Source organism: Sorex araneus, chromosome 5, assembly GCF_027595985.1.
Source record: "Sorex araneus isolate mSorAra2 chromosome 5, mSorAra2.pri, whole genome shotgun sequence".
NCBI classification, from domain to species: Eukaryota; Metazoa; Chordata; class Mammalia; order Eulipotyphla; family Soricidae; genus Sorex; species Sorex araneus.
In genome coordinates, this window is record NC_073306.1 from 34,401,191 (window position 1) to 34,452,217 (window position 51,027).

A 51,027-nucleotide genomic window follows, 5' to 3' on the forward strand; every position below is an offset into this window, starting at 1 on the left:
AAAAAGCAAAAAAAAAAAAAGTGTATTTCTTATGTATTTTTTCCTCCAGATTAGCACCAATCATTTATTTGGGTTGTATTGAGTTGTTTCCAGTATCATTTACACAATTTAATCCATTTCCACTATTTACCTAGGCCCTTCAGCAGTGTTTTTTCACCATCTTGGGTCATACTTGGTTTTGCTCAGGGTTCACTCCTGATGGTACCTGGGGACCTAACTGGGGGTGGCTGTATGCAAGTCAAATCCTTAAACCTCGCCTCTCTGGCCCTCATTTTAAAGGGAAAGAATTAGAGGCCATAAAGGAACCTGATTCCTTACCCCTCACTTGAGCCACAAGTTTCAAAATTCATTAGTTTTGCCTTTTTTTTTTTGCTTTTCAGGTCACACCCAGTGATGCTCAGGGGTTACTCCTGGCTTTGCACTCAGAAATTACTCCTGGCAGTGCTTCGGGGACCATATGGGATGCCGGGGATTGAACCCAGGTCGGTCGCGTGCAAGGTAAACGCCCTACCCGCTGTGCTATCGCTCCGGCCCCAGTTTTGCCATTTTTATGCTATATATCCCAATGTGTGCAATTCTTGGAAATCAAACACACACATTTTATATGAACACTGTTGTACTCAACTCTTGGCAACAGCAGAGGAATGTTTTCATAAAAAGTAGTTAGTCCCAAATATAGAAACCCCCCCCAAGACTTCCTGTCTAGTACTTGAGTCCATTTTCTGATTTCACTCACCAATTCCCTAGAATTTAGGGCGAAAGCAAAGCAATCAGCTTGGCGATTCCAAGCACACCCTGGTGAAGGGCGCCACCACCTGGACTTACACAGCACTGCAGGGCTCCTGTAGACCAAAAGGCATCAGAACAAGATTAGACTCACAACAGGGCTAAGACCAATAACCGATTTCATCAGCCCTCTGGGTTCTTGAGCAGTTTTCACACAGGAAGTGCATTATACTTGCTGCTACACTTTCTACTGAGCACAAGAAGAGCCAAACCTGTTTTGAGCACAGCAGGCTCTATGGCAACATTAATGCCAGGACTTTAAGGAGGGCTCTTCAGTGGGCAGCAGAAATAACTCCCACAGGGACAGAACTAAATGACCTCCAGGGACAAGCACTCAGGACTAGAGCAGGTCCAACATATTCTGAAATCCCACTGCACACCTATCAGTGTAAGAGATTTGATTCCCAGCAGCTGGGTGTGGCCCCAGAGCAAACTGCAACACCACAACTGCTAGTTGTTAACAGTAAAACTTCCTGATCCTGGGCCTGGAGTGATTGTGCAGTGGTACGGTAGGGCATTTGCCTTACATTCAGGATGCTTGGTCATAATCCTTGGCATCCCATATGCTCCCCTTGAGCACCACCAGGATAAAGCCCTAAGCACTGGTGGGTGTAGCCCCAGGGGAAAAAGACAAAAAAAGGTTGATTCTAAGACAACCAAGAGTAGCAGAGCAACCTGGTATTGTGAGACGCGAAAGAAAATTCTAGTCTAACTCAGAAGTCAAACAATGCACCCCCCCTCATAACTAGGAAAATTTTACACAATTCTGCAATTCAAGTGACATAAAGCTAATGGGATTTAAACTAGCAAACTGTTTTCCTGGCTAGTTTGTCCTTTCTTTCCTTGCTTTTTGGGTCACATGCAGCAATGCTCAGGGCCTGGCTCTGCACTGAGGGATTACTCCTGGGTGGTGCTTGGGGCCATGTTTAAGGCAAACGCTCACCTGCTGTACTATCACTGTGGCCCACTAGTTTGTCTTAAAAATGTAAACCGTTTAAGAAAAATAGCCAGTGATTAATTTTCTTAGTTTCAGTATGAAACCACGCTGTCATTCAATAAAGACACACACTTCTTTTTGGGTTTTCGGCCATACCTGGACATGTTCAGGGGTTACTCCTGGCTCTGCACTCAGGAATTACTCCTAGGGCTACTTGGGGGACCATATAGGATGCTGGGGATTGAACCCGATCAGTCACATGCAAGGCAAGTGCCTTATCTGCTGTACTACTGCCCCCGTCCCAAGACATACATCTTTTGGCACGAAAGTTATGACAGCAGGTAAGCACTGCCTTGTGGCTGACCTGGGCTGGAGCCTCTCCAGGAGTGATCACTAAGCACGCGCGATGCCACCAGGTATTGCTATCGTCACCCCTACCCTACATACCACAGTAAACATTTGAGGAAATTTCCATGAAGAACTCTATTATCCACTTTCATAAACGTTTAAACCATACAGGTCTTGACCTAAAATATACTAGCAAGACAGAAACAGACACAAAGAAAATTATTTAAGACCTTTATTAACAGGTGCTTGCAGTTTGTTGACTTTTTTGAAAAAATCAAGCTGTAAACTTTTTATTACAAATTAAAAATGAGGTTCTTAAAAATCTCAACTTGACCAGATATGAAACAATTTAAAAACCTTTAAAGGTGTATTGAGAAAAACCAGGCTTCTTTTTTTTTTCTTTTTCTAAAAACACGTTTGTCATTACCAAAAAGAGACGTCTTTAGGTAAAAAATAATAAAAACCCCATGCTGCATAGATAATGCAGATAGTTCTGGTTATCTGGTCAATGGGCAAAAAGCAAGCACTTAAGGTCTTCAGCTCCAATCTTTTGTTCATTTCTTATTGCTGGAATTTCATATTCATTTCTTCTTGTTGGATGACTAAACTGCAAAGATAAAGAAAAGGGGGAAATTACTCTATACAATTGACAACAAGCAATCCATTTTAGCATACACCAAACCACTCTAGGTGAGGGTAAGTACAGAAGGCACTGATCAGTCTCACTGGTGTACACTGCTGTCCTGGTTATTCACAGGTTAGGCTGACCATCTGTCACCGAGAAAACGGTGGTGGTGGTGGTGGGAAGGGCAGAGGGGGGGAAAGAGAACAAAAGCATTGCAATTAGGTGCTGAAATTTCTGCAGACAAAAACACACACCTCATTAAACCAAAATTAAAAATTGCCAGGGGTGGAGGGCCTGAAGTGGTAGCACAGTGGCTAAGGGCACCCTCAATAGCAAAACCCACCTCCCAACTCTATTTTAACAAATAGGATGAATTACTATGCTAACAAATGTAACGAACAAAGAAAAATCCTCTCCCTTTTGTAGCTGTTACAATGACTCGGGGTTGCACATGTGACAGGTGGTGGTGCTCATACTCACTGAGCTCAGTGAGATTTGTACTTCCTAATTTTTCATGCTTGGGACATACCAGACAGTACTCATAGCTTACTCACAGCAGTTATCAGGGGCCCATTAGGGGCGTAAGGCAAGTGCCCTGGGCCTCCCCTCTGTACTACGTCTAGGCCGGGCCTTCAGCTACAGTGTGCACCAGCAATCAGAGCAATGCTGCAGGAATGCAGTCTGGTGCCATGTGAGACAGTCAGGATCTGTGACCATATACTTTTCAAGGCAGATACTTGGTCCCTGCACTACTTCTTCAGGTTCTACACACAAGATACAATAGGCCAGGCTGGTGCGATAGCACAGCGGGTAGGGCATTTGTCTTGCATGCGGCTGACCTGGGTTCGATTCCCAGATCCCATATGGTCCCCCGAGCACCACCAGGAGTAATTCCTTAGTACAAAGCCAAGAGTAACCCTCATGCATCGCCAGGTGTGACCAAAAAAATAAAATAAAAATAAAAAAAATTACAATAGGCCCCCTCGGCAGCAGAATTGAGATGGCTAATACTCGGCATTATCAGAAGGAACAGTTCAATGTATTTAGGTAACTAGATAAATCTGGGGGCTGGTGGAGTGTAGTGCCGAAAGCACTTGCCTTACATGTGATCAGTCAACCTGGGTGTGATCCCTGGCATTACAAAAGACCCACTGTGCCTTGTCAAGGAGTGATTCCTGAGCATAGAGCCAGGAGCTCAGTACTGAGGGTAGCCAAACAGATAACTCTTAAATAAGGGTCTGAGTGATAGTACAGTGGTAGGGCGTTGGCCTTGCATGCAGTTGACCTGGGTTTGATCCCTGGCATCCCATATGGTTCTCCAATCCCCTCCAGGAGTAATTCTGAGTGCAGAACCAGGAGCAACACCAAACATTGTAGGGTGTGAGCCAAAAACAAACAAACAAACAAACAAACAAACAAACAAACAACATGCAAACTAAACCAAACCAAAAGACATTCTTAAATATATGGCTTAGCAGGGGTCCGAGGGGTAGTACCAGGGGTCAGAGGGGTAGTACACTGGTAAGGCTCCATTAGTACGGAGAGGACCAGGAGGCGTGATCCCAGTGTGCAGAGCCAGGGATGTCTCCAAATAAAAAACTGCATTTTTCTTTTGCATCAATGGACACTCACTCTTCACTGCCCACTGCTCAGAACTGCGCCCTGGCTTCTTACCCGGATGATGGTAAAGATGTTAAGCCGGCATTTACTCAGCCCCGCCCTGCTCAGCCTCGGGAGCGGACGAATTCTCAGCTGGTGGATCGGCTGCTTTTGTCTCTTTGCCATCTTGTGGTTTAGGGTTTTCTGGGCGTCTGCGTCGGTAATTGAAGTTGCGGCGGTACCGACGTTGAGGTGGCTGCTGACCTTGGGTCTCATCTCCTTGATTTTCCTTATCTTCTTCATTGCCGTCCTCTCTAGGCTGTCTTTGGCGAGGAGGCCCTCTGTGACAAAATTGTGCAAACTCTCAAGGATAAAGGCCTTTATTCAACCCACTCCCATACTGACCCATGTTTTTACTCAACCAAATGCTGTATTTGTCCTTTCAAACATACAAGTTGCATGCAGGCAAATTTAGCAAAACTCAAAAGAGCAAGCGTCATAACCTCAGTTTGAGTGTAATGACTTGAATTAAGCACATAAAGAAGCGCAAGGATTAGAAATAAAAACCAAAACTTCCTTCTTAATATAAACAAAATAGCTATGATTAGCCCTACCTAGTCATACAAAACAATGTGGCCAGGCAGATGATGTTCTAGGCACTCAAACCCAGGCTCACATATGCAAAAGCTAGTATTACTTCAGCCCTTTGAGTCAGTCCCAAAGCATCACTGAGAGCAGCCTCCACAAACACTGCTGAGTGAGCCCCAACCCAAAGAAATGAAGAAAAAAAAGCAAAAATTCCCTTGAGCTAAAGCTACTAGGACTTCTTAATCTACAGGTCAAAAAAGTGCCACAAGCAGTTCCCTTAAAAAAAAAAAAAACCAAAAAACTATATATATATATATATATATATATATATATATGTGTGTGTGTGTGTGTGTGTGTCACATGTAATACTACCATTTTGCAAATAATTCAAATGTCGAACCAATGACCAAGGAATAAGTAAACAAAAAGTGATGCTCAGAGAGCAATGTCATTTGTCATAAAAAGCAATTAGGTATTGATACATGCTACTACAGTTAAGTAGTAACCAACAGTCAAGTGAAGTCCAAAGTTAACAGATTCCTTTGATGGAGAATACCGTTTACATGCCCGAAGGATTCTGGGCACTGTTTAGTAACTGACAACCTCCCCCTCTCCAAGGCAACACATTTCAAGCGCTAATGGGTGAGGTGTTTTCTGGGAAGACAGGCCTTAAATGGTTTTAAAAATTCTTATACAGAGCTGTATACTGTCTGTTACTTCTAAACTCCCCAATCTCACCTACCCATTCCAAGTTTTCTTCTCATCACTTTGGGGAACTTTGCCAATTTTTGGCGAAACTGCTCTGCCTTTCCCCCACGGCCCTGTTATGCCAGCCTCACATAGGGACCTCTGCACCAGTTTTCTATACTTCAAGCGTCCCACTGCATAGTTGGTCATTCCTACATATTTCTAGTTTTCCCGTCACATTCTTACTTTCTGCATAGGATGTATCATTAATTCTATCCTCTATTCTGTGCTTCTCTTCTCTCCATCTACCCCCTACTACCCTGCCTTAACCACTGTAAAGTCCATCAGTTATTGTTATCAAATTCCTACCCAACTATACTCATCTGGATAAACAAATGCTAGGTAAACCTTTCTTCCCAACCTGAGTCTGTAGCTCAGAATAGCTAGAAAACCACACTGCTGTGCAACTCACTTTTATTCTGCAACTACTACTCCTCCGGAAGTTCATTCTTTTTTTTTTTTTTTTGCTTTTTGGGTCACACCTGGCGATGCTCAGGGGACCATATGGGATGCTGGGATTTGAACCCGGGTCGGCCGCGTGCAAGGCAAACGCCCTACCTGCTGTGCTATCGCTCCAGCCCCCAAAGTTCATTCTTGACCCCACTCCCTTTGCTGAAATGACCCCAGAGCACTCCATTATGGTCGTCCTCCTGAACACCTGAGCACCACCACTAGATGTGGCCCCTCCAAACAAAACAAATTCCTGCTAAGTAGTTTGGAAAGCCCTGTTCTTTGTATGGTTCACTTCAAGACCAAAAAGCAATTAAGTGCCCAACAATCTGTCAGCATAACAAGTTAATTTCCCCGGGCCGGAGAGCGAGCTCAATGGGCTCAATGAGAGAGCCCCAGGATCCATCCTCAGTACGGTAGACATGGTTCCCAAACACCTAAGAAGCAATTCCTCAACTCTTAAGTGTGGTCCCAAACAACAGTTTCCTATCATCTACACAAAGCCATCATGGGCCACAGCTGCTGCACACTTCGTAGGCACCTGCCTGGCACACAGCAGACCTGAGGTTCCATCCCCAGCACCCACGTGTTCCCCTGAGGCCCACTAGGAGTGACCTCTGAGTGCAGATTCAGGAGTAAGCTCTGATCACTGCCGGATGTGGCCTGCTGTCCAAAACTTCAAGACGGCAGGACAGGGTGTCAATGCGCAAGAAACTGAGTACTTTTTTTTTTTTTTAAAGAAGGAAAGAAAAAAGAAAACAAAAACCAAACCAAACTCAACTTTCTGTGAACATACACTGTTGTGTAGCCACAAAATTATTTTGAAGACATCTGCATTATATTTTGGGGAGACACCATACATCTAAGTTTAAATTGATTGGAGAATTATGCCAACTCAGCAGAACTATTTATTCTCCACTACATTAGCTCAGTTACTGCTAACACTTTAAAGATTACCTTTGTCTTTCTCCCTCCCAATGAAGCAGGTCTTAGAGATGTTAATGCAATTTAAACTATTTTCTTACCTGGTTAAGGACAGAAAAACTGAAATTTCTTAGCCTCATTAAAGGAAAAAATAAATGGCTGTACAGAGTAAACCTCACCTACTACAAACTTTTAAAGTCAGTGCCAGCAAAGAAATTCTCAAAGGTAACAGAGGCAGACTCACCTCTCACGCATCTGATCAAAGAAAACATGAAGTGTCAGCAGACAAATGACTCAAGACTACTGCAGAAGCATGATCCTAACACATGCCTGAGAAAAATTAAGGCAAACCAACCTGCGGAATCGTGGTCTATAACCTCGATACATATTCTGCCTCACTGGTCTACCTTGTTCTCCTGCACCCTGGTTGTCAGCACCCTGAAAAGACAACAAACAGCTAGATTAGTTATCACAATTAAAACCCAAAGCCTAAGTAAAGGAGTTTATTCTTTTTAAATTTTGTTTTTTGGGGAACCACACCAGGGATCCAACCTAGGCTATCTCTCTGGCCAATGAGTAAAGGAGACCCAGTATTTGTGATCATACCAATAATCATTCTTTTGGGTCTTAACTAGGAAGTTATTCTTAATGGTTTCCTTTTTTGGGGGGTGGGGGTGGGGTCACACCAGCCATGCTCAGGGGTTACTCCTGGCTCTGCACTTAGGAATTACTTCTGGCAGTGCTTCGGGGACATTGGGATGCTGGGGATCGAACCTGGGACACTCACATGCAAAGCAAATTTCCCTCCTCTAAAAACAATTTTTTTAAAAAAAATTTTATTTTTCATGTCTGAAATTTCTATAACCTTGCTCTGGATGGAGCAGGGCAAGGCCTCAAACCGTTCCATAATGTTCTTGCAAGCACTGTAGGAATGCACAGGGTCACTCCAGACCCCAGCACGCTGGAGGCTTGCAGAGCGAATCTTAAAGGGAAGCAAAAGACACACAACGAATCTTACATCTCTCTAGCCCAATCAATCCTTATCTGTGAAATGAAACTCACCTCCATCACTTCTCCCTGCACAGGAGGGTTGGAATACTGTGGTCGACGCCCATAGGGTCTCCGCATGTAGTAAGGTGGGAACCGTCGCCTGCGGTAGGGCCGGCGTTGTTGGGCCTGGCCTTCGGGAGCACTCTCCGATCCCTCATTCTTTTCCCCACTCTCACTATTCTGGTAATTCTGCTGGTAATTGCGTGGAGGACCCCTGCGACGTGGATAGCGTCTATAATGGTTACGATCTGCTGCGTATTTACTGCCTTGCACTGGAACTCCACCAGGGCCTGTAACATTGGCTGCCTCCGCACCCTACAAGAGCCATTATTTACAGAAACAGTGTGCATTAAATACACTTAATGAATTTTATACCAACAGAAGCAAACTTTCTTGTGACCAGGGTGCACAGAAATGACTGAATATTAGATTAGTTCCTCGCTGCTCTGAAGAGCTTGCCCTCTAGCTGCAGCTGGCAAAACAGGTTCGATGCACCTGTGCTCATTGGTCACCTGACCCATCCAGCCACCTCAGAGCCACCATCCTAAGGGATGAGATCTCCAAAATATTTCCACACTAAAGTCAAACCTTTACACGAAAAACATCCTCACCTTTTCTCCTTCAACAACATCAAACTCCACAGTCTCTCCATCTCCTACACTGCGAAGGTACTTCCTGGGGTTATTCTTCTTTATGGCAGTCTAGTAATATCACATTCCAAAAATAGATTAACAGGGGAAATAATGTGCTTTTTTTCATTTAAAATGTATCAGTGTCATTATTTTAACTTAGCTATATACTTAAATTAGCTTTAAGAAAGACCAAATCACCAATAAATTTAGGAAAAATAGGGATCAGCGCTACACCCAAACCTTAACCAAGATATGTTTATGTGACAAAGCCCCCAATATTTGATTGAAACTAATACCCAGACACAACAATATACTTCTTAAAAAAAGCTTTGTGCAAAAGTGTTATATTTAGCTTTCAACAAAACAAGGATCTATCCCCAAAGACTGCACTTAATAGAATCCAGCCCCATCCGGGGTCAGTTTAGATGACAGGCGAGTTTAATTTTTGCATGCTTGAAAGCTGACCAAGCCAATTTTGCCCCCGTTTACAAATCAAAACGCAGTTACAATGACAACCCAGACTCTGTCCTGCTGTGTACTTCATACAAATACCTTAATGGAAATGTAATTCACATGTATAATGTTGCCACAGTTTATACTATGACTGCATGGCACAGTTGGTCATTATCACCCTGAGTAAAAATTAACTCATACAATGAAAGTGTTACTTCTCCAAATTGTTACAACAAAGTAAAAGGAAAGACTAACACCTTACACTTGTGTATCTTACACCTCCCCCCATATTAGCCATTCACTCTCATAACAGAAAGTGTAAGGTATTATTACTCCTTTTTAAAAAATATGTGAAGAGGGACTTCCCTCTAATGCTCGGGGTTCTGAATCCCACTATGATCCCAGCAGTCCCCTTTACAGGGCTATCCATGCATCTCCACTCCAGAGCAGGCATAACAGCCAACACAGCCAGAGCCAGTAAAAAAGTGCGGTTGCTCCTTCAACACCCTAAGACCCGAACATCCACGTCCCAAGAAACAACTACATGTTGAAGCCACTTCTCAAAGAGGAAAGCAGACTGGTGACACCTTAAGGGTCAGTAGGACTAGAAGACATGCAATCAAATAATTGACCTCTCATCTGTCATCTAAACTGCACAAAGTTATCCTGTCTTTCATAGTCAACTGTTAAACTGTGATCATTGGGGATAGTGGAAATATACCTAAGTAAAATCCCACAATTTTTAGTATCTTTCTTCAATGCACCCTCCACCCCCCACTCTTTAATATTGCTGACTGCAACAAGACTGACAAAAGCTATGATGCTGCTGCGTATTCCTACATATACCTGAGTAACAATAAAAAAGTTGGTTTTCAGATTTTAAAAAAAGGGAGAGAAATAATCTGGTTTAAAATACTGCCTTAAGCAGTCATATAGATACTTATATATAGCAAGCCGTCCTGAATTATACTGAATGTGAAGACATTTTCTAAGATGCATCACAGACTAAGAGTGGTTAAATTCTGAGAGCAATTCTCAACATAGACATAAGTTTCAACTGCAAACATTAACAACTAAGAAAACATACAAATTATCTTCACTAGCATCAAGTAGTAAATAGTATTAAGTAAAGCCTGAGACATTAATATCCGTGTTCATCTGATGACTTATGCAATGCCCAAAGTACTGTTAAAAACATTTTCCTTAGGTAACATGAGATAGTTCAGTAAGAGAAGCACCAAACCTTTGCTTCTCTTAAGGCAAAAACACCCAATCCCTGACAATGCTTTAGAACAAACAGAAGACCTGTTATTTTGCTCATTTTTAAAGCATTCACTGCAAATTAATGTTTGCAGTGTTGTCTTTTCCCCAGGATTACTCCTTACCATAAATTAAAGACTTAACAGTGCTTGTCATTTTTGGGGTATTTTTAAAAAAATAGCGAAATCATTAGCTCAAGATTAGGTTCAAGAATGTTTTGTATGCCCAAGTTTTTTTTTTTCTGAAATTTAGTGCAATGAGCTAGTTTCATTGTTTTTAAAAGCTACTGTTAGTGAACAGCTTGATGACTGGACTTAAGCTTTTTGCAAATAGTTAATAGTTATCCATCCTTCCCTTTCACAAGCAGTGTCCAGACAAGCACTCACAGCACTCACCTGGTGTACAAATACATCTTCCTTGGTGTCATTCCTGAAAGATATAACCAAGTTCAATAAGTTATAAATCAAAAGGACTCTAATTCATGTTTCCATACATGAATAATGTTTGGTCCCTATTTTCTCACTTTTATAAAGACTTTCTGGCTGCCAATAGCTATTAGTATAGAAATCATGAAAAGGAAATAGAAACTCACAGTAAATTACCGTAACTTTTTTCGGTTTGTGTTTTGGGAGCTATTCAGCAAGGGGTGCCTTATTGGTGCTGGGGCCCGAACCCAGGCTGACTCCCTACTATTGCTCTGGCCCAGTCTCTTTTAAAGGCTAGTGGATAACCAGTTACCTCAGTACTAAAATTTGCTATTTCTTACCTTATGAGTATGAACCATGAACCAATACCCCCCACTATAGAATATGCTTGCTAAGGTAAACCATAAATTTACTAGCTTCCTTCTTTCACACTTCATTTCTAATTTTCCATTTTCTTTAAGATAATCTACAACACCAAGAATCCCCCTAGAACACATGACACCAGGAGCAACTCCTAACGTTAAAGCCTGCAGGGATGACCTGGAGCTTGCCTTTTAGGTACACAAAATACATACAGAATTTCACACACCACTAGAATTTGTCATAAACCTGAAACTACTTGCAAAACATGAAACAGGATAGGAACCCTCACCAGAGATGCCCCTAATTATATTTCCTTATATTATATAAGGGAAGAGTGAGTGAATCTCTCAAATAAAGGTTTTTTCACTCTAGACCTTGAAGTCTATGCCTTTTCTACAGTCACCAGGTGCATGACCAAACCTAAACGCCATCACTAAAACAGCAGCAACCATCATCAAGTATAGATATGGATGCCAAGACAAGGAGGAATCAGAACTTCTTGTGGGGCTACTCTTCTGAGCCAGCTCCTTGGTCTGAGCATGGAGGTGCAGGTGAGATGACTGGCACTCAGTTCTCTCTTAATATTAGACATCACTGTACATTTTAAGTATTAGCCTATTTGGGGCTGGAGAGATAGCACAGGAGATAGGGCATTTGCCTTGCACACGGCCGACCCGGGTTCAATTCCCAGCATCCCATATAGTCCCCCGAGCACCGCCAGGAATATTTCCTGAGTGCAGAGCCAGGAATAACCCCTGTGTATCACCGGGTGTGACTCAAAAAAAGAGGGGGGGGGGGAAGTATTATCCTACTCAAACTGTTGTGGCCAGTGACTATCAATCTCGTTAGTCCCAGGGTGTACCATGAAGCCTTATGTTTCCTGTAGGCAGTTTTTTTGAGCTGTATGTGTGGAAGGAGGCCTTTCCAAGCAAGTGCTCAGGTGTCCAAAGAAGGACCCAACCCAGTGAAGCTAGGGCCATGAGATTGGAACTTGAGGACTAAGCTCATTATCTCACCTCAACCCATCTATGTGAGAATTTCTTACATTCTGGTTTTTGGGCCACACCTGCTGGTGCTCAGGGATAGACACACAGGGTCCCGCGAATGGAACCTGTATCAGCTGCATGCATGCTGTAGTATCTCTCCGTACCCCCCAAGCACCTTAAAAATACTGTATAGCAGGGATAAAAAACACTTATGACTGGCTTGGAGCAAGGCAAAAACTTTAAACCACTGACCCATCTCCTGGTCCTGCCCTAAGTGTTAAATGAGGATGGTGTCAAGGTAGTCAGGTCAGATATGCGGTAAAAGCAATAACTGAAATCTCCGAGAATAAACAGTTTAATGCAGGCTGCTGGAATTTGGCTTTAAGAGAGAAACAGGACCAAGGCTAGAGAGTAATCAAAGGAGGTTTTGTATATATGAAGCCGGGGTTCAATCCCCATCCTAGGAGCAGCTCAAGTGGAGCTAGATAGACCCTTGGACACTGCCGGGTGTGCCTCTTCCCACAAAGAACTGGGACCAAATCAGGCAGGTAGCAAAGTTCAAGTAGGTCCCGGGAATTATAAATAATTACATATTAACATGGCAAGTCTGAAAACACAGGGAACGCATTCAAAAGTGAGCATCTGGAGAGATAGTCCAGCAGACAGGATGCTTGCCTGGCATGCGGCTTATCCAGGTTCCTTCTCAGCACCACACTGTCTGTCCCCATCCCCACAATCCCTGAGCACAGAGCCGGGAGAAAGCCCTAAGTACTGCTAGGTGAACAAAACTGTTAAAATACTCCACCCTTTCCCCCCCACTTCTTTCTAATACCTCTAGTATTCAATAAGAGGAAAAGGTTACAATGAATGGGATAGCTTTGCTGATGATCCACAGAGCACTACATGCACCAAAAAATTCTACAGTGTAAATCATGAAGTTTACTTTTATGGTAACAGGGTAAACTTCTGATCCCCCACCCAATAAATACCCCTGGCAGTGCACAGGGGACCATATGGGATGCTGGGAATTGAACCCGGGTTGGCTGAGTGAAAGGCCAACGCCCTACCTGCTGTGCTATTGCTCCAGCCCCCATACCCAGAAGTACTACAAGGCACATGGTTGGAAACAAACCTTTAATAGCTAGTTGATTAGAAATAATAAGGAATTAATAGTGGTCATTACATCTATCTGCCAAATAGGTCTGCAAGTAGCACATAAATAGTACCATAGCCACAACTAATTGATGTTCTCCAACATGATGGATTTTCAAACCCTAAGGCTCAAAGAAATATAATAGAAGAGGTTCATCAGGAAAGGCAGGTAGTCCAGTTCAACTTGGTGCTACTGGCTAACATGGTGAAAAATAAGGGGTCCCTTGCACTAATGGAGGTAGAGGACTTCTAGTGCCCCTAGATTTCTGCATCAATAATTGGGGGATATGCCTGAGATAATGCAGGGCTAATGCACCTGCCTTGCAAGTGGCAGACCCTAGTTCAATCTCTGGTACCACACGCGGTATGTCCTACACACCAGAGTACATCTCTAAAGAACACCCCCCAGCACCCGACTGGGCACCAGAGATAGCTCAATGGGTTGGAGCACATAATTTGCACGCAGGAGGCTCCGGTCTTAGCCCTGACAGAGGATGTCTCCTTTGTAAATTAGTATGCATTAAAATTACTTCTAGGAGGCTTGGAACGATCAATCCTCAGGGAATCATATGGGATGCTGGGAATTGAACTCTGATCAGCCGCGTATAGCATATAGGGAGCTTGCCTTGCACGCGGCCAAACCAGGTTCGATTCCTGGCATCCAACATGGTCCCATGTACTACCAGGAATAATTCCTGAATGCAGAGTCAGGAGTAACCCCTCAGCATTGCATGGGTGTGACCCCGCCAAATTTATAAATGTTATCACCCATTATTAATCTGGTTAGCCAGTATACCTGTTCTTTGACCAATCTGTATTTGTAAGCTATACCCCATTCTTGTTTTCTAATGTGGCTGTGGATATTCCCATGCTGAAAACATTACCAACAACAGGATTTTAGGGTTCAGAGATGTCCAAGGGCTGAAGCACACACGGTTGCACCTGAGAATCCTGGGCTCAACCCCTGGCATCACTGCACCTTCAGCAGCCAATATATACTTGGCATAGCCAAATCAAATGCACAAGACAGTATCTCCTTGAAAAGAGTTTGGAAGATGTCTTGTAGGCAAAGACATGTGTTAGTTGATATGCTACTTACTGATACCATGTCAGGCCATAGCACCTATTTTACTACTGACATTAAGCTGGCCTACTAGGAAGCATCTTGACCTAAGAGGAAATAGATTTCAGAAAGAAACCTGACTACTCAACATGCAGTGTTAGTCAGGATACAATGTTTTCTGTGCCACTTGTGGTTGTTCAAAGCCAGGCCTTTAATCCCTGGCCCAGGACATGTGTAGGTCAGTCTTTCCTAAAGCACAGAGATACCATGATACCATCCAGACGCCAGAATCATGAGCCATCTTTTCCATCAAAAAAACAAGGGTGGGTGGATGGGTACTAAGCATGCAACAGCCTATACACTGGGATTAACTCCTAGATATTGTGCCAAGTGCCTCAACCATACTTTAGTGCTACCCCCTTCAAATTAAAACAAAACAAAAACAAAACAAACCCACCATAATTAATGATTATTTACTGCTAAGAATTGACTACCCTGGCCAGTTTTTTTTTGAGGGGTGAATGGGAATGAAAACCAGTTGGCTGAAGGGTGAAGACCCTTCTTCCAAGCAGACCTCAGGATGCCCAGAGGCTCAATACGAGCACCTGAGGATGCAATGCTGCATGTGTGACCTTAAGGTGCAAAAATGTAACCTGGATCAGGTGCATGTTAGGGATGTGTTTTAACCATTGCACTACCTCCCAGGCCGCCTTCAGAGATCGTGCATTATAGTGACAGATTAAGGCATCTGCCTTGCCCCAATCTGATGCCAGAGATTGCTCCCCAAATAAAGCAGTATTAAGGTAGCTAAAATGGCTCATCAAGAAACATGCTTGAACTTCCAATTAACAATGCACAGAGGGGAAAAAGGGGAATTATCGTCAGTAGTACTGCACACCTCACCCTTTTGCAAAGTATCTTCGGAATCCAAAGGCACACTCCTGCTCTATTATCATACTTTATTGGAGTTGCAAGTATTTATAGACAGGAAAGACTCGTTTATGAGCTCCTCCCCATTAAAGGTAAGTCATTGAGGACAGAATCTATTTCTTTTAGCACCCAGCAAACCATTACTGTAGAAACATGGTTTACATGCTCAATTAAATCTTTTTACGCTTACTGAGTGCATACTTCTCACTTAATACTGGAGGCCAGCTTTTCAAATTAAAATGTAATTATCACTACTTTAAATTTTTTAGGGGTATGGATTGGGCCACACCCTACAGTTCTCAGTGGCTGCTCCCTGAGACCATATGTGGTCAGGGGATGTAAATGGACCTGTTGCGTTACAAGGTTATGTGCCTCACACCCCCCCATCCCCACCTCGTACACCCCTCCATTCCATAAAATTTTTTCAAATCCTGTTCTACTTTTTTCTTTCTTTTTGGGTCACACCCAGCAATGCACAGGGGACTGATCATATGGGATGCTGGGAATTGAACCCGGGTCAGCAGTATGCAAGGCAAACGCCCTTACCCACTGTACTATCACTCCAGCTCCTGAAATCCTATTCTTTCAATTGATTGTTTTTTTCCCCATAACCTCCAATAGCCACCAGGTCTATAATAAATGTTATCAAATTCAAAGACCTCCCTAAGTCCTTCCTATGAAATTTAAGATTGAGGCTAGGGATGTAGCTCAGAGCAGAGCACCTGCCATGCGTATGCGAGGCTTTGGGTTTGATTCCAGCACTGCATCTTCCCCTCTGAGCACAACTTGTGCTCAGCAGTCTGGTGAGGTCCACTCTTCCTCCTGAAAAGATTAGTCCCGGACCTGGAGCCAAGTACAGTGAGCAGGGTGTTTACCTTGCACAGGCTGGCCTGGGTTTGTTCCTCTGCATCCCATATGGTCCCCCAAGCACCGCCAGGAGTAATTCCTGAGTGCAGAGCTGGACGTTAGTGTGACACAAAAAGGCAAAAAATAATGGAAGTATGGGCCAGAGAGATAGCTCAAAGTCCACCACCATCACCAGGAAGTGCCCAACTTCCTACACCCCCCAAATTAGTCTGATTTCAACTGTTCACTAGATTTGGTGAATGATCTTACAGGTCTACAAACTTACAAGCAGGCATAAACATTTCAGGCTCTGCAGGGTCAAAGACTCTTGCACATTCCTTATCAAGACTTATGATAAAACACAGGACAGAGTTTAATCAGCCAGCACCATATGCACCATCTTAGGTATGGTGTAATAAAAACCCTTTTTCTTTGGTTGTTTCTGGGCCACACACACCTGGTGACACGCAGGGGTTATGCCTTTGTCTGAATTAAGGAATCACTTCTGGTACTGCTCAGGGATCATATGGGGTTCTGGGAATGAAAACCAGTTGGCTGATTTTTCAGGCTGATTTCACAGCCTGAAAAATTTTGTGTTCAGAATTTTGTCTGAACTCATTGATGATCTCCCTACCATTTCAACAGTAGTTAACAGGTAAGCTGCTTTTTATAATAAAGCAAAATTTCTAGAGGGCTAATTCTAGTCACATTAACTAGCTTACAAACTCAGCCTAGGAGAAACAAGGAATTCCTCCCAGAATTTATCCTAATTACCCAGAAATAATAAATTTCTATTACAGACTAATAATAAAGCCAAAAAAATTTGCTGCCTTAAAAGCACTATACTCTTATTTCATAGTACCAAGGGGGTAAATTTAAAATAGCACTGGCAATAATTAGGTTGAAATAAATGTCCACAGCAAAAATAGCTCCTATTTGAATCATGAAAACCCTCAAGAACCTAAGAAATGCAATCCATGATCTTAAAGTTAAAATTACACCACAGCAATCACCCCCCCAAATTGAGCTGCTCCTTACAGACAAGCATACAAGTGGGCAACACTCCTGAGTCTCAACTCGCACAAGCGGCAGCAACCTCCAACCCTGGTCACCTACTGATCCAAAGGAGAGCTTTCCAACGAGAATTTTTTCACATGATCACTTCCTCTTAATCAAGGCAAACCTCCCCTGGACTTAATTGCAATCAAGTTTACAGTGTTGATTATTCAAGCCCCAGAATCATTTTTTAAAAAGCTAGGTTAGAAATATAAACCTACAATAGTTAATCTGACAAAATAGTTGAGGTTAGAACTGTCCAAACAAAGGATTATCAAAAGCCAATTTGAATTTAACTTGCCCTGGAGGAAGACTAACAGATCTGATTCCAAATCAAAACAGGGATCTGTCCAGGAATGGCATCAGAATCAAAATTCAGATAGGGAGATATGTAAAGAACTACTCTATCTTGGCTATTCATTTTCACACCAACATAAGTCCATTAACCACCTGCAGCAAAACAGCAAGTACCTGCTCCAATTTCTAAATACGCAAAAGATGAGTACTAAAAGACTGCTAATTACAGCCCCTTCTAATGTGTACACAGGGAGCTTAAGGATTTAACCAAGTTTCTCATGGTTTGATCCACCAGCAATCACTTGTAACTTTCGGTAAACCAATCCAAGTTCTATGGAGTCCAAGCTACAAACTCAGGGAATTTCCATCATATACATCCTTCCATGATAAGCATGCAAATTAAAACAAGGGGCAAACATCCCCTTTCTTCACCAATTTTAACCCACTACACCCCCCCCACCCCACCCCCAAAAGAGAGAGATGTAGCCTGTCATAAAGGCAGTGTAAGAACAGATGGAAAACAAGGATTTTGGAAGAAAACATGTTTCCCCACAACTGCAAATGTGGAAAAGAGACCAGAAAATGCTTGCAAGTGCTTCTGCTCTGGGCGTTTCCACAGTACTTTATTGGCTGAGTAATGAACCTTTTTTCATCAGTCAATTATGCCTGCCTTTAAGCTCGATGCTGCCCATTTGGTTCCCTGCAGTGGTGTACATTAACATTCGGTAGTTATTTTACTCCTCACGGCTCTCTTCTGTTCAACTGCTTAATGCCTTCCACAGTAAGAATGCATGAAAAAATGCTGGGCTGTCAGCACCACACCTGCGAGGCCAGCATTTGTCAGCACACCCGGTGGTCTACACCCGCACTAGCCTTGGCAGCCATCTTGGAAAGGATGCCCGGCTCACCAGGGAGAGTCTCAGGAGTGCTGCGAGGAACCGGGCCTTTCAGGACCCGCTGCTGCGGCGCTAAGCCCCAGCCTGGAGCCGGCGCTCGCAGCTCTGCCTTCGGACACGAGGAGGAAGGCAATGGAATAAAAGGCCACTACAGGCTGCAATCAGGAAGCGTTACAAAAACGGATTTAATGGGTATGATTCCTGGGCCGGGAGCAAGATAAAGCCAAGGAAATGAACATTTTCGCGATGTTATCTACCGCACGAGCAAACAAATACTGACTGGTGAAGCAGTCCTGAAATTTACCCAGGGCATTCAAGACAGCACTGATGGAACCGTTAAACAAAGGCAGCATTAACCTCCCAGCAAAGATGACAAGTCCTCCCATGCTTGCACTGTCAGATCACGCTCCTCCAAAGGCTAACAAGTTGCAAATCACCTATAGGCAAATCAGCGGGCCCGGTTCCCCAATACCCACTCCAATAACGTGCAGAGAGGAACGGCACGGATCAACACGTTGGTGGGCCCGCGGCCGGCGACTTTCCCTCCACCTCCCGTTTCCTGGTCTGCCCAGGGCTCTCAGGGCTCCACTCCGCCCGCCTCCCCCGAACGCCGAGCAGCCCGACCGAGGCCCCGTCCCCACCCGCGGGACCCCCGCCCCCCCATCCACGCCGGCCCACGTGGCCCGGACGGTCCCAGGGAGCGGAGGGCATGCGGGAGGGGGCAGGACAGGGCGCCGGGGCCGGCCGTTCTCACCTGTTGATGAAACCATATCCGTTCCTTACATTGAACCATTTTACTGTTCCCAAAACCTTCGTTGCTGGAGGAGGGAAACGAGAGACAAACCCGCGGTTACCAGAGAGCCGCCGCGGGGCCCGCCACGCTCTGGCATCCGGTCCCCGGCGGCGGCCACCTGACAGCGTCCGGCGGGCGGGCCGGGCCGCGGCGGCGCACGTGGGGGGCTGGCGGCGGCGGCGGGCCGGGGCGCGGGCGCGGCGAGCACGTGAGGGCAGGGGCAGGCGCCCGGCCCACTCCGGCCTGCGTAGGCGGCGCGCCGCGCCCTCCGGGTCCACGCGGAAGGGAGCGGGCCGGGGGGCCGGGAACAACGGCGAGCGGGCCCGGGCGCACGCGGCCGGGGGGAGGGGCGCGGGGTCCGCGGGGGGCGCGGGGAGGCGGCGCGCGCGCGCCCACCGGGCACGCGGGCCGGCGTCCGCGAGGGCACGGGGGGAGGGGCGGCCGCGCGCCGCCCCGCCGGTTCCCCCCCGCCGCCCCGCTTCGGGTAACGGTTCCGTCGCCGGGCGGCCGCGCGGCCCCACCCCCGGCCCCGCACCCGAGCCTCACCGATGACCTTCTTGTCCCCGCCGGCGGGCGCCGCCGATGTGAGGCCGCCCGGGCCGCCGCTCCCTGCGCCGCTGCCCGTGGTGCCGGGCTTGGTGTCGGCGGCGCTGAGGGCGGGGGCGGCGGGGGGGGCGGCGGGCGGCTGCTGGGTCTCGGCCTCGCTGCTCATGGTTGCGGTGATGGTGACTGGGGCCGGCTGCGGCAGCTGCGGCTCCTCCCGGGGTGTGATGGTAACTAGGCCGGCGGCGGCGGTGGGGCTGCTCAGGGCTCTCTGGGGTCCGCTCTCCGCTCCCGCTACCGATCGAACTAGCGAGAATGGCGGGACAGGCGGGATAAGCCCTTCGATCGGCCCGCCCTCGGCGCCGCTCACTGGCCAACAGTGCTGCCAATCTCACCACCTGACCTCAATCTCTGACCCTTATTGGCTCTCGCTTTATCACTCTCACATCCTCATTGGTCCACAGGCGGCTAATTCGGCCGACCTACAACCGTTCCTGCCTCCGCCGCCGCCATAGAGACCGGAACTAGAACTAGAGTAGAGTCACCACGAGAACCATAGAGTACCCGAGAGGACGCGCAGAGAGAACGTGACTTTCATGAGGCTGCAGCCTGCGCGGGCGGGCCCCACGTCCACGGTTGGGTTCTGGACCAAGGAAAGGAATGGCCCCGAATGCATGACCCCGGGGCTTGGCAGTGGTCCCGACGACAGCTTAGTCTCGAGTAGAGAGGCCGCTACCCAGATTCTCTGCTCCGAATCTGGTCCTTGTGACCTGAGACTGGCGGGTAGAACTGTCTTTTTTCACAATGGCCGTGTATCGGGGCACTGGGAGGGTTTCCGGAACAGGCTGAAGCGCTTCGGTTTGGAGAGCGAGTTTTGGCAGAGCCGACACCTTGGAGGGACCATTCAGTCTCAGGACGCTGCATCTCTGTATATTTAGGGTGCGGGGCGGGAGACCTCCGTGCGGACCTGCCTTTCTACCCATCATATCAGACACAGGACTCAGGTCTTTTTGTATTGGCCACAAGTCATTTAATTTCAACTCACGTTTCTTGAGCAAGCTAGGCATTTTGTTTGCACTTTATTCTTACAGCTGTCATCTGAAATAGGAATCGCTATGCACGTCTCATAAACGATTTACAATTTTGTGGCTAACTGGTGTAGCTGGAATCTTTCTTCACTCCTCTTTACCCACTAGGGAGAAATGAGTTCAGTAGCCAGTTTCTTTTTCCCGTTTTGATTTTGGACTTACACCTGGCTCTCTGCAAAGATTACTCCCCAGGGGATGTTGGAGAGCGGATTATGGGCTGGGTGAATCTTGTGCCTGTGCAGGGGGTGTGACCCGGCTCTGAGTCAGCCTAAGCAAGAACCTGGGCTCTTAGCTCTTTCTTGGACGCACTAGTCAGTTCTGCCTTCAGAAATTCAGTATTTTATTCACTTCTGAGGGGGAAGCATCTTTAGTAGACAAGTGCACGTGTTCAAAAAAAATAACGCTACCACCTGTATGTAACCCACTAGGGTTCAACCCTGGCACCTGGTAGGGTTCCTGAACCTGCCAAGTGAGTAGAAACAGATGTATCCCCTGACCACACAGAGGTGTGGACTCCAAAATTAACTAAAAAAAAAAAAAAAAAAACCCACAAATAAAACTATGGACAAAAAAATGTGACTTTCATTTAACTTTAATTTTTGTGCTGAGCTTATTCCTGGCTCTGTACTAAGGAGACACTCCTGGTGATGCTTGGGATATAAATGGTCTAGGACAAATGCCTTAACCCCTATACTCTCTCTGCAAACCCACAGAGTATTTTATTTTTCGTTTTTTGGGCACACCTGGAAGTCCTGGTTCTGCACCGAGGGATCACTCCTGGTGGGACTCAGGGGTTGATGATGAAACCTGGTTTTGGCTGTGTGCAAGGCAAGTGCACACCTGTTGTCCAACACACTACCTGTTGTCCTATCACTTCATGCCCACACCCACACTATTTTACATGTTTGTTAATGAATGTAAGAAAAGGAATTGGAGAAGTTACTGGTGGTGGCAGATTGTCATCTGGGTTGCTGTACCTGGAATCCCGGTGTAAATCAAGGTATAAAAGGCTTGCTACAAAGTAGGCCCGGAGAAGTGTAACGATTTTATTTTTTTAATTAATTTTTTTTTGCTTTTTGGGTCACACCCAGTGATGCTCAGGGGTTACTCCTGGCTTTGCATTCAGGAATTGCTCCTGGTGGTGCTTGGGGGACCATATGGGATGCCGGGGATTGATCCCGGGTTGGCCGGGTGCAAGGCAAACGCCCTACCCGTTGTGCTGTCGCTCCGGCCCCAGAAGTGTAAAGATTTTAGAGTTGCATATTCATTTGGGTCAGTTTTAGTAAAAGGTGTCATTTCCCATTGAAGAAAAGAAAACCTTCAGTTGAGCATGTGCTTTGCATGCAAGAGGTCCAACTGTAATCTCCAGCAGCACCAGGAACAACCCTGAGCATAGATAGGGCCAGGAGTATCTCCTGCGTATCCCCAGGGATAGCCTAACATTCTCTTCTTCAAACCCTCAATGACTAGAGAGAGCTCTAAGGGCTGGAGCACATGCTTTGCATGCTGGAGGCCTGCTTCAGTCATCTACACCACAGTCTCCCGAACACTCCTGGGGAACACCCTACAAGCATGTCTGGGAGGTGCCGAGTACCTATTTAGAAAACAAAACCCTCAGGGCATTTCTTTTGATTCTGGGGCCACACCAGCAGTGGTTAGGGCTTTTACAGGCTTGCTGCTGAGTTAGCTCCTAGCTCCAGGCAGTGCTCAGGGGCCCTTGGAGTGCTTGAGATTAAACTCCAGGTTCCTGCTTGCCAATCATGAATCCCAGCTTTTTGAGCTGTATCTCCAACCCCTTCACGAGGACATTTAAGTATGATCCTAGAGGTTTTGGGGCTTTTTTTCCTACATGGATTGCAGAGACAATGACAGGAGTACCTCTGAGAATAAGTAACCTTACCTATATAACTGTTTCAAAGGGATGGCTTTTTATGCAGAAACAAATTATGAACACTTGTCTTCAAAACGTTAAAATATTATTTATTAAGCTCTTTATGCTGAATGTGCAGGACAATGAATTAGGGTTAAGGCACTTGCTTTGCATGCGGCTGATCCTGGTTCGATTGCTGGTTTTCTGAGCACCTTCAGAAAAGACCCCAGAGGGGATGGAGTAATAGGACAGGGGGTAGGTCAGAGTCTTAGAAGTAGGGAACAAGGTGAAAGTTATTTTGCAAAAAATTTTGGGAGGAGGGCTGGAGCTCTAGTACAGCTGTGGGCGTTTGCCTTGCATGTGGCCAACCTGAGTTCAATCCCTGGCACCCCATATGGTCCCCCAAGTACTGCCAGGAGTGGCCCCAAAACAAAACAAAAAGACCCCGGAGGAGACAGCCAGTAGTTCCTGAGCACTACTGGGTGTCATCCAAAACTTCACCCCCCAAAAGTTTCCTTAAAGCCACTTTTCTACCACTGTAGAGATGGTACTCAGCCCTGGATGATGAACAGATCCTACCAAAAATGATCTATTCAGGGTCAGAGTAATAGTACAGTGGGTAGCACACTTGGCTTGCATGAAGTCAACTCAGATTCAATTCCTGGCACTACATATAGTCCCCTGAGCCTGTCAGGAGACTTGAGCACTGCTGGTGTGTCCCAAAAACCAATCAAACCGACCAACCATCTCTTCACAGATGTTGGGATGGAGCTCCCCACTCCAGTTCTGCTATTCTCCTCTCCCCCAGAGAGCTCATAATGCCAGCATAGTGCCCAAACTTCAGGCAATGTCAGTGTCAAGTGATGTGAGAGGAAAGGTAATTCCTTCCAATTTTTTTCTCTTTTTTTGGTCACACCCAGCAATACTCAGGGATTACTGCTGGCTCTGCACTTAGGAATTACCCCTGAAAGTGCTTGGGGGACCATATGGGATGTCGGCCATGTGCAAGGCAAATGCCCACAGCTGTACTAGAGCTCCAGCCCTCCTTCCAAAATTTTTTGCAAAATAACTTGCACTTTGCTCCCTACCTCTAATACTCTGACCCAAGAACATAGCTCTTCTCCCTGGGAAGTGATGTTTAGCTAATCCAGCCAAGCAATACATATTTACTGTGAATTAAATACTGGTACATGCCATCACCATTCACACAACATATATTTATTGAACACTTGCTAGTTGCTTACTTCTTCTGAGAACTGGGTAGAAAGCAGTAAGTTGTACAGTGGGCAAGGTTCTTGCATTGTGTGTCAACGACCTGGTTTCAATCCCTGGACCTCTGAGCACCACTGGGTGTGGCCCCCAAACAAGGCAACAATAAAACAACCAAATTTCTGCTCCTGTTATTCTAAGGCTCACGAAACCTAAACACTCATATCTCCTGTCACAAGCATGGGTCGCATCTTAGTCCCAGTTCTGGCTCTGGTGCGTAGGATGGAAAGGGGCATTAAACTATTATTATTAAATTGGGCCCAGAGAGATAGTACAGCGAGTAAAGCACTTGCCTTACATTTGGCCAGCCCAGGTTCAACCTTTCGCACCTAATTGGTTCCCAGACCCCTTCAGGAGTGACCCTTGAGAGCAAAGTCAAGAGTTAAGCCCTATGCTCTGCTGGTGTGGCTCAACCTCCTCCCAACTCCCCACACGCAAAAATATTTCATTAAATTGCTTGAGCTTTCTGGGTACCTTTACCAGTTTACCTATCGGTTAATTTCATTGGAAACTTTAGTTAATTCACACTGCTCATTTACATTTTTTTTGCTTTTTGGGTCAAACCCGGTGATGCTCAGGGGTTACTCCTGTCTCTGCACTCAGGAATTACTTCTGATGGTGCTCAGGGGACAATCTAGGATGCTGGGAATCGAACCCAGGTCGGCCACATGCAAGGCAAATGCCCTACCCGCCATGCTATCGTTAAAATTATATGGAGGTTTGAAATTCATTTTTTTTTTCTTTTTGGGTCACACCCAGCAATGCTCAGGGGCTATTCCTGGCTCTGCACTCTGGAATCACCCCTGGCGGTGCACAGGGGACCATATGGGATGCTGGGAATTGAACCTGGGTCGGCTGAGTGCAAGGCAAACGCCCTACCCGCTGTGCCATCACTCCAGCCCCTGAAATTCATTCTTAATCTGATATTTAGAAAACCAAATGGTTTCCTGAGTTCTGCCGGAGTGATCCCTGAGATCTGCGCCAGGAGTAAGGCCTTAGTGTCACTGAGTGTGGGCCTCCATCCCATCTCCCACCCCCCAAATCAGAAAACCATACATTCTTTCCTAATTCCTTCCTATATTAAAATAATTTAAAGCACATCTGTTTATAGAAGGAAAAGCAAACTGTTTGCAGTTGACCCTCAAATTTATACATGCTGTCACCTGAAGGATCTTACTGGATTGCAGACTCATTCAGTCAAGTTAAGGGGGGACGTACTTTATGATGGTAATGGTAATCTGAGTATTATACTTTCAGCAGTATTAATCAGTACTCGTATTTTATCCTAACGAGCCAGAAGTACAGCCTATTTGGAGGAGAATAGTATGAGCATAAACTCCCCACAATGATGACTAGTAATAATTGCAATATTCTAGGTGCTCTTTCCCTTTCTCTCTTGACAAGTTTTTTTTTCTTGATAAGTTTTATTTGCTATCAATGACTAATGCAATTGGGGGAGGGTGGAGTGTGGGAACCACACCTGGTGATCAGGATTACTCCTGCTGCACTCAAGGATCATGATCAAAATAGATCCTTCTAAATGGTGTCTCATTCCCAAACATGCCAAGTTAGTGATCTCTATCTCAGACTCCAGAACTAATGAAACAAACTGAACCTACTTACATCCTTGGACTAAATCGTATTTGCAAGGTCCTGGAGTTCTGCTTTTTTGCCCACTCAGCTGGGCCCTGAGGGGCCTGACAATCTGAGTTGGGGATTGCTAATCTGAAATGTGGACTGCTAACTTCAACAAATGGATTTTTTTAAATTTGAATTTTGGTTTTGGGGCCACAACTGGTGATACTCAGGGGTTACACCTGGCTCTGTACTCAGGAATTACTCCTGGGGTGCTGGGGGACCATATGGGATGCTCTATCAACCCAGGCTGGCTGCCTGCAAGATAAGCACCGTACCCTTTGTACTATCTTTCTGGTGATGGCTAATCTGAGGCAGGGACTGAAAATCTAGGTGGGGACTCCTAATCTTACACAGTAAGCCTGGCTTTCTTTTTTTCTAGCTTCATTAGGGTTGAGATATGTGAAGTTTGTGCCACCATTTAAACACAACACACAAACCAAACAAAATAAAACTTTATTTACAGTTGAAAACAAAATCTTGGGTCCTGAATCCGTGATACTTCCAAGGTCTCTTGACCAAACAGGGCAGCAGCAGGCAAGGAAGCAAACGGGCCAATCCTGGTTATTTTGCTCAAGAGCGTCACTCAGAGTAGGACGGCCTGTACAACGGCAGAGGTGTGGAGGTCAGTGCGATGGGCAGAGAAGCAGCTCAGAGGAAGGTGACCTTCCACAAGAGACCACATGCCCTGCCCTCCTGGACATTTGATCCTCTTTCCCCCAAAGTAGAAAAGGTCTGACTCTTGCCTTAGGACTGAATTTTAGTTCTTCAAAGCTGGAGATATATTACACAAACGAAAAAAATCTAGCCTCCTTGGCAGGCAAAGCACATGCTCTCACCTATCATTCACTATTCACTATCCACATAGTGCAGTCTTATGAAACCAAGCAAAGGGAAAAACTGGGTCCCAGTGGAGTTTAATGTCTTGACAGTGATGGGGTTTCCTGGTCTACTTGGCTCCAAAGCTTGTGTCCTTGTGCCAAACCGTGATAGCCCTGAAGAGCTCTAGAACAAAGAGCAATCCTCTTTCCCCGGCACTTTTTTTTTTGGCCGCAGGGTTACAGAGAGAGGAAAAGTCCACACCCTCTCTTTATGACCTTAGGGTTAGTAGTACTGAAAGGACAGGGTCCCCTCCCTCAAACAGCCACACCCTTCCTCCAGGGTACTACAAATCCTGGTGTCACACTGCAGGCCAGACAGAAGTTTGACCTTAAGCCCACCAGAAGGCAGAAAACTGTGTAAAGGTTGGGGCTGGAGATAGGGCAGAGGCAGCTGGCCTGGGTGAGATCTGCAGCACCCTCTATAGTCCCCTGAACAGAGCCAGGAGTGGTCCCTGAGCAGTACTGGGTGTGACCGCCTAACCAATAAAACAAAGCAAACAAAAACCCCAACCGTACACAGGCACTTGGAAGGAACTGCAGGCTGCTCCCGTTCCAGTTCTGCCCAAGAGTGTGCAAGATCCTTAGCCTGAGCTCTCAGTCTGGACAAAACCAGACCCCAGCACACCGTGACAGTGTGAAGTGGAGGAGACTGCAAACTCAGTGTTGCCAGGGCAGAGGAGAGTGAGTGTCCAGGAAATGCTTCACACTAATGCCCGCCACGTGCTCCCGAGCAGGGAAGGACCAGGGCTGGCTGAGATCACATGAGGTAGACCTATTTCTTTCTGTTTCTGGGTAACACCCAGTGGAGCTGCGGGGTGAGGTGTTATTCCTGGTGGCAGGGTGCTCCTGGGGTTCCAGCATGAAAAGCAGGGGCCCCAGGCCTTTGAGACATCTCTCATGTCCTCGATGGCAACATTTCTCAATCACATGGGCCCCCATGGATCCCAGGATATTCCCAGAGCCCACAGGTAAAAATATATATAAATAGGAGTGGGGGCTATAGTATGAGATGGGGGACAAACCAGTCACATGGGGTGGGGTAAGAGGAAGGACTGTATAGGAAGGAAACAGTTGGAAGGGGAACACCATCAGAGACAAAGACTGAGAAACACTATCCTACAGAGAGGTACATCTATCATAACATACGGACTCATCCAAGAATATTCAGGACAATATAAACTGAAAAATTAAAAAAATAACAAAACCCAACAAAACCACCTCTTTGCCATATGCCCCAGAGATAAGCATTATCAACAATTGGCCATTTGATACTCAAGGCCTAGCACTATGGAAATATCTGAAATAGTTCATCATTACAAGCAACATGGTGCTGGCCTAGTGTCCTATCTCTGGCAATTCTCTTTCCAGTCGCAGAAGCTCCTTAGCGCGTGCCCGCCCTGGGTGTGCCAGCGGAGAGCTTGGCTTTCCTACTGGGCACCCGGCGTGGAGGCTCCTGCCTCCGGTCCCTCTGCACTGACAGTTTCTCACATTCAGGACAGGGGCAGGGAATGAGGCCACCGCCCTGCAGGCATGCCAGTGCTGGCTGGCAAATCTCCGGTGCTCTCTACACCTGTGTTTTCTGACAGAGCCTTTTCCCCCAGTCTAACGGCAGCAGTGGCTACTTCCCTGGCTCCAGCCCATCACTCAAGCTGCTGCCAGAATTACCTTCCTGACAGAAAAAAATCACTATGTTCTAAAATCTCAGGGCTGGGACGAATGTAGATGTTGCTGAGACAGCTCGAGAAAATCGATGATCGATGGGATGATGATGATGATGATGATGATGATGATGATGATGATGTTGTTCTACTTAAAACCCGTTAGTGTGTTTTTTTGCCCATTTTTGGGGCAGGTACAGTGTGTATGGGAAGAGAACAGGGCCCCTTTGAAGAATCTCAGAGACAAAATGGGTTTCTCTCCAGGCAGGGAAGAAAAAAAGAGCTCATAACAAACGGGCTTTCATGGGACCCCCAGACACTCACTCCTGTCTCATCTCTCACCCTGTTTTTCAGGCCCCCTGCCTTGGCCCTGATACTCTCAGTTGCTTCCTGCCTTTGCTCATGCAGCGGCCTCTACCTGGAATGTACCACCCAGATTCAACCCCCTGAGAAACTCACTCCTTTGGGTTTTTGGCTGAAGCATCCTCGAATCTGCACATCCCAAGAGGCAGACCCAGACACTGCATTCCTTGCTTCATCCCCAAACCCTCACTCCAGTGTTCTAGCTTAACGGTCAGTTCTCCTCTTGCAACTGTGACTTCCTTAAATGCAGATGCTGGCTTTTCAAGTGTGGAGCCTCAAGTGGAGGGGGGCTACTGACTTAGCTAAGGGATGAATGGGGGACCAGCCCACATCACAAAGTCTTTCACAATCTTCTTTAGAAATGGATGATGATATTTATGGGTAATCCCAGAGTGGAGGTGGATTATTCCTGTTACCATTTCCACCATCCACAGGTACAATTAATTTTTATTTTTTTATGAGTGGGTGGGGCTCCTAGGCAATGCTCAGGGGACTTCTGGCAATACTCAGTCAACCAGACTGGACTGTTTAATGCTCAAGTGATGTTACCTGGGCATAGTGGTGCATGGGGAGGCCACCAGAACTATATCATCTGATAATTCTAGGGGGCCAATCGGTGCTGGGAAACTTAAAAGAGCATGCAAGCAATATACTGGCTCCAGTCCCTTCACTATCTCCCCAGCATGGGATTAGTTTAACCTAATCACTATTTGGATTCCAGTAAACTTCACTATAAACTGAAAGTGTCATGCTAATTATATTATTTTTTTTGGGGGGGGGCTTTTTGGGGTCATACCTGGAGATGCTCAGGTGTTACTCCTGGCTCAGCACTCAGGAATTATTCCCGGTAGTGCTCAGAGGACCTTATGGGATGCTGGGGTTCTAACACAGGTCAGCCATGTGCAAAGTAAAAACCTGCTGTACTACTGCTCCAGCCCCCACTTTCTTTGTTTTTTGGCCACACACAGCAGTGCTCAGGGTTTACTCCTGGTTGAACTCAAGAATTACTTTTGGCAGGGACTGGGGGAACTACACGGGATGCTTGCAATTGAACCTGGGCCGGTTACGTGCAAGGCCAGAGCTCTGCCTGCTGTACTACCTGTCTGAACCCAATATTCTTTCCTGATATGCAAATATTAAAAGATATTCATCCCAGTAGGACTTCTAGTAGTGTCACCTCCTGGTCTAAGAAGCATTCTAGCCCCAGTACCAGAGAGGTCCCTGAGTACTTCCCAGGAGTGATCCCTAGCACAGAGCCAAGAATAAGCCCTAAGCACAGCCGGGTGTGGCCCCAAATAAACAAAGCAGCATTTGTGGGGTCTGGTTACGGTTCCAAGGGCTGGAGTGTGAGTTACATGCACAAGTACCAAGTTCCATACCTGGCACTTTATGGTCCCTTGAGCAGGCCCCGGAGCAATCACCAGGTGCAGATCTGGGTGTGGCCAAACGAACAGCCCCACAAAGCAGCAGCACTTCAGGAACTACCTCAAATGTTCCTCTCCTAGGGAGGGAATCTGGGAAGCAGCTGGGATCATCACTAAGCCATCACTTCTACCCCAAGGGAGGGATCTGGGATGCTGTAGGCTTAAGGAACACCCAAAGTGATTTTTTACTTTCAGGTGATTTTGGGAGACAAAGGAGGAGAGTACTAATTCAGACAAGCAAATCTGCCAGAGCACAAGGCCACTCACTCCCTTTCCCAAGGTTTTTGGGTTTGTTTCTTTTGTTCTTTTTGTGGTTTGTTTTTGGACCACACCCAGTGATGCTCAGGGCTTACTCCTGGCAGAGCTTGGGGACCATACGGATGCTGGAGACCAAACCCAGCTTAACTTTGTGAAGGCAAGCGCTCCATCTGCTGTCCTATAGCTCTGGCATGATTTCCAGGCTTTGTAGAGAAATAATTCCACCAGTGCCCAAGTGATTGTATAGAGTAAAGAACCCAGCTGGGGCTACAGCAGGAGAACCCAGGGCCTAGAGTTTGTCTATATCTCCTAAACCAAATTCATTACAAAAAGATTAGACCTGCTGAGATGAAACCAAGATTTCTATAGCTGCAACTACACAGAAACTGTCATTTTCACTGAAACCCAAAACAGGACCTAAGGCAATTCACAGGGGGCTGGAGAGATGGTATAGGAGGTCAGGCACACGCCTTGCATGAGACCTTGCTTGATACTTAGCACACCCAAGCACTGCCAGGTGTCATTCCGGAGCAGAGTTAAGAGTAAGCCCTGAGCACTGCTGAGGTGTAGCCCCCAAACATACACACACACAAACGTAAGAAATGCAGCATCTCAGGCCCTATTTAGATTTCCTGAATGAGAATCAAGAAACTCCCAATTTACAAGATTCTTGATGACTTGTGTACATACTAAAGTTTGAGAAATACTGTTTCCAGTACACTTAAAAGTATCACTAATAGTAGATGTCAACCATTACTCTGTCCCAAACAACCTGAGGGATCAGAAATACTCCTGTAAGATTTAAAGATATTTGTAACTCTATTCAGGGAAAGTGTAATAGAGACATTACCGGTGCCCGCCTGGGATGACAGTGATACAGTGTAACTCTATATCTAGAAAGAAAAATAAGATGATTTCCTGCACCTGGGGAAATAAATCTCTCTCTTTTTCTTTTAAAACTTTTTTTTTTTTGGGGGGGGGGGTTTACACCTGGTAGTGCTCAGGGGTTACTCCTGGCTCTGCACTCAGGAATCACTCCTGGCAGTGCATGGGTGAACCATATGGGATGCCGGGGATCAAACTCGGGTCAGCTGCATGCAAGGCAAATGACCTCCCAGCTGTGTTATCGCTCTGGCCCCATTAAGTCTCTTTTTTTCCTGATATTCTCCCAAATCACAGTAATCAGAAAAATCAAGGGCCATTCATCCCCCAAAAGGGCAAATGGGATATTTTCTAAGATAGACAGATAAGTCACCAAACTTATCTATGTAAATTCAGTAAGCTATCATATCAACTGGGGCAGGAGAGACAGTATTCAGAGAAGGGCATTGCTCTTGTACATGGCTGACCCTGATTCAACCCCTGAACCAGATTCAATCCCAACACCCCATATGATCCACTGAGCTGCCAGGATTGATCCCTGAGAGCAGAACCTGGAGTAAGCCCTGAGCACCACTGGGATGGCCTGGTCCTCAAACAAAAACAAGTCATATTAACTAACTTATCAAACCACAGTGCTTTGAAAATGGGAAATGTTTCACAAACAGAAACAGGGAAAAATGAAAACACAGCAACTGGACGAGTTTGGGTGAAAGTGCCTGAAATCAGAATGGGTTAGAGAGACAATGTGGCAGCTAAGGAATTTGTCTTTCATGTGTCTGACATGAGTTTGAGCCCCATCATCCCCATATGGTCCCTGAAGCATGGCCAGGAGTAATTTCAGAGTGCAGAGCCAGTAGATTTACTGCAGTGTGTGACCCATAAACAAAAGCGAAATTAGAGAAGTAATCAAAAGATGTCTGGAAACATTCTCTTTTAAGAATGAAGACACAGGTTGCCAGAACATATGGGATAAGCAAAAGCAACACTAATGGGGAAGTTCACAACAATGCAAATGTTTATTAGAAAGCAAGAAAGGGACCAAGGGGAGCTGGAGCGATAGCACAGCGGGTAGGGTGTTTGCCTTGCACGCGGCTGACCAGGGTTCTATCCTTGGCATCCCATATGGTCCCCTGAGCACTGCCAGGAGTGATTCCTGAGTGCAGTTAGGAATAATCCCTGCATCACTGGGTGTAGCCCAGAGAAAAATAAAATAGGAAAGAAAGAAAGAAAGAAAGAAAGAAAGAAAGAAAGAAAGAAAGAAAGAAAGAAAGAAAGAAAGAAAGAAAGAAAGAAAGAAAGAAAGAGAAAGAGAAAGGAAGAAAGCAAGAAAGAAAGAGAGAAAGGAAGAAAGAAAGAAAGAAAGAAAGAAAGGAAAAGAAAGAAAGAAAGAAAGAAAGAAAGAAAGAAAGAAAGAAAGAAAGAGAGAAAAAGAAAAGGAAAGAAAGGGCCCAAACAGTATAGCTGAAGCACTAGAAAGAGACCAATGAAAGGGATAAAAAGGATTCCCCTAAAGCAAGGAGAAGGAAACATTAAAACTTGGGAGCAGAAATCAACAAAATGAAAATTTAAAAAACAATTCAAAAGATCAATGAAACCAAGAGCTTTTGCTTTGAAAGAATAAACAAGACTGATAAACCATTAACTAGACTCACAAAGAAAGTAACAGAGAAGACACTAATAAAGCAAGTTGTAGTTGAAAGGGGAGATGTCACAAGTGATAGCACAGAAATTAAAGGATCACTGTCACTGTCACTCTGTTGCTCATCGATTTGTTCAAGCGGGCACCAGTAACGTCTCTCATTGTGAGACTCATTGTTACTGTTTTTGGCATATCCAATACACCACGGGTAGCTTGCCAGGCTCTGCCATTCCAGCGAGATACTCTTGGTCGCTTGCCAGGCTCTCTGAGAGGGGCAGAGGAATCGAACACAGGTCGATTTGACAAAGGAACTAAGAGCTAAGAGACTGAGTGGAGTAAGAAAAGTCTCTTCAAGGGGCTAGAGCAATAGTGCAGTGGGTAGGACATTTGCCTTGCATGCAGGTTAGATATCTAGTACCCCACAGGGACCCTGAAGACCACCAGGAATGATCCCTAAGCAGAGACCCAGGAGTAAATCCTGAGCAATGCTGGGTGTGGCCAAAAACCAATGGGAGATAGGACAGCTGGTAAGGTATGTTATCCTTATATGCAGCTGACCTGGTATAATCCCTGGCATCCGTATGGTCCCCTGAGGACCACAAGGAGTGAGTCAAGCCCTGAACATTGCCGGGTATATCTCCAAAACCCAAAAATAAGAAAGTCTGTTTTTTTTTTTTTTAAAAAGATCTCATAGCCTTCTCTCACATGAACAGAAGTCAATTCAAATTGGATTAAAGTAGGGCTAAAGTTACAGCAGAGCAGCTGGGCACTTGCCTTACATGATGCTGACCTAAGTTCAACCTCTGGCACCATGTATGGTCCCAGAGCCCCACTAAGCATGAGCCCTAAGCACCGAGTCAGGAGTAAGCCCTGAGAATGACCAGGTGTGCCCCCCCTAAAATAACAGGAATAACAACAAAAATGGTCTAAAGGGGTTGTAAAGACAGCACAGCAGGTAAGGAGCTTTCCTTGAATATGGCTGATTCAGATTTGATTCCTGGCATCACATATGGTCTCCTAGCACCACCAGAATTGGTCCTTAGGCAAGGAACTAGGAGTAAGCCCTGAGCACAGTCAGGTGTGGTCCAAAAAACAGATAAAACAGATTGAAGACCACTATAGCAGACCTAAATCTCTAAATTATATTGAGAAAAACAGGCAGAAACCTTCATGACATCAAATCTAGAGGCAGCTTCAATGATTCAATGCCACTGGCCAAGCAAATGGAAGCAAAGATAAACAAATGGGGCTATATTAAAGCAAGAAGCTTCTGTACCACAAAGTCAATAATGACAAGAGTAAGAGACAGTCCGCACATTGGAAGAGACTATTTGCCCACCATGCATTTGAAAAATGGTTAATATTCAAGATATGCAAAGCACTTGTAAAACTTTTGTTTACTAACCAAACCCAACCAAAAATGGAGGAAAGAAACTTTCTCAAAGAAGGCCTACAGATAGCCCATGAGTACATATACATATAAACAAAAATGCTCTACATCACTTACCATGAGGGAAATGCAAATCAAACCAACAATTACATCTCATCTCACACCAGCAAGACTATTACACATCACAAAGAATAACCAGTGATGGTGGGGTTGTGGGGAAAAAGAAACCTACTCCACTGAGTTTCCATGTGACCTAATAATTCCACGTCTGGGAATCTACCTCAAGGTCCTCAAAACTCTAGTCAGAAAAGACATCTGCACTCTGACCATTGAAGACTGTTCACAATAGCCTAAATCTAGGAATAACCCAAGTGTCCAAGAACAGGTGATTAAATAAATGAACTATGGTACATATGCACAGTGGACTACTACTTGGCTGTAAGGTGAAATCATGTCATTTGCCACCAGGTGCATGGGACTTGAGGGGAACGTGCTGAGTGAAGGAAAGGAATGGTACAGAATGATCTCCCTTGTACGTGGGGGGCTTATTATACAAATAACACAGCATCAAGGAAATAGAACCTGAAGACTGGTCTATAAAGTTGAGTTTACCATGGCGGTGAGAAGGCAGAGGTGTGAGGGGGGACCATGAGACAATGGTAGGAAGGGGACACTCTGGTGGAGGGTGTGGGGTTGAAATGCTGTATTCCTGGAACCCTATCATGAACAGTCCTGCAAATCAGTGACGGAAAGTAAAACTTTTCAAAAGTTAACAAACCATCCAGTGGGGAGCTCGCTATGGAGCTTTAGGTCAGACTATCACTCAGATTCCCTAGCACCTCAAAGCCCGGGCCAGGGAGTTCTGGTAGTTACATGAGCTGACGTAAGAATGCCGTTAGTCCAGTGTTCCAGCACAAAAAGCATTCAAGGGGGCAAGAAGTGGCGCAGTGGTAGAGCACCAGCCTTGCATGGGTGAGGTCCTGGGTTTGATTCCTGCATGGTGCCCCTCCCAGCCTCTCTCTGGTGGCCTCAAGCACTGCTGGGGGGACTACCATAAGAATGAAAAAAAAAAAATTAAAGTGTTATAGAGAAACAGCTCTATCATGCTGTGGCTAAGGATGAGCTCTGAGCAATTCAATGTGAAGGTCAGGGCCTCTGAACAGGAGCTACCACATGTGGCTCTTTAAATTTCATTCAAGTAAAATAAAACGCATCACCCAAGTCACACCAGCCACATTTCAGGTGTCGAGAAGCTCCCAGGATAGATCGAACAGACCCAGAACATTTTCCAGCATCAGAGAGGCAGTTGCAGATTGTGTCTAGAAGGCCTCTGGAATGTCAAATGGCCCCGGAGAATTTATTCTGCTCCGACTTTAGGCTGAGAAGAGGGGCTCTCATGGGTGCAAAGGTGTAAGTGACTTTGCTAAGGGTGGGTGAGGAGGGGAAGGGTGACGACGGTTAATTGCGGAAATCAAATGTCCAGCAAAATTTCTAGCAGCTTTCTAGATGGATCTCAGATGGATCTGTAAAGTATTTCTAAATTTGATTCCTTTTATCTTCGGTCTCCAACAGTAATCCGTGACCACACTATACAGAGGTGAGGATCTCTGGACTCAACTCTGCTTTGCAAAGAGATCAGTGAGAGAGGAAACGGCCAGCAGTTCCTAAAGGAGCACAGCGACCAAGGGAGTGGCCCTCACCCGGGAGAAAGGAGAGCTCGGGCTATCAATGGCGCCCGAGGAGGGGCAATGCTCGCCGAGAGGCCCATGGGCAGCGTTCAGCAAACACTTGTGCATTCCTGCCCCAGCACCTGCTCACAGCAGCTCCCTGCTTGAAATACCTGACATTCTCCCCTGACTAATCCAGGCAGTGAGGGCTCAATGAATGCCTGTAAGAGCCAGATGCTGTGAACGCAGAGGAAGTCACAGAGGTGAGTGTCATGAAAATGGTCTCAAATTGGACTAAGACCTCCATAGGGGCAAAGGGTTAAAAAAAAAAACCCAAACTCTAGATCATTCTGTATGTACTCAGACAAAACTACAGGAATATCAGGAGAGAGCAGAAAACATTACAATCTGAGGCAATGAGGGCCTCTTTATTTATTTTCTTTTTGGGACACACCCGGCGATGCACAGGGGTTATTCCTGGCTCATGCACTCAGGAATTACTCCTGGCAGTGCTCAGGGGACCATATGGGATGCTGGGAATTGAACCCAGGTCAGCTGAGTGCAAGGTAAACGCCCTACCTGCTGTGCTATCGCTCCAGCCCCAATGAGGACCTCTTCAGAGGAGACAAAAAACCCAAAAATCCTAAGGGAAAAAACTGCTCATCTTGACCCCTGCAAATCACAGAACTTCTGCTGACCAAAGAATATCACCAAAGAAGAGTAAGACACAAAAAATAATAATAATAATAATTTTAAAAATCTAAGCAATATAAGCAAATATAAACACTGCCAAATTTTTATTAAAATATGTTCTGGGGCGGGGGCTGGAGTGATAGCACAGCGGGTAGGGCATTTGCCTTGCACGCGGCCGACCCGGGTTCGAATCCCAGCATCCCATATGGTCCCCTGAGCACTGCCAGGAGTAATTTCTGAGTTCAGAGCCAGGACTAACCCCTGTGCATTGCCAGGTATGACCCAAAAAGAAAAAAAAAATGTTCTGGGGGCCAGAGAGATACTACAGCAAGTAGGGCATTTGCCTGCATGAGCTGACTCGGGTTTGATTCTGGGCAGCCCATGCATTCTGCTAAGCCCCACCAAGAGTGATCCTTGAGCACAGAGCCAAGAGTATGTCCTGAGCACCACCAGGTGTGGCCCCAAAACCAAAACCAAAACCAACCAAACAAAAAATTCTGGAAGTGAGAGAGATAGTAGTATGGGGATAAAGGGTGAGAGAGATAGTATGGACAAAGGGTGAGAGAGATAGTAGTATAGAGATAAAAGCACTAGGCTTGCATGCAGTCAACCTGAGCACAGAGTCAGGAATAACCCCTGAGCACTGGTGAGTGTGGCCCCCTGCCCACCCCCCCCAAATTAAAAAATGTTTAAATGGGAAATAAATGAAGAAAGGGAAAGAAGACAAGGAATAAAAACAGGGAGGGAAGGAAGAAAGAAAAGACATAAGGAAAGGGAGGAGAGAGAAAGAAGGGTTAGGAGGGGAATAGAGAAGAGAAAAAACAGGAAAGGAGATGGCAGAAATGAGAAGGCAAACTAAAAAGCCAAAGCAAACCGATAAACCAAGAATGTCAATCAGTGGTGAATCTGGATAAGGTTTCTTTCTGGGGGCAGGAGGGTGTGGAGGGGGCCAAGGGGCTATTTCTGGCTCTGAGTGCAGGAGTGACCTCTGGTGGCACATGTGGGATGCAAGGCCAAGTGCACCTAACTTCTGTACTAACTGGTCCTAAGAGAAAGTTGTGTGGGTATGGGTTGTTCTGTTTTTTAATTAATTTTTTTTTTTTTTGCTGCTGCTTTTTGGGTCACACCTGTCGTTGCACAGGGGTTACTCCTGGCTTTGCACTCAGGAATTACTCCTGGCGGTGCTCAGGGGACCATATGGGATGCTGGGAATTGAACCCGGGTCGGCTGCGTGCAAGGCAAATGCCCTACCCGCTGTGCTATCACTCCAGCCCCTTGTTGTGTTTGTTGTTATTGTTGTTATTGTCTGTTTGTTTGTTTTGAGGGGGAGGTTAGTAAGGGAAATAAAGGGAGGGAGGAATGGAGGAAAGAAGAAGAAAGGGAGGGAAAAATGGGAGGGGGGAAAGAAGGGAAGATGAGGAAAGAGGGAAGGAGGGGGGAGGGGAAGAATGCAAGGGAAGAGACAGAGCATGGAGGGAGAGAGGAAGGAGAGAGATCTTTCAGGTGGGGCCATGCAGAGACCACGGCCAGCAGCACTACCAGAGACTCTCCCTGGCTTTCAGGTTGACACTCTGTAAACTGCAAAGTGGCAGGAAAGTGCCCGATGACCCTTTCTCTTTTCATTCTTACAATGAGACCAATCTGGGAGGGGGGAAACAGTTTAGAGAGGGGCTGTGGCCTTTTCCATGGTCACACTTACCTGTGCCACTCCCGCTGCATGCTCTGGACTACATCTCCCCACACTGTGAGATGACCACAGGCAGCTTGGGCTTATTATTAGGGCCAGTGGGAACATTCTAGGAGAAAAAGCACAGTGGAGACTTCAGACACTCAAAGACTCACCAAACATTTACCCTTGTGCTGAGGACGGAGGACTCAGGACAGATCTCTGCACAGTCCATGTCCTAGCAGACAAGCCAAACACACAATGCAGATCAAAGACAAAATGTACACCATCAACTCTGCAGTGTACAACGATGTAGTGCATTACAAGACAAAGTGTAAATACGGCAGAGGAAGTAACGAAAACTGCTGTTTACAGAGATCAGGAGGGATTCCCAGAAGAAGGCTCCTTAGAGCTAGAACTGGAATGATACACGGAATTGCACTAGGAGGAAAGGAGACAAGCAGAGCATTCTAGGTAGAGGAAACAGCACGAGCAAAGGCTCTGGGGCAGGAATGAGCATGGTACATTTAGAGAAAAGCTACAGACAGATACAAACAGAAGAGGAAGGATTCTGGCAGGGAAAGGGGCTGCAGAAGCTGGCAGCGGCCAGAGCATGAAGGATCCTGGTAACACTGAGCTGGATGCTCTCTCGAAGGATAAAGGGTCACCGAGGGCCAAACCTTAGCATGTGTCAGGAAGGCTAAGCCCAGGGACAGAGAAAACTGGTGGGGTGGGGTGGGGAGACATGTGGTCCTTTCTCTTTTTGCTGAGGAGGCCAAGTAACTTGAAGTAACTTGGACGCCAAGCTCACTGTTCTCAAGTGCTGACATTAGAAGAGTGTCCAAGACCAGAAGGGCAAGAAAGGAAATCAAAATGGAGCTCACCTCAATCTTTCTCATCACTAGAAGTCCATCAATGATTTTTCCTGCAGGAAGATTGTGAATTTGACTTTAGATTTTCATTTGCATAATCATCCAGGTTTTCTGTCCATTGTTAGCCATTAATTCACTCCACCCTCACACTAACACCAGGAAAGTAAGATTCAGGGAGGTGAAGACTTGTCCAAGGTCACAAGTAGTAACAGGGCTCCACCCTTGGTCTGAGTGACTGGGCCTCGTTTCCCTCCTGCCTTCCCTCTCTGTAGTTCTCCAACCACACATCTTCCCCTCCCGCTATTCCCACCCAGAGCAACTTAGGCCAACTGAGCACCCCTGTAGGATAGTAAGGGACTAGCTCTTCTGGAAATCCTGCTACAGGGAGTGGAGAAGTTAAGACTCACCAAACACTACATGCTTCCCATCCAGCCAATCACACTTAGAGCAGGTAATGAAGAACTGGCAGCCATTTGTACTGGGCCCACTGTTTGCCTGAGGGAGATCAAATGTGTCTGCAGTGAGTTCTTCTGTTCCTGCTAGTCTAAGTTTCCAGAGAGCCTAGAGCCCTGATTTTTTGTTCCATAAACCTTAGCAGGCATCAACCATGAAGCGGAGGCCATGTTCAGACCCCAGGTCACAGAGATAAACAGCCCACATAGTCATAATCTGGTTTCACGAGTGCCTACTTCTCCTCCAGTGGACATATTTTGAGAAAGTGATCTGGGCCATACCTGGCAGTACTCAGGGGACCATGAGGTACCTGAGATTGAACCTAGGATTTCCACATGCAGAGTGAGTGCTCTAGTCCTCAAACAAATTTTACTTTTTAAATATATATTTAAATCGCATAAATCGCATCTAGGGTCTTGCACATGCAAACAAGTGCTCTACTGCCTCTACTGCTGCACTCCAGCACAGAAGTAGGGGGCACATCTCGAGGTACTGGTGGGGGTGGGGGGAGTGGGGGAGAGGGCGAGGGGGGGGGTTGGCTCCACAGTGTAGATTTTTAGAAACGCCACAAGTGTTTATGGGGCCTGATTTACTGTATTTGGCTCAATACTGTTATACTTGGACTATAGTTGCTAATTAGCTATCAGATGAGAAAAAGGTCTGCTCGTGCCATAAATCATTTTATCTAGATGGCTTTGAACTATTTCAAAGGCAACGGTAATATAAAAACTGAGACACAAGTCACTATGTTTGTGTTATGCAACAAATAAAACCACATTTAATCATATTTGCTTTTTATAACCTGACTCCAAAATTTTCTTTGGGGGGGGAAGGAGGAGGGGCCATAATAATGGCGCTTAGGATGTACTCCTTGCTCAGAGCTCAGGAATCACTCCTGGCAGGGGTCAGGGGTGCCATGTACTATCTCTCCAGTCCCCCAAACTGCCTTTCATGTGCTAAAGCCATACTTTTGCTATCAGCAAGCCCAAATTACATTTTAATACCACCTCAATAGTATTTAACTGTATGACTATTTTCACTTCTTTTCATTGAGTTGGGGAAAAAAATGTAGGTAACAAAAAATTCAAAGTACTAGTAGTACTGTATGGACAGGTCTCACAGTCTACAGATGGAAAGGATATTCACCCAATACCCATCTGATAAGGGGTTAATATCAAGGATATACAAGGCACTGGTTGAACTCTACAAGAAAACATCCAATTCCATCAGAAAATGGAGCGATGAAATGAACAGAAACTTTCTCAAAGAAGAAATCCGAATGGCCAAAAGACACATGAAAAAATCCTCTTCATCACTAATCATCAGGGAGAAGCAGATCAAAACAACGAGATATCATCTCACACCACAGAGATGGGCAAACATCCCAAAGAACAAAAGCAACTGGTGCTGGCGTGGATGTGGGGAGAAGGGGACTCTCCTTCACGGCTGGTGGGAATGCCGACTGGTTCTGCCCTTTTGGAAAACAACATGGACGATTCTCAAAAAATTAGAAATTGAGCTCCCATTTTGACCCAGCAATACCACTTCTGGGAATATATCCCGGAGATGCAAAAAAGTACGGTAGAAATTCTATCTGCAGCTGTATGTTTATTGCAGCACTATTTACAATAGCCAGAATCTGGAAAATACCCGAGTGCCTGAGAACAGATGACTGGTTAGAGAAACCCTGGTACATCTACACAATGAAATACTATGCAGCTGTTAGAAAAAAATGAAGTCATGAAATTTGCATATAAGTAGATTGACATGGAGACTATCATGGTAAGTGAAATGAATCAGAAAGAGAGGGACAGACATAGAATGACTACACTCATCTGTGGAATATAAAGTAACATAATGGGAGACTAACACCCAAGGATAGTAGAGATAAGGACCAGGAGGATTCCTCCACAGCTTGGAAGCAGGCCTCACATGTTGGGGGAAAAGGCAACTGAGATAGAGAAGGGACCACCAAGTAAAGGATGCTTGGAGGGCTTGCTCAGGATGGGAGATGTGTGCTGTAAGTAGACTATAGACCGAATATGATGGCCGCCTAACACCTGTATTGCAAACCATAACACCCAAACGGAGAGAGAGAGAGAGAGAGAGTAAAAGAAAATGTGCCTGCCATGGAGGTGGGGTGTGGGAGGAATGGGGTGGGGGTGGCAGGAGGGATACTGGGAAGATTGGTAGTGGAGAATGGGCAGTGGTGGAGGGATGGGTAGTCGATCACTGTATGACTGAAATGTATTCACGAAAGTTGGTAGGTCTGTAATTGTGTCTCACGGTGATTCATTAAAAATTTAAAAAAAGGGGCTGGAGAGATAGCACAGCAAGTAGGGCATTTGCCTTGCACTCGGCCGACCTGGGTTCAAATCCCAGCATCCCATATGGTCCTGAGCATGGCCAGGGGTAATTCCTGAGTGCAGAGCCAGGAGTAACCCCTGTGCATCGCTGGGTGTGACCCAAAAAGCAAAAAAAAAATAAATAAATAAAAATAAAGGACAGGTCTCATAAAACTAATACTATCATGGTAAACTGAAAATCATCACATAGGCTATGCATTTTAATTAAGTGCTGAGTAAGATTTAAAAAGGTTGATTCTGTGTTCAACTGTGTTCAGAGTCAAAATGTACATGAAATGTTAAAACTGTTAAAAATTGTCTAGGGGGCTGGAGTGATAGCACAGCGGGTAGGGCGTTTGCCTTGCACGCGGCCGACCCGGGTTCAATTCCCAGCATCCCATATGGTCCCCTGAGCACCGCCAGGGGTAATTCCTGGGTGCAGAGCCAGGAGTGACCCCTGTGCATTGCCGGGTGTGACCCAAAAAAAGCAAAAAAAAAAAAAAAAAAATTGTCTAGGGATGAGCTCTAATCAGGTAGATATACGTGATACTTCAGAAATTCATGGAAGATGAAAGGTTGTTTTGAGAATATATCTCACTTGTGGAAGGGACTGTCTGAGACAGTCAGAGTAGCTCTATGCTTTGGGAAGATTTCCCAGGGGGTCCCAATTCATTCATTCATTTATTCACTCTCTTTCCTTCCCTCTCTCTGTTTTGCTTCTCAATATGAAGAAAAATGGCTCTTTCTGGGAATATGGCTCACGGGTAGGACAACACCCTTGTATGTGTGAGGCCCTGGATTTAATCCCTGGCACCACAAAAAGAAACACAACAAAACATTCATTAGCACGTGGGCAGGAAAATAGCTATACAACATGCTTTTATAGTTCAGGGGGTATTCTCTGTCACTGGCACTCATTTATAAATTCTTCCAGCACTACAGCTGACAGATTCAGAGAATGACTTGTAGAGCAACAGAATTAAATGGTCTGCCTTGAACCCTCGCTTACCCACTGAGGCTGTGATCAGTCATATAACCCCTCAGTGCCTCGGCTCCCTCATTCTTAGAGGAAACGGAGGGGCTGGTGAGATAGTACGGGGGATAAGGCGCTTGCCTTGCATGCAGATGGCCTCAGTTCAACCCCAGGCTCTGCAATGGTCCCTGAAACACTGCCGAGAATGATCCCTGAGCACAGAGCAAGAAGTAAGCTCTGAGCCAGGTGTGTCTCAACTTCCAAGCCCCATGAAAGGAGGGAAGCTAAAAAGATTACAATGAACTAATGAAAATAAGGTGCCTCTGAATAAGTACTCAAAAAATGTGAGCACCTATTCTCACACTCTTCCATTCAATCAACATTAGCATTTTTAAACAGCAGGCAATAAGTCTTGGATCAGGGACCCGGTCTCTGCACTTAGTGGAAGAAAGGAAAAAAAAAACAAACCCAAGAGATTTCAAGAGAGATGACAGCATAACCAAGCTGTGTCGGCCTGAGGGGAGCACAGGCCAACCTTCCATTTCTCAGACTCCTCCAGAGAGGTGACCCTAGCAGCACGACCAGGAGGGGTCGCAGTTCTCGTGAACATTCAAGTCTCCCTCACCTTCGAGATCCATCACCTGCATCTATCCAGCCTGGCCTGCCACGGGCCTTTCGAGTTTCACCCAACATTATGGCTGCCTCTTATCCTGTCTGCCAGAATCTTCCATCTGAAACACAAAGTTGACTGACCCAGCCCAAGAGAGTCTGTGGCTCTCGTTTACAAGTAATCTATAAAAGCAAATCCATGAGCCCCATCCTTGTTCTAGTTTTTATAGCTTTTCCCAGGCTACACTGACCTCCTATCTGGTGTCTGTCCAACCACTCTGAGCACTGTGCTGGAAGAAGCCCCCAAGCACTCCTGGTGTGCACCCAAGAACATGAAAACGAAATAAATAAAATGGGTAAGGGGGACTGTAAAGAGCATGATAAACTTACATCTTTCCCACTCCCCGTCTTAACCCAGGCACCTCCAGACCACACTGTTGTGAATGGGGGTGTACACAGGGGAGGGCATGGCAAGAGGGGAAGGGAGGAGGAGTGGGAGCTTATGAGGGGATCCTGGGGCCCGGAAAACACCAAGGCTGCATCTGAAGGGCCAGACTGAATGCCCAGCCCATGCCCTGGATCGAACCAAGAGCTCAATTTTGCTCCCCTAGTTTGCTAGGGTCTAGCAGCCCAGGCAATCGATCCAGGCTGAGGGAGAGGTGAGCACTGTGCCAAGCACTTGCTCCCATTCCAAGAGGGAGATCGCTGGGCCTCCGTGGCTACCCATCTAACTCGAAACCTTGACTGGTCCTCACTTACCATGGAAAGCAGGCCTGGAGCGGAGTGTCTAAGTTTAAAATTTTCATCTGCAAATGGTCCCCGGTAAATACTGGCAACTCCAGTCCCATCTCCCTGGCAGAAAGAAGGGCATATGTTAGCAACTTGCCTGGAGCCCAGAAAAAGACAGTGGTGCACCAAAAGTCCAGCTTCTCTGAAACTCATTCTTTCTCTGGTAGGTCGCTACGGGAACCAGGTCTCTTCGACCCTGCCCTGCAGTCACAGCACTGCAGCACACAAGGTGACTGAGGCAGCCCGGACTTTAGGTAATATGGGTCACAGCTGGGCCTAGGGAAGGAAAGGGTCAAAGCAGAGAATATGATTGATCACACGTTATTCTTTTCTGTTTGGGGGCCACACCCAGTGGTACTCAGGGATCACTCCAGGCAGGGCTCAGGGGACCATACAAAGTGCCAGGGATTAGATGTGGGCCAGCTTCGTGCAAGGGAAGTGCCCTACCCACTGTACTCTAGCCACATGCTCTTCTTGCCATTCATAAACGCTCTCATGCCCTCAGTCATATCAAATGACCCACGGAACCAACTACTGCTCCATTTTCCCAAACTATTAGGGTAAGTGGGTGCTCAGGTATTGCCCTCCTGACCACACCTGGGTGAGAGGAGAACACCTAGTTCTTGCAGTGTCAACCAGAATTCCTCATCTGGTAATCATGAGGTAGGGCAGATGATCTCTTTGATGTGGACACTTTCGTGTGCACAGAAAGCTGAAGGTGACTGCCTTCCTCAGGCAGACTTGAAAACAGGCATGGGTGGGTGGGGAGAGACACTAGAATTTCGGAGAGAACAGCTCCTGGTTCTATTTCTTCCTTTGGGTTCCATGAAACAGCATCTCTTTTCTTCCCTGTTATTATTATTATTTTTTAATTTATCGAGCTGGAGTGATACTACTGTGATAGGGTGCTTCTCTGCACACAGCCAACCCGGTTTCATCTCCTGTGTCCCATATGGTCCCCTGAGCCTACCAGGAGTGATCCCTGAGTGCAGAGCCTGCAAGGTGTGACCACAAAACAAAAACAAACAAAAAGTAGTTTCAAATTTATGCTCCATGATTTATAATACTAAAATTAATGTTTAAAGAATTCAATGCTGGGGCTGGAGTGATAGCACAGCGGGTAGGGCATTTGCCTTGCACACGGCCTACCCGAGTTTGATTCCCAGCATCCCATATGGTCCCCTGAGCACCGCCAGGGGTAATTCCTGAGTGCAGAGCCAGGAGTGACCCAAAAAGAAAAAAAAAAATTCAATGCTGCTCCCTGCTTACCACCCCAGGCCAGAGTATCAGCATCCCTGTACCTCTAGGCCCCTCACACCCCCAACTCCCACAAAATCCCTTATTGTAAGCTCCCAATTTTGTCAAACAAGCTATATTTGCAGTTATCTGTTTGTTCTTTAATGGTTCTGTGGGATCTGCACTATCATCTTCTCGTCTCTTCTCAGGTAAACAAACAAGTCTGCATAATAAAACAATTTGACCAAAGTCATTTGTAGTTATTTCAAATAGAGTCACTGGGGTTTCAAGGCAATATGAAGAGGGGGGCACCAACCAGTCTCACCCAGCCAGTCAGCAAGAAAAGGATATTGGTGCATATAAGAAGGGAAACTACGGACAGTGCAGATATCAGGGGTCTCTTATTGGGTCCAAGGCTCCCACAGGAGACTAATATAAATATAAATACTAATATAAATCAGGAAAAATGACCTTGTCAGGGTCTGTAGGAAGGCGCAGAGGCTAGGAGCACCGGCCTCATACCCTTGCAAGTGAATGGGCCTGAGTTCCAATACCCAGCATGCCACATGTGCCAAGTGCAATGGTGGCAGTCCCGCTGTCTGTCATCCTGGTGACAACAAAAAGGCAAAAAACAACCACCAAATCCAAACTCTATCTGATGAACAATTATTCCAAACCAAGTATTTTGCTTTATATTCTACCCAAAGGCCTGGATATGTTTCAGAGCCACCACTCTGAACTGGGAATCCACCCCAATCTATCAAGTCAGGAGGTAATTGTTTCGTCCGTACAGCACTGTCAAGAAAATTTAATTAAAAAGTGCTGAGAAAAAGCACTCTGCAATTCACATGAGCTGCTGTATCTTGAACTCCACATACATAAAAACAGAAGGAAGAGGAAGCAAGTTCATTTCCAGTTTCTCAATAAACCCAGGGGACAGATCAGTTACATCATCCTCTATAATCATGCTATCTATTGCTCTCAAGAAACCAGAGTAGGGAAAATGACAAAATTAATTATTCAGCACACTAAAGTAAGTCCAATAGTGGATTGAACAAATAAATTGTCTTTTCATAATGGGATAATAGGTGGTTACTAGGAAATATGTTTTAAAAGTCCTAATGACAAGAGGAAATGTCAAAATCATTTAAAACAATAAAAATTAAAAATCAATGATCTGGGCCAGAGAGACAGCACAGAGGGTAGGGTACTTGCCTTGCATTCAGCCAATCAGGACTTGATCCCTGGCATCCTATGGTCCCCCAAGCCTGTCAGGAGTGATTCCTGAGCATGGAGCCAGGAGTAATCCCTAAGCACCACCAGGTGTGACACCCCTTCCCCCCAAAAAAAGCAAACAAACAAGAATTAGTGACCCTAAGACTGTTAAAAATTCCTATTTACATGAAAGGAAAGATAAGCCTGGCAGCTAGAAACTAAAACGCAAATTTTACTATATCTAAATTCCTTTAGCTATAGGAAAAATTGAAATCTAAGTCTTTTCCTCTGCATTTTCCTTTGAAAAACAAACAAACCCACAAACAAATTTTAAGCTACTGTTTACAGGATCAGAGAGAGACAGTACAGAGGTTAAGGTATTTGCCTTTCATGCAGCCAACCCTGGTTCATGCAAGACACCACATGGTGCTCTGGGCACCCAGAGGTCTGGCCCTCAAGCCCCCAAAGAGAGAAGAGATTATAAAGATCAAATATTCCTGGTCCAGCTTTCAAAGCCCTCAAACCCTTCTGCACCTGCTTTCTTCCCTACCAATGGCTCTGGGCAGATACTTCTGACACTCAGCCTCTAACAACTACTGTCTAACCCTAACGCTAACTAACCCTGGTGTCTGGAATGATCAGAAAGAAGCTGAACATGTCCCTGCTAAGATAACATGGCTGTACACAGAAGAAAGGAAAGAAAAGCAGGTAAAGAATAGCTTTCAAGCCCTTCATACCAGCTAGCAAAAAGTATATGGTTGCCCTAAGCCACAGCACAGCAGTTGTGGCCAGGCTTTGCATAAAATCTATCATTATGCATCACTTCCTAGGAAAAGAAAGATAGGTGTAAACAACTCATGAGCACCTAACACACAAAAAAGAAAGAACATCACTCAGGTCCAAGAAAGTAGCAATGTGAGTAATCAAATCAATACTAAGGCTATGCACAGAAGTAAGTGGGCTGGACAAGAATTGAGTGCTGGGGGCTAGAGCGATAGCACAGCGGGTAGGGAGTTTGCCTTGCACGCGGCCGACCCAGGTTCGATTCCCAGCATCCCATATGGTCCCCTGAGCACCGCCAGGAGTAATTCCTGAGTGCAGAGCCAGGAGTAACCCCTGTGCATCACCAGGTGTGACCCAAAAAGAAAAAATTTGAGTGCTGAAAGGAGGTAGTGATATATACAATAACCTTTCAATATCTGTATTGAAAACTACAATGCCTAAAAGGAAATAGACAGAGAGAAGAAAAGTGTCTGCAATAGAGGCAGGTTGAGGGGGTGGCAGTGGAGGGAAGCTAAGAATATGGGTAGTGGGAAATATGCACAATTGAAGGGTTGGGTGTTAGAACACTGTATGACTGAAACCCAACCATGTACAACTTTGTAACTGTGTATCTTATGGTGATTCAATAAAAAAAGGGTGGGGAAAGAAATATGAATGTTAAAGGTGTTTCTGTTGAGGTATCTTACTTGAGAAAAATGTTCTTGAAAACTGGAGAAGTGACTCTTGTTATAAAGTGTTAAAGAACTTGCAAAAAAAAATCAACAAAACCAAAAAAAGTTATATGTAAAAAAAAAGTGAGTGGTTAAGAACGAAAAATAATTTAAAGTGAAAAAATGCGAAATGTGATTAGAACTAGAGAGATACGATAGTGGGTAAGGTGCCTGTCATGCATACAGCTGACCTGGTTTCATTCACAGGTACCCCATACGGTGTCCAGAGCCCACCAGGAGTGATCCCTGAGCACAGAGCCAGGAACAAACCCTAAGCACCACTGGGTGTGGCAGACACACACACAAAAACACCGCAACAACAAAACCCTAAAAATGTGATTAATTTAGCACCCTCTTAGGTTCAGAAAAAGGTTTGACAAGAGTCAAATAACATGATCACAAGAAAGACTTTTTGGTTGAGTTACAAATATCTATGGTTCGTTCAAATCGCTACACTTTAGGGCCAGAGACTGAACTTTCATCATACCTATAGATGACTCATGGCAAACCCAAATTTGTGAAACATCACTAGAAATGTAATGCAACTTGCCTTTTTCTAGAATGGAAGTAGAGTTAAGCTCCCTACTAATGATTTTATGCCTCATTTTCCCTAGTATCACGTTGACTAGAAGGTCTTGGATTTGATTAGTGGACAAAGTATCAAAACAAGAGAGCAGCAGATAGTTTCAGAGGGATGTTTTCTGGGACAGTCTGATAGCTGGCACAACCATCAGAATGTGCGGGAGCATCATAACAAAGTACAATCCCAAAAGCACCTAAGCTGAATGTTTAAGCATAATCAAACCTGTGTGTGCCACCCGCATCATCACAACAAAGAAAAGGGAAAGGGGAAATCATTGTTTTTTGTAGTGGGCCACACTTGATGGTCTTCAGGGCTTACTCCTGGCTCTGCACTCAAGGATCACTCCTGATGGGATTCTCCAGATTGAACCCAAGTCAGCTGCATGCAAGGCATGCAAGCCCTACCTGCTTTACTATCTCTCCAGTCCCCAGAAATCATTTATTTAAAAAAATGATGGTCATACCTATATATATTTTTTTCACACCCAGCGATACTCAGGGGTTACTCCTGTTCTGCACTCAGGGATTACTACTGGCAGTACTCAGGGGACCATATGGAATGCCGGGGATAGAACAGGGGGCAAATCCCTACCCACTGGTACTATCTCTCCAATTCCTGCCCCTCCACCCTCCAATTTGTTTTTTTTTAAATGGTGATGTCTGTCACTTAGTGGCTGGATATTCCATCTCCATCTGCCTCCATCAAATTTGGTTACTGTTTTCAAGTCTTATGACTGGGCCCCTATAGTATAAACATAGAAACATCAGTAATAAGAAAACAAACTTGTAACACTTCGATACAAAGAAACAATACTCACATTAACAAAATCTCCCCCCTGAATCATGAAATCCTTTATAACCCTAAAACAGAACAATGGTTCATGAGAGAAGAATTTGTTAGTCCTTGATTTCAAAATACAACAGTTTTATATTTAATAAATTTTCAAATGACGAGCTCACAGAAACATTCCTTTTCAAGATCCAACAACCTATCCTTGGGGGGGGGGGGGCGGGAACTCTCTTCCTCCCAAGCAAGTAATTAATTCTAAAGGCCCCATGGATGGCTTGCCAAAGTTCTTACCTGTGGAAGGTGCTCCCTTTGTATCCAATAGGAACCCCGTCTTTTCTACAACCAGAGAGAAAACGACTTGGAGTGATGCCGGTAATCACAGTCCCTTCCAGTTTAATCACACACTGAAGCCAACTGGGTTGTCAAGAGGAGCGATCAAGCAGGCAAACGAAGGGAGACTATTCCATAGGGTCTGGCATCCATCACTGCTATCAGCCATCATCCCCGGTTCTCCACAGACCCTCACTTTAGCCCCAGTAGCCCCAGGACCCCCGGCCCCGGCGCGGGGGCAGGGCGGAGAAGCCAAGCACGTGACACTGACCTGAATTCTCCAGTGCAGAACTGCCTGCAAGGGAAGGGGGCACGACTCAGTCGCCACGACGTCACTGCGGGGGGGGGGCGCCCCTCGTCTCGGGAGACGAGGGGAGCCCACCAACCGGCCAGGCACAGGGGCGAGCAACACGGACCGACACGGGAACAGTCAACACGGGGGTGGACGTTCCGGCGGACTGACCCGCGGACATCCCGCGGGGCTCGGCTGGGCCGGCAGGGCTGCAGGACGTCCTTACCGAAAGTTCTCCGCCGTCTTGGGCACCACGTCTGCAAAGAGCTCGATCTTCATGCGGCCCACCTCCTGCCAAGGGCGCGGGGCTGTCAGAGGGGCGCCCCGCGGGGCTGCTCCCGCCGGCCCCGTCCGCGCCCCCCGCTCCTCTGTCCCCGCCCCGAATCCCGCCGGCTTTGCTCCACCCAGGCAACCTCCGAGGAGGGGCGGGGTGGCCGCCCCGGCCTCACCTGGCCGCCTATGCTGACATCAAAGAACACCACGGGGTTGACTGGGCTTGAATTTGCCACCGCCATGGCTCCGACCCGGAAGCAGAAGCTGGCGGCGCCGACTTCCGGCGACCCCGAGGCCGCGCCGCAGCGCGCGTCTCCGCGCAGGCGCAGACACGGAAGCCTGAGGCCGGCCCCGCCCCCAGACCGCCCCGCCCCCCCAGAGCCCCGCCCCTGCCGCGGCTCCGCGTGGGGCAAGGTGTCTGGGGCTACCTGTAGCACTGGCCGCTAAAACCGCCACAGGGTGTTAATCCCAGTTGACTCTCCCGTCTGGGGAGGGCAGAGGAAGCAAGCCCTCTTTGCACAGGAGTAAAGTCTCTGTTTTGCTCAGCGTCACACATGGCTACACTAAATGCAGGACAAATGATTCTCATCAAACTGGGGTCTCAGGTCCTTACCAACAGTTGGAGCTAAGGCTTCTGAATTCC

The 51,027-nt window shown here is 46.1% G+C and overlaps 2 protein-coding genes and 1 non-coding gene across 5 annotated transcripts; all 3 read right to left on the bottom strand.

The window, feature by feature from the left end:
* Positions 1-2,288: 2,288 nt before the first annotated feature.
* On the bottom strand, positions 2,289-20,063 carry YBX1 (Y-box binding protein 1). 2 transcript variants are annotated; one of them, XM_055140183.1, is made up of 8 exons: positions 19,753-20,063; positions 19,168-19,231; positions 10,795-10,828; positions 8,666-8,755; positions 8,067-8,369; positions 7,360-7,442; positions 4,371-4,636; positions 2,289-2,678 (listed from the first exon to the last, which is right to left on the bottom strand). In XM_055140183.1, exons 1-7 carry the CDS (start codon positions 19,916-19,918, stop codon positions 4,402-4,404), a joined length of 975 nt encoding a protein of 324 aa, XP_054996158.1. In that variant the 5' UTR covers positions 19,919-20,063; the 3' UTR covers positions 2,289-2,678; positions 4,371-4,401. The 2 variants fall into 2 exon arrangements, with proteins under 2 accessions (XP_054996158.1, XP_054996159.1); XM_055140184.1 differs by lacking the exon at positions 8,666-8,755.
* On the bottom strand, positions 7,848-7,979 carry LOC129405392 (small nucleolar RNA SNORA9). The gene has a single exon (XR_008630544.1). It is a non-coding gene; the product is annotated as a small nucleolar RNA SNORA9 (small nucleolar RNA).
* A 5,985-nt stretch (positions 20,064-26,048) lies between the features above and the next one.
* PPIH (peptidylprolyl isomerase H) lies at positions 26,049-50,704 on the bottom strand. 2 transcript variants are annotated; one of them, XM_004614201.2, is made up of 10 exons: positions 50,561-50,701; positions 50,338-50,402; positions 50,091-50,114; positions 49,781-49,825; positions 49,518-49,560; positions 44,144-44,236; positions 39,412-39,499; positions 39,017-39,057; positions 38,166-38,262; positions 26,049-26,212 (listed from the first exon to the last, which is right to left on the bottom strand). In XM_004614201.2, the coding sequence occupies exons 1-9, from the start codon at positions 50,624-50,626 to the stop codon at positions 38,194-38,196; spliced, it is 534 nt and encodes a 177-aa protein (XP_004614258.1). In that variant the 5' UTR covers positions 50,627-50,701; the 3' UTR covers positions 26,049-26,212; positions 38,166-38,193. The 2 variants fall into 2 exon arrangements, with proteins under 2 accessions (XP_004614258.1, XP_054996735.1); XM_055140760.1 differs by lacking the exon at positions 50,091-50,114 and having other exon boundaries at positions 50,561-50,704.
* Positions 50,705-51,027: the final 323 nt, after the last annotated feature.

Bases quoted from the DNA above. Each gene is read 5' to 3' on its own strand.
- PPIH (XM_004614201.2), bottom strand. From the start codon at position 50,626: ATGGCGGTGGCAAATTCAAGCCCAGTCAACCCCGTGGTGTTCTTTGAT. The intron at 50,115-50,337 runs GTAAGGACGTCC...CTTCCCTTGCAG, and splicing joins AAGACGGCGGAGAACTTTCG to GCAGTTCTGCACTGGAGAAT. The intron at 39,500-44,143 runs GTAAGTGAGGAC...GATCTCCCTCAG, and splicing joins CTCCAGGCCTGCTTTCCATG to GCAAACAGTGGGCCCAGTAC.
- YBX1 (XM_055140183.1), bottom strand. From the start codon at position 19,918: ATGAGCAGCGAGGCCGAGACCCAGCAGCCGCCCGCCGCCCCCCCCGCC. The intron at 10,829-19,167 runs GTGAGAACGGCC...TATATCTTTCAG, and splicing joins GGATATGGTTTCATCAACAG to GAATGACACCAAGGAAGATG. The intron at 8,370-8,665 runs GTGAGGATGTTT...TGGCTCTTGTAG, and splicing joins ATGTTGTTGAAGGAGAAAAG to GGTGCGGAGGCAGCCAATGT.